At 35.2% G+C, this 72,089-nt stretch overlaps 1 protein-coding gene and 2 long non-coding RNA genes across 3 annotated transcripts in view; 1 reads left to right on the top strand and 2 right to left on the bottom strand.

Moving 5' to 3' along the window:
- Positions 1 to 36,120: 36,120 nt before the first annotated feature.
- LOC134688394 (uncharacterized) lies at positions 36,121 to 47,677 on the bottom strand. The gene is made up of 4 exons (XR_010101805.1): positions 47,467 to 47,677; positions 43,827 to 43,900; positions 41,911 to 42,083; positions 36,121 to 36,443 (listed from the first exon to the last, which is right to left on the bottom strand). It is a non-coding gene; the product is annotated as an uncharacterized LOC134688394 (long non-coding RNA).
- A 1,996-nt stretch (positions 47,678 to 49,673) lies between these two features.
- LOC134688393 (uncharacterized) lies at positions 49,674 to 59,888 on the bottom strand. The gene is made up of 4 exons (XR_010101804.1): positions 59,764 to 59,888; positions 58,683 to 58,753; positions 50,878 to 51,089; positions 49,674 to 49,909 (listed from the first exon to the last, which is right to left on the bottom strand). It is a non-coding gene; the product is annotated as an uncharacterized LOC134688393 (long non-coding RNA).
- A 10,602-nt stretch (positions 59,889 to 70,490) lies between these two features.
- Positions 70,491 to 72,089, top strand: part of LOC134688392 (uncharacterized) — a 14,699-nt gene continuing 13,100 nt past the window's right edge. Inside the window, exon 1 of the mRNA XM_063549089.1 lies at positions 70,491 to 70,700. Within this exon, the coding sequence (XP_063405159.1) occupies positions 70,615 to 70,700 (86 nt within the window). The 5' untranslated portion in view covers positions 70,491 to 70,614. The remainder of the gene's footprint in view (positions 70,701 to 72,089) is intronic.

The raw sequence follows: 72,089 nt of genomic DNA, 5'->3' as shown, positions 1-72,089 counted from the left end.
GTATGCATACTTTCAAACAAAACCTTTCTTAATTGAGGATATTACGATGGAGTTGCTTATATTCCTTGATGCTGATGTGTTCACCTTTCTTTATGGCATCGATGATCGCCATAATCGCGTTGCGCACACCATTGTTTCCAGCACGGTATGCAGTGTTGCACAGATCCAAGCAATAAAGGAGCTGGTCAAAGTCGGAGGGTAGAAACACGGTTTGAAGTCCGCTACAATGCTTATCTTGCTTTAGATGTGAGACACAATCTTCGTCCACTTAGATCTTTATCGCCTTAGGGTTCTCGAGAGGGTTAATTGCCTTGATACATGGCACCGGAACTGTTAAGGATCTCTGCATAGTCGACAAGGTCTTAAAAACTTCGGACTCGAAAGATTCTGATTTCTTTTTCACCATGAGTTCCCAGAGGTTAAGGGTTCCTTTGTACCTCACACCATCAACGAAAATATCATCGCCGTCAGAAGTAACTGGTTAGCTTCCGATGAAGAGATCGAGATCCAAAGGTGTGGTCGGCGAAGGATCGTTACTGATCTGCAAATACTGCTGTGCTCGAACTCCGAGGATGGTGTCTATAGGTGGTGCAATGGGTAGTGGGTAGTCAAAATTGGACGGTGGAGGCTGGAGGGCTGTCACTTCTGCAGGAAGTTAAACGATCGTTTAGGTGATCGGTGATGCTGCCTCTCGCTGAGCCTCAACCACAGGCTTAACACTGAAAAGTGACAATCTTATCCCTCCGTAGATATTGAAGATGACGTTTTTCTGGAAACTCCATCTAATACAATCTTTATATATACAGAGTCAATGATTTGGTTGGATTTTATGGACATTGAAAGACCAGGGGGGTGTCAACCTCATTTAAGCGGTCTCGGGTAGGTTTTCGCTATATATTTTGAATATCCAACTGGCACTTTGGGCGCTCCGTAAACATAGAAGACAGGAAGTGTACCCAAAGTCCTTTTAGTCATTTTTGTATCTACCTATTGACTAAATGTCTGTCAAATATTAGAAAGATTGAGAGATCAGGGGGCTCTCACCATCACCCTGTGCCCTTTGTCCTAAAATTTGGACATTTTTTGACTGAAAAGTGACAATCTTAGCCCTCCGTAGATATTGAAGATGACGTTTTTCTGGAAACTCCATCTAATACAATCTATATATATACAGAGTCAATGATTTGGTTGGATTTTATGGACATTGAAAGACCAGGGGGTGTCAACCTCATTTAAGCGGTCTCGGGTAGGTTTTCGCTATATATTTTGAATATCCAACTGGCACTTTGGGCGCTCCGTAAACATAGAAGACAGGAAGTGTACCCAAAGTCCTTTTAGTCATTTTTGTACCTATCTATTGACTAAATGTCTGTCAAATATTAGAAAGATTGAGAGATCAGGGGGCTCTCACCATCACCCTGTACCCTTTGTCCTAAAATTTTGACATTTTTTGACTGAAAAGTGACAATCTTAGCCCTCCGTAGATATTGAAGATGACGTTTTTCTGGAAACTCCATCTAATACAATCTTTATATATACAGAGTCAATGATTTGGTTGGATTTTATGGACATTGGAAGACCAGGGGGTGTCAACCTCATTTAAGCGGTCTCGGGTAGGTTTATTTTGAATATCCAACTGGCACTTTGGGCGCTCCGTAAACATAGAAGATAGGAAGTGTACCAAAAGTCCTTTTAGTCATGTTTGTATCTACCTATTGACTAAATGTATGTCAAATATTAGAAAGATTGAGAGATCAGGGGGCTCTCACCATCACCCTGTACCCTTTGTCCTAAAATTTGGACATTTTTTGACTGAAAAGTGACAATCTTAGCCCTCCGTAGATATTGAAGATGACGTTTTTCTGGAAACTCCATCTAATACAATCTTTATATATACAGAGTCAATGATTTGGTTGGATTTTATGGACATTGAAAGACTAGGGGGGTGTCAACCTCATTTAAGCGGTCTCCGGTAGGTTTTCGCTATATATTTTGAATATCCAACTGGCACTTTGGGCGCTCCATAAACATAGAAGACAGGAAGTGTACCTAAAGTCCTTTTAGTCATTTTTGTATCTACCTAGTGACTAAATGTCTGTCAAATATTAGAAAGATTGAGAGATCAGGGGGCTCTCACCATCACCCTGTATCCTTTGTCCTAAAATTTGGACATTTTTTGACTGAAATTTTTTTGGGTTTCCATATATATTTCTATTTAAAGTTAAAAATATTTCTAGAGTTATCGGTTTTTCTTTTTGTCGTAAGAAACATTATACACAAAAGTACATCTTTGAAGTCGTTTTTATGACAAAACTCTATATTACATACAGACAAATAAGTCGCACGGAAAAGGGTTTATATTCGAGGACAACGAGAAATTGCGACAGCTTGAAAAGGTCATTTAATGATTCCTACGTATCTTATCAGTCCTTTTGACTGAAAATCGTGCTTTTTATAATTTCAAGTATTTAATTTTCTTATGATTTTTCACTAAATTTTGAATATCAAACTGGCTGCTAGCAGCCGGTTGGATATTGAATATCGAATAACGAATAACGAACCGGCTGCTAACTTCACATACTGTTATTGTCAGTTTATTTTAGATTGATGAGTTTGACTGTCCCTTTGATATCTTCCGTCCCTCTTTTACTTTTACAAAGATGTGGCGATATTCTAAGATTTTGTTTTCTTCAAAACTTAAGTATCGGTAAAACAAAATATTGACAGCGGGGTTTCCAACATGCAAAAGGAAAAAAACAAAAACGCTACAATTTTGCCATTTGAACTCTTAAGACGTAAGAATAAATGAACAGTAATATTTCCATGACATGACATATAATAAGTAGTCAAATGCCGCCATGAAGGTCTATTGATGATATCAGTTCATCAATTTCAAACAACTTAATGTTTTCATTTAACAGCAGAAAAAATTCTTTGCTTATCATACGTCGCTTTGATATCGTAATTTGGATGTTACGCATATTGATGTTTTCTTTTACCGGAATCCATTACTGGTGGTGTGGTCTTGATGCAAAACTGCTCGCTCTATTATTATTATAAGGATAACAAACTAAAATCTACAAAATACAATTGCTTCGATAACTACCATAAATTGGCTTGAATTATTCTCCTCTCACAACAAATACGTTCTCAAAATTTAATAATTTAACGATACCATAGACGTTGTGTGAAATGAAACTTTTAAAAAGTTTGAGTCCAATGCCTTTGTATAGTGACCGACTTTAGAAACGCAACACTAGAATAGGTTGTGTTATTTAAGAATTAATGTATCACCGTCAAAAGCGATGACTGCCTTTTACAAACGCCACACTAATTGTCAGAAAGGCCAACAAATTCTGTCTGACATGTTTAAAGTTCTGTTTTACACCTTCTGATTTTGCATTTGTTCAACGAATTAATTGATTTTGGCAATCATGCTGTTGGAACTTGAGGGCTTTAAAGGTTTTCCAATCCTGCAGTCGTTCTTTGCAGTACTAGCAATATTGTTTTTTGTTTTTTTAACTTCTGTGGTACGTGAATTATGTTCTTGTGTGAAAGACTGCTTTGATGAGCTTGCAAATTATTGTTTAGATTTATAAAATTCTGGAGAAGATCAAAAGGTACCATAGTTTACATTTTTGTAGTATAGCATTTATTATTTTATTACCAAAGGCTATAAAAGAACAGTTTAAAAGAGAAAACAAGTGTACTGTGTGATAATTTTGATACGATAATACAGTTGGAGTATGAAACGTCGATAATCAATAAACATATAGCTTTGTATAGTATGTTAATTTGACCGTGGTAATATTTTCAAATCAATCAGAGGTTATGCATTTTTTTCATCCAACTTAAATGATACCCATGTCGTCGACTAGACTTGATATCTAATTGTTCTGCTTAACTATGTACTAGGTAAATTAAAAACTTATGCAAATGGTCTTTTTAAAATAAAACACTTCGTAATTGAGAACAAAATTGCAATGTTGTTTGTTTATATTAACTTTTAAAAATTGTGTCACTATAGTAAATAATACAGTAAACATTTATCGCCTTCTCTAACAAAGAGCCTCGATTATTTTGTTATATTTTAACCTGGTTTCCGACTGTATATATGGTTTAGGGATGGGGATCTTGACCGTTACCAGGTTCTCAAACAGGTGGAGTGGGGTGACCCCCAGGGAATCCCTCTATATTTCATTTGATTAGTTATATTGTCCCATACATGAATAAATGTGGTTTAGGGTTGTGGATCAAAGGAAAGGTATACAAGACGGTCAAGCTATCATCACTTAAAACACTTATTCAAAGGTAAAGGTATACGGGACGGTCAAGCTTTGATAATTTGAAACAATCAATCAAAGGTAAAGGTATATAAGATGGTTAAGCTTTGATCACTTAAAAAAAAACAATTAAGCAAATGTATAGGTATACAAGAAGAACAAGCTATAACAACTAACAACAATAAATCAAAGGTAAAGGAATACAAAACGGTCAAGCTATCAACACTCAAACAATAAACCAAAGGTAAAAGTATACAAATCGGTCAAGCTATGATCACTAAAACAATAAATCAAAATTATAGGTATACAAGACGGTCAAGCTATGATCACCAACAACAATATACCAAAGGTAAAGGTATACAAGACGGTCAAAATATGATCACTAAAACATAAATCAAAGGTAAAGGTATACAAGACGGTCAAGCTATAATCACTATAACATAAATCAAAGGTAAAGGTATACAAGACGGTCAAGGTATAATCACTAACAACAATAAATCAACGGTAAAGGTATACAAGACGGTCAAGCTATGATCACCAACAACAATAAACCAACGGTAAAAGTATACAAGACGGTCAAGCTATGATCACTAAAACATAAATCAAAGGTAAAGGTATACAAGACGGTCAAGCTATAATCACTATAACATAAATCAAAGGTAAAGGTATACAAGACGGTCAAGGTATGATCACTAACAACAATAAATCAAAGGTAAAGGTATACATGACGGTCAAGCTATGATCACTAAAACAATAAACCAAAGGTAAAGGTAAACAAATCGGTCAAGCTATGATCACTAACAACAATAAATCAACGGTAAAAGTATACAAAACGGTCAAGGTATGATCACTAACAACAATAAACCAAAGGTAAAAGTATACATGACGGTCAAGGTATGATCACCAACAACAATAAACCAAAGGTAAATGTATACAAGACGGTCAAGGTATGATCACTAACAACAATAAACCAAACGTAAATTTAAACAAGACAGTCAAGCTATGATCACGGAAACAATAAACCAAAGGTAAAGGTAAACAAATCGGTCAAGCTATGATCACTTACAACAATAAATCAACGGTAAAAGGGTATACAAGACGGTCAAGCTATGATCACTAAAACATAATTTAAGGTAAAGGTATGCAATATTGTCAAGCTATGATCACTAAAACATAAATCAAAGGTAAAGGTATACAAGACGGTCAAGCTATGATCACCAACAACAATAAACCAAAGGTTAAGGTATACAAGACGGTCAACCTATGATCACTAACAACAATAAACCAAAGGTTAAGGTATACAATACGGTCAAGCTATGATCACTAAAACATAAATCAAAGGTAAAGGTATACAAGACGGTCAAACTATGATCACTAAAACATAAATCAAAGGTATAGATATGCAAGACTGTCAAGATATAATCACTAACAACAACAAATTAACGGTAAAGGTATACAAGACGGTCAACCTATGACCACTAACAACAATAAACCAAAGGTAAAGGTATACAAGACGGTCAAGCTATGATCACTAACAACAATAAACCAAAGGTAAAGGTATACAAGACGGTCAAGCTATGATCACTTAAACATAAATTAAAGGTAAGGGTATGCAAGACGGTCAAGCTATGATCACCAACAACAATAAATCGAAGGTATGGGTATACAAGGAGGTCAAGCTATGATCACTTAAACATAAATCAAAGGTTAAATTATACAAGACGGTCAAACTATGATAACTTAAAAAACACAAAAGCAAATGTAAAGGTATTCAAGAGTGTCAAACAATGACCACTAAAACAATAAAGTAAAGGTAAAGACATACAAATCGGTCACGCTATGATCACTTACAACAATAAATCAAAGGTAAGAGTATACAAGACCGTCAAGCTATGACCACAAACAACAAAAGATCAAAGGTAAAGGTATACATGACGGTCAAGCAATGATCACTAAAACATAAATCAAAGGTAAAGGTATACAAGACGGTCAAGCTATGACCACTAACAACAAAAGATCAAAGGTAAAGGTATAGAAACCAGTCAAGCAATGATCACTAACAACAATCAATCAAAGGTAAAGGTATACAAGACGGTCAAACTATGATGTAACTTAAAAAGCAATAAAATAAAGGTAAAGGTATACAAGACGGTCAAACTATGACCACTAACAACAAAAGATCAAAGGTAAAGGTATACAAACCGGTCAAGCTATGATCACTAACAACAATCAATCAAAGGTGAAGGTATACAAGACGGTCAAGCTATGACCACTAACACCAATAAATCAAAGGTTAAGTTATACAAAACGGTCAAGCTATGATCACGGAAACATTAAATCAAAAGTAAAGGTATACAAGACGGTCAGTCGTTGATGACAACGATCTCAAAGAAGATCTGGATGATGATGTTGGATGCAGTCAGATAATTGAAATTCTGACTAGATTTTCGTTATTTCAATTCATGAAAGATATGTGTCTTTCTGTACATAGACTAGTTCAAGAGGTGATAAGAGACAACATGGATAATGATCGTCGTCAATGTATTCTCCAACATGTCATTCGAATGATAAAAAAGTATTGGACTCTTGCGTGAATCCGAATCATATCCTCCTTTTGGAAGATTATAAAGAAACGAAACGCGGATCGCTGTTAATATGGTACAAGCTAGCAACGAATGCAAATACACTAAAGGAACACTTATTAAAATTTGTTAAAAGCAATGAATCCAGACAGAATATTTGCTTCAATGACCAAATGTTGAAAATACTGCAAACAACAGCCCTATACCATAGTGTTTATCAACGGCAAGCTTTGGCAAATTCAGATTCAATAGTTTATAAAGTCTCACCACATACATACAAGTATAAACACAATATAATATCAAGTACACAATATAAAATTTAGAATGCATGTGCCATTCTTGAAAGAACTAGCATTGGCTGATCAAAAACAAATGGTTCAAATTATTTCAACTTTATCAGTTGACACCAAATAATACTATGAGCTTACAAATATCAAAATTCCATTATTACAGAAGGATATGAAGGCAATAATTGAGTGTCTGGCGTCTGTTATACACGACGATGTTAAAGATGTAGATGAGACATCAGCTGTTATCCCGTACTCATCAGAAACATTAAGAGATATTGGAAATGAAGCCTTCAAAGATCACAGATACCATGATGCTAAACAGTGTTATACAGAGGGAATACGGTCTTGTTCTACAGACACTATTGACAGCAGATTTTACTCAAATAGAGGCTTAGCATATATAAGAATCAATGACTATGAACATGCGTTGAACGATGCTAATACATGTATTAAAATTACACCTGATAATTGGAAAGGATACAGCTAGAAGGCCTATTCAGTATCAAGATTAATACAGACTGGACCACTTTCTTCGAATATGGGACCAGTAGGCCTGGCTTCTGCGTGTTTTGCATCTTATAAAAATAATCTATGCCGTAAAGAAAATAGGATGAAAATTTGTTATCTAATAATGCATTACAAAATAGTTGAGAAACCCGAACATTTATGTCAGGAAATAATGTCAACAGATAAACCATTAACAACCCTCATGTTGCGATGTGGGCATTATTCAGTTAAGGAAGCATTCGTAACAACCAAAAGCATCCAAGTGGTTGGTGTGGAGGAAGGTGCTGAAATTGATACAGGAGAAAGTTTCCAGATATGTCATCTACCCAGCGTTATAAACTCTTTTTTTCCAGTAGGTATTGCACATGAGGATATTTTTCATGCACATTTCGAAAATATTAAATTCCTTGAAGGAGGATGTCAGATCCCAGTTGGGAAAAATTGTGTTGCAACATTTTACAATTGCAAATTTTCGAACGGACAAAAAGGTTGTGAATATTTTCCTAAATGCAAAGGTGACGAAGGATGTATCAATCAATTAAAATGCAAGGCAGACTTTAAAGCCAGCCTTTCGATGTCATTTGCCAATAAAGGTATAGGTGCAGTTGGTTATGCTGGAATTTGTGTTTCCGAAGGAGGAACTGCATATGTAGATTCGTGTATTTTTGATAGATGTGGTACCGGTGGCGGTGGTGTTTTGTCAATTGGAAATGGTTCTTTAATTGAGATCAGAAATAGCACAGTATGCAATATGAGGCAAATGGGAATTGAAGCAAGAGAAGGCGGTGGAATTAAAGCGATAAATAATATAAATTTTCCGGAAATCAGTATCATGGAGTTGCTATAGGACCGAACGGATATGGGTATATAAGTGATAATATCATTCAAGACAATGGAGAAGAAGGTGTGTTGAGTGGTGGAAATTTATATCAACACGATTCTGTGAAATTGAACCAGAAAGGTGTGTCAAGAGCTATACTTCTTGATAACATAATAAGACAAAATGGTTTATCCGGCATTTCATAATAGATGGAGGTTATTTTAAAGTAAAAGGAAATAGAATATTTTGTAACTGGCTATGGGGAATCATGGTGAAGTCCAGATCTTACAGCCACATACTAAATAACGATATTTTTGAAAATAACTGCGGTGGAATACGAATTGGACACAACTGTACTGCCGGAGTTTTCATTGATGGGAATACTATACGTGATCACACTGGTCCAGAAATTTACACTGTTAATTCAAAAATTGGGGGAAAACCTTATCATGTTCCTATTGGAGATGGAGAAAATGCTGGAGAGTCAAGAAATCCTTTTATTACTAGTACTTATGTGCTGAACAATAACGAAAGAGGCATCCAGCATCCAACAGCAACATTCTGGTTAAAAGAAGCTTGCTGCTTTTGTCGTAAAATATCCAAGCAATTGAAGTGTTGTACAAGATGTAAGAATGCAAAATACTGCTCTAGACATTGTCAGAAGAAGCATTGGATAAAACATATACACACATGTAAGCTTTTAAATGAATCGTATGTAGTGGAAGTTCAGATGTGTGATACAGAACCAAATATCCTTGGAGGACCCGAAGCACGTCCGGAAGAATATATTGTAAACTGTAGATCATTCAGTCCAAAATTAGTAGGAATTAGAGAAGGAACTCCTCCCGATAAAAGCAGTTCAACACGATTTATTGTGAAAATTCAGTTCGGAAGAGATTATGGATACTACGATCCAAATAAGAAGCTTATAGTTTATGATCAAACAGTTGATATACAACTTTCAAATCCTGAACTATTTCACCTTTGTAACGAATGTGGATTTCTTGCTGTTGAAAAATTTACATCAAAGAAAATATATTGCTGGGCATCGTTTAAAAACAAAGGAAAAACAATTTGTTTTCATAACGGTAACCTTCCTCTTCTCCAAACATGGTGAAATCATAAAAATTAAAAATAAAAGTTCGGAATCACCTAGTGGAATCGAATGTGTTACGTTCTCTAGTATGTGAAAGTGAATTGAATACTATGGTTGTACTGGTGATGAAATTATCAAGCTCAAAGACAGACAATCGTTATTATTTACGATATATAAGTGTAAAATGATTTGCGCTTAAACGCGAATAACCGAATTAAAAATTCCATACTAAATACGACAAACAATGTTGCAAAATTAAAAAAGATTTATATGTTTACACAATCTAAAAGTCAATTTTAATTTCTAAATCCGGATAAAAATCTCATTTAGATTAAAGATTTGATGTTGAATATATTTAACCTACCCTCAACACAACTGAAACCCCTTAGTTCAAAATAGGGAAATGTGTATAGCGAGCACATGAATAAGAAAACAAACGTCACAAACACACACACACACACACAACAATGTATGTGATGAAAATAAAAACATTGAAACTCTTCATCATTTATTCTAGTTTAAACATATCTGTTAATAGTGGATTGGGAACATAATACAAATTATATCAATTCCTTTCCACTTGCAGTTGCTGGTATGAAGTCTGCCTTGTTGCGGCCAGCATTATTCTGTTTTTTTTCGAAATCTACAAGGGTGTCTTTTACGAGCAAGACATATAATTTAATCAATTTAATAAGGTGAAATCGTTGACAGAAACAGACATCAGGAATTTACAAAACTTTTTACTAGGAACATATACCGATAATCCAACTAATACAGTTGTTAACGTAATAATACTTTATTATCAATATGCTATTTTGAAAATACTCAATAAATGCAAATTCATTAAAAATTAAACTGAATATGATAAAACAAATATTAACTGTATATGCAGTCTATAAGGCCATGTTGAAATTGCACATTTAAGACGAATTGAAAACATCAGTTGTTACACTGGAATATCAATTATATATGAAGAGTACAGATAAACTTTTAATCGAATAAATATAGATGACGTTACTTAGGTTTACTACTTTAACTACAAGAGGTGTTCGGTTACATATGGTATTATCTTTACTTATTGTATCTTATGGAATTACCGTTTCACAGATGATATCTAATAATTCTTTTACGGCGAAACACCTTCCCCTTTCATGAATGTGACCTCCCGAATTAGACTTTTTAATGGGTTTGTAATAACATGAGCAACATGACGGGTGCCACATGTGGAGCAGTGTCTGCTTACCCTTCCGGAGCACCTGAGGTCACCCCTAGTTTCTGATGGCAGTTTGTGTTGTCTAGTCTTTAGTTTTCTATAAAGTTTCTTGTGTACTATTATTTGTTTTTTTCATTTTAGCCATGGCTTTGTCAGTTTATTTTTGGTTTATGGGTTTGAATGTTCCTCTAGTATCTCTCGTCCCTCGTTTATGGTAAAAAAAAACTAGAGGCTCTAAAGAGCCGGTGTCGCTCACCTCGGTCGATGTGCATATAAAACAAAGGACACAAATGTATTCATGACAAAATTGTATTTTGGTGATGGTGATGTGTTTGAAGTTCTTACTTTACTGAACGTTCTTGCTTCTTACAATTATACTTTATAATGAACTTTGCCCATTAGTAACAGGGAAAAATATTTACATAAATTTACCAAATTAATGATAATTGTTAAAAATTGACTATAAAAGGCAATAACTCCTTCAGGGGTCAATTGACCATTTAGGTCATGTTGACTTATTTGTTGATCTTACTATGCTGAACATTATTGCTGTTTACAGTTTTTCGCTATCTATAATAGTATTCAAGATAATAACCAAAAACGTCAAAATTTCTTTAAAAATTACCAATTGGAGGGCAGCAACCCAACAACTACTTGTCCAACTCATCTGAAAGTTTTCGGGAAGATAGATATTGACTTGATTAACAATTTAACTCCTTGTAAGATTTGCTTTAAATGCTTTGGTTTCAGAGTTATAAGCCAAAATCTACATGTTACCCCTGTTCTACTTTTAGCCGTGGTGCCAATCTTGGTTTGATGACCAGGGCCCGGTTGTTCAAAAGTGTAGTTAAGCCTAACGACGCGTTAAATTTTAACATTGTTGTTAGTTAATTTCTGTGTTAAATTATGTTGTTCAAAAATATTTAACGACTGCGTTAACTAACAACTCGTTAAAAACTTAACAACTGATTAATTAAACATTTTCCCATAATTCCCCCACTTCCTGTTTAACAATGGCTGAAGAACAAACCCCCAACAAGAAACTACCAAGAATAAGAGGTACTAACTTCACAAGTATTGAAGTCAATTTGATCAGCAGAAGAGTGGTGGAGGAGCTAGGATTATTAAGGGGGAAATTTGGCCCTGATATAACTGCAGATGCAAACAATAAAGATGTGGACCAAGATTACAGACGAGGTGAATGCTCTGGGGGGTAGTTACAAACTCCGGACAGTGATCGTTTCCGTTCCGGAACTATTTTCCTTTACTCCATCAATCACTGCCAGGTAAGCGGAAGAAGGGATCCCGTAGACCGCCCTACGTCACGATTCATGAATTATGCATATTCTATTTATAGGCTATTTTTAGACGATTCGGAAAATACTAATGCTAAAAATAGAATTTTCTTAACATGTAAAACTATCTTAAAAAAACGATGCAAAATCATTAACTTTCATGGAGAGTGGTAGAGGGCTATTTTCGTGGTACGTGATTGCGTTTTTTGATTTCACGTTCAACGTGTTACTTTTTTATTTTACGTTCAGTCGGGCAAAACAGCGAGGTGTTCAACATGTTCTTCTTATGTAATTTTATACGTGCTTCGTGATTCAAATGCTTATTTTGCGTGCTCAGTATTTAAAAAAAAAAAATAACACTAGACAGGGATCGTCAACATGGACCAGAACGAAATTGATTTAATTTTGTTTCCGTGATAAGAAATGATAAGGCGGTATAAGGCCAATGATGTTTTTCCTTTATTTGCATTTTAAAAGTTCAGAATATATTTATATACTTTTTTAAAAGCTGTAAATTATTTATATCATAAATGTGTACACACTAAATAGGGAATATTGAGTAAAACAGAGAGTTCATATATACAAGAGAACAGTGACTCAGTCACAAAAGGTTCACCTTAAAGTAAATGTTCCGCATTACAGTAGCATATATCATTGTGCCCTCATTAAGCAAATACATATTCCTTTTTAAGATATATATGATATTTCACATATATATGACACAAAGTAGTGGTGCCTTAATTATGTAGTAAAGACTTGCAAATGTCCCATGCACGTGATCCTATATGGCTTTGAATATACTATGGAGTTAATAATATTTTTATTATCGGCTTAATAGAGTACTTTGATGTAGGCAAATTGAAAAAAACATGTAGCTTACACGTTCTTAAACACGAGACGTTACCTTTACGGGGTGTGAGGGGTGGTGGTAGTGGGGTCGGGTGTGGGGGTGCTGGTCTTCGTTTCCCCTGTTAATTGTTTATAATGAAGCTACATGTTCTATAAGGGCGTTCTTCGGGATCTTCCAGGCGGTCTACATGATCCACTGTTGTCTGAACCTTATATTTCTAGTTATAGAACGTTCTATAGGATCTCCTATATTGTTTGTTTATCATGTATATAGCAAAGGACGTTCTACAGGATCCCCTGTTGTCTGAACATTATATATAAAATAAAGAACGTTCTACAGGATACCCTATTGTTAGTTTTTGAAGTATCTAATAGAGGACTTTCTACGGGATCCCTTGGTCGGTGTGTGTTATCCCCTGCTTTCTCAACATTATGTATCTACTACAAGACGATCCCCTGGTCGGTCTACGGGATCCCCTGTTTTCTCAACATAATATATCTACTATAAGACGTTCTATATGATCCCCTATTATTGTTAATCAAGTATATACTAAAGGGCGTTTTAAAGGACCCCATGGGCGGTCCTCAGGATCCCTTGTTGTCTGAACATTAAATATCTACTAAAGGACGTTCTATAAGACCCCCTGTTGATTGTTTTTCATGTTTATACTATAGGGCGTTCTACAGGATCCCCTGGGCGGTCTACAGGATGCCCTGTTGATAGTTTTTTATGCTTATATCATAGGGCTTTCTACAGGATCCACTGGGCGGTCTACATGATCCCCATTTGTTTAAAAATATATATCTACTATAAGACGTTCTAAGGTATCCCCCGTTTTTTGTTTTTCATTTATATACTATAGGGCGTTCTACATGATCCCCTGGGCGGTCTACAGGATCCCCTGTTTTCTCAACATAATATATCTACTATAAGACGTTCTATAGGATACTTATTGTTTGCTAATCATGTATGTACTAAAGGGCGTTCTACATGATCCCCTGGGCGGTCTACAGTATCCCCTGTTGTCTTTACATTATATATGTAATAAATGGCGTTCTATAAGACCACCTGTTGATTGTTTTTCATGTTTATACTATAGGGCTTTCTATATGATCCTTTAAGCGGTCTGCAGGAAAATTTGAGTGGTCTGCAGGAATCCCTGTTTTTCGACATACTATATGTACTATAGGACGTTCTATTGATTGTTTTTCATGTTTATACTAAAGGGCGTTCTACAGGATACCATGGGCGGTCTACAGGATCCCCTTTTGTCTTTACATTATATATCTACTATAGGACGTTCTATAGGATCCCTTTATTGTTTCTTTATTATTTATATACTAAAGGGACGTTCTACTGAATACCCTGTTGCCTGAACATCATATATAAACTATAGAACGTTCTATAGGATACCCTATTGTTAGTTTTTGAAGTATCTAATAGAGGACTTTCTACAGGATCCCTTGGTCGGTGTGTGTGTGATCCCCTGCTTTCTCAACATTATGTTTCTACTACAAGACGATCCCTTGGTTGGTCTACGGGATCCTCTGTTTTCTAAACATAATATATCTACTATAAGACGTTCTATATGATCCCCTATTATTGTTAATCAAGTATATACTAATTGGCGTTTTAAAGGATCCCATGGGCGGTCCTCAGGATCCCTTGTTGTGTGAACATTAAATATCTACTAAAGGACGTTCTATAAGAAACGTTGATTGTTTTTCATGTTTATACTATAGGGCGTTCTACAGGATCCACTGGGCGGTCTACAGGATCCCCATTTGTTTAAAAATATGTATCTACTATAAGACGTTCTAAGGTATCCCCCGTCGTTAGTTTTTCATTTATATACTATAGGGCGTTCTACAGGATCCCCTGTGCGGTCTACAGGATCCCCTGTTTTCTCAACATAATATATCTACTATAAGACGTTCTATAGAATACCTATTGTTTGCTAATCATGTATGTACTAAAGGGCGTTCTACATGATCCCCTGGGCGGTCTACAGTATCCCCTGTTGTCTTTACATTATATATGTAATAAATGGCGTTCTATAGACCCCCTGTTGATTGTTTTTCATGTTTATACTATAGGGCTTTCTATATGATCCTTTAAGCGGTCTGCAGGAAAATTTGAGTGGTCTGCAGGAATCCCTGTTTTTCGACATAATATATGTACTATAGGACGTTCTATTGATTGTTTTTCATGTTTATACTAAAGGGCGTTTTAAAGGATCCCATGGGCGGTCCTCAGGATCCCTTGTTGTCTGAACATTAAATATCTACTAAAGGACGTTCTATAAGACCCCCTGTTGATTGTGTTTCATGTTTATACTATAGGGCGTTCTACAGGATCCCCTGGGCGGTCTACAGGATGCCCATTTGTTTAAAAATATGTATCTACTATAAGACGTTCTAAGGTATCCCCCGTCGTTTGTTTTTCATTTATATACTATAGGGCGTTCTACAGGATCCCCTGTGCGGTCTACAGGATCCCCTGTTTTCTCAACATAATATATCTACTATAAGACGTTCTATAGGATACCTTTTGTTTGCTAATCATGTATGTACTGAAGGGCGTTCTACATGATCCCCTGGGCGGTCTTCAGTATCCCCTGTTGTCTTTACATTATATATGTAATAAATGGCGTTCTATAGACCCCTGTTGATTGTTTTTCATGTTTATACTATAGGGCTTTCTATATGATCCTTTAAGCGGTCTGCAGGAAAATTTGAGTGGTCTGCAGGAATCCCTGTTTTTCGACATAATATATGTACTATAGGACGTTCTATTGATTGTTTTTCATTTTTATACTAAAGGGCGTTCTACAGGATACCATGGGCGGTCTACAGGATCCCCTTTTGTCTTTACATTATATATCTACTATAGGAATTTCTATAGGATCCCTATATTGTTTCTTTATTATTTATATACTAAAGGGCGTTCTACTGGATCACCTGTTGCCTGAACATCATATATAAACTATAGAACGTTCTATAGGATACCCTATTGTTAGTTTTTGAAGTATCTAATAGAGGAATTTCTACGGGATCCCTTGGTCGGTGTGTGTGATCCACTGCTTTATCAACATTATGTATCTACTACAAGACGATTCCCTGGTCGGTCTACGGGATCCCCTGTTTTCTCAACATAATATATCTACAATAAGACGTTCTATATGATCCCCTATAATTTTTAATCAAGTATATACTAAAGGGCGTTTTAAAGGATCCCATGGGCGGTCCTCAGGGTCCCTTGTTGTCTGAACATTAAATATCTACTAAAGGACGTTCTATAAGACCCCCTGTTGATTGTGTTTCATGTTTATACTATAGGGCGTTCTACAGGATCCCCTGTGCGGTCTACAGGATCCCCTGTTTTCTCAACATAATATATCTACTATAAGACGTTCTATAGGATACCTATTGTTTGCTAATCATGTATGTACTAAAGGGCGTTCTACATGATCCCCTGGGCGGTCTACAGTATCCCCTGTTGTCTTTACATTATATATGTAATAAATGGCGTTCTATAGACCCCCTGTTGATTGTTTTTCATGTTTATACTATAGGGCTTTCTATATGATCCTTTAAGCGGTCTGCAGGAAAATTTGAGTGGTCTGCAGGAATCCCTGTTTTTCGACATAATATATGTACTATAGGACGTTCTATTGATTGTTTTTCATGTTTATACTAAAGGGCGTTTTAAAGGATCCCATGGGCGGTCCTCATGATCCCTTGTTGTCTGAACATTAAATATCTACTAAAGGACGTTCTATAAGACCCCCTGTTGATTGTTTTTCATGTTTATACTATAGGGCGTTCTACAGGATCCCCTGGGCGGTCTACAGGATGCCGTGTTGATAGTTTTTTTATGCTTATATCATAGGGCTTTCTACAGGATCCACTGGGCGGTCTACAGGATCCCCATTTGTTTAAAAATATGTATCTACTATAAGACGTTCTAAGGTATCCCCCGTCGTTTGTTTTTCATTTATATACTATAGGGCGTTCTACAGGATCCCCTGTGCGGTCTACAGGATCCCCTGTTTTCTCAACATAATATATCTACTATAAGACGTTCTATAGGATACCTTTTGTTTGCTAATCATGTATGTACTAAAGGGCGTTCTACAAGATCCCCTGGGCGGTCTACAGTATCCCCTGTTGTCTTTACATTATATATGTAATAAATGGCGTTCTATAGCCCCCTGTTGATTGTTTTTCATGTTTATACTATAGGGCTTTCTATATGATCCTTTAAGCGGTCTGCAGGAAAATTTGAGTGGTCTGCAGGAATCCCTGTTTTTCGACATAATATATGTACTATAGGACGTTCTATTGATTGTTTTTCATGTTTATACTAAAGGGCGTTCTACAGGATACCGTGGGCGGTCTACAGGATCCCCTTTTGTCTTTACATTATATATCTACTATAGGAAGTTCTATAGGATCCCTATATTGTTTCTTTATTATTTATATACTAAAGGGCGTTCTACTGGATCCCCTGTTGCCTGAACATCATATATAAACTATAGAACGTTCTATAGGATACCCTATTGCTAGTTTTTGAAGTATCTAATAGAGGAATTTCTACGGGATCCCTTGGTCGGTGTGTGTGATCCACTGCTTTCTCAACATTATGTATCTACTACAAGACGATTCCCTGGTCGGTCTACGGGATCCCCTGTTTTCTCAACATAATATATCTACTATAAGACGTTCTATATGATCCCCTATTATTTTTAATCAAGTATATACTAAAGGGCGTGTTAAAGGATCCCATGGGCGGTCCTCAGGATCCCTTGTTGTCTGAACATTAAATATCTACTACAGGACGTTATATAAGACCCCCTGTTGATTGTTTTTCATGTTTATACTATAGGGCGTTCTACAGGATCCCCTGGGCGGTCTACAGGATGCCCTGTTGATCGTTTTTTTATGCTTATATCATAGGGCTTTCTACAGGATCCACTGGGCGGTCTACATGATCCCCATTTGTTTAAAAATATGTATCTACTATAAGACGTTCTAAGGTATCCCCCGTCGTTTGTTTTTCATTTATATACTATAGGGTGTTCTACAGGATCCCCTGTTTTCTCAACATAATATATCTACTACATGTATAAGACGTTCTATAGGATACTTATTGTTTGCTAATCATGTATGTACTAAAGGGCGTTCTACATGATCCCCTGGGCGGTCTACAGTATCCCCTGTTGTCTTTACATTATATATGTAAAAAATGGCGTTCTATAAGACCCCCTGTTGATTGTTTTTCATGTTTATACTATAGGGCTTTCTATATGATCCTTTAAGCAACATAAGCAACACGACGGGCGCCGCATGTGGAGCAGGATCTGCTTACCCTTCCGGAGCACCTGAGATCACCCCTAGTTTTTGGAGGGGTTTGTGTTGTTTATTCTTTAGTTTTCTATGTTGTGTCATGTGTACTATTGTTTTTCTGTTTGTCTTTTTCATTTTTAGCCATGGCGTTGTCAGTTTGTTATAGATTTACGAGTTTGACTGTCCCTTTGGTGTCTTTCGTCCCTCTTTTAAGCGGTCTGCTGGAAAATTTGAGTGGTCTGCAGGAATCACTGTTTTTCAACAAAATATATGTACTATAGGACGTTCTATTGATTGTTTTTCATGTTTATACTGAAGGGCGTTCTACAGGATACCATGGGCGGTCTTCAGGATTCCCTTTTGTCTTTACATTATATATCTACTATATGACGTTCTATTGGATCCCTACATTGTTTCTTTATTATTTATTTACTAAAGGGCGTTCTACTGGATCCCCTGGGCGGTCTACAGGATCCTCATTTGTTTAAAAATATATATCTATTATAAAACGTTCTAAAGTATCCTCTGTTGTTTGTTTTTTATTTATATACTATAGGGCGTTCTACATGATCCTCTGGGCGGTCTACAGGATCCACTGTTTTCTCAACATAATATATCTACTATAAGACATTCTATAGGATCCCCTATTGTTTGCTTATCATGTATGTACTAAAGGGCGTTTTACAGGATCCCCTTGGCGGTCTATAGGATCCCCTGTTGTCTTTACATTATATATCTAATATAAGACGTTCTATAGGATACTTATTGTTTGCTAATCATGTATGTACTAAAGGGCGCTCTACAGGATCCTCTGGGCGGTCTACAGTATCCCCTGTTGTCTTTACATTATATATCTACTATAAATGGCGTTCTATAAGACCCCCTGTTGAATGTTGTTCATGTCTATACTATAGGGCTTTCTATATGATCCTGTGGGCAGTCTGCAGGAAAATTTTAGTGGTCTGCAGGAATCACTGTTTTTCAACAAAATAAATGTACTATAGGACGTTCTATTGATTGTTTTTCATGTTTATACTAAAGGGCGTTCTACAGGATACCATGGGCGGTCTATAGGATCCCCTGTTGGTTGTTCATCATGCATCTATAATAGGGCGTTCTATACGATTCCCTGGGCGGTCTATATGATTCTGTATTGTTTAATAATCGTGCATCTGCTATAGGGCGTTCTTTAAGGTCCCCGGGTCGGTCCATAGAATCTCTAGATCGGTCTATAGGAGCCCTGTTGTTTGTTCATAATGTATCTATTGGAGGGCGTTCTACAGGATTCCCTGTGGTTTAATAATTGTGTATCTGCTATAGGGTGTTCTATAGGATCCTGTTGTTATGTAATCATGTATCTACTAGGAAGCGTTCTATGGGATACCTTGTTGGGTCTATAGGATCACCTGTTGTGCAATATTCGTGTATCTGCTATAGGGCGTTTTATAGGATCCCCAGGGCGGTCTATAGGATCCCCTGTTCGTTGTTCATGTATCTATAACAGAGTGTTCTATACCACACCTTGGGCGGTTTGTAGGACCCCCGGGTCGGTCTTAGGATCCCCTCTTGTTTTAAAGTCGTGCATCTGCAATAGAACGTTCTTTGTTATCCTTTTCAAAGGGGGCATATTATATTGTTATTGTTCGTTTCCTTTTTTTTTTCATTTCATTTATAATATATCTTCTTAAGTGTATAATTTATCTTATTGAATTAATAAAATATCTTATAAAGTATAATATATCTTATTGAACTAATAAAATATCTTATAAAGCATAAAAGCTATCTTTTAAAGTTGATAACATATCTTATAAAGAGTAAATTATATAAGATATCTTATAGATTATATATTATATGAGATATATTGTATATTATATATGAGATATCTTGTATATTATATATGAGAGAGAAATTTTATATATGATTTGAAATATCTGATATATTATATGAGCTATATTGAAATTAGAATGAATAGTAAAACGGCTTGCCATATATACTCATTGAATCTATTATCATTAATAGACAGTACATCATCAATATATCGGAAAGGGATATTAAAAGACGGGTCCAGTTCTTTTCTCCTGTCTGTACAAATCCATAAGAATACGAAAACAAATAGAATTGCCATTGCGAGCAGACGGATGTCATACTGTTGTCAAGTTGCCAGACGACCTTGCCATTGCTAGGTTACCGTCAGCAATTTTGAAATAAAATTTATACTAAAAAAACAATACATGTAGTTCTGAGGATCATACAAATTGTTGACACCTACTTTGTATATTGAATATCATGGTTCTATACTCAGGAATACTAGAATTATATACAAAAAACATTAAAAAAAATACTGTTGACCAGTGTTCGAGACCATCTTGGACCATCCCCTTATTAAAAAGCACAACTTTAAATAAGGGTTTACATTATGCCATAATTCCATAAAGATGAATGTGTCTATCCTTTTCCGAGAATTGTGGGGACAATAAAATTATGGGGAAAAAGAAAAGAAAAAGAAAAAAACCAACCAATAACAATATGCCCCCTCGACCTTTGAAAGGGATAACATAGAACGCCCTATAGCAGATGCGACGTTATTAAACAATAGGGGATCCTATAGAACGACACGGGGATCCTATAGAACGCACTATATAATATGCGCGATTATTAAACAAAATGGGGTTAATATAGACCGTCAAGGTATAAACAAAAGTGGATGCCATAGACAGACTCGGGGATCCTATAGAACACACTATAGAATATGCGCGATTATTAAACAAAAGGGGATCTTATAGACCGCCCAGGGGACCGTATAGAACAACCTGTTATAGATACATGATGAACAACCAACAGGGTACCCTATAGACAGCCCAGGGGATCGTATAGAACAACCTGTTATAGATACATGATCAACAATCAAAAGGGGATCCTATAGAACGCCCTATAGCAGATACACGATTATAACACAACATGTGATCCTATAGACTTAACAGGGGATCCCACAAAACGCTCTCTAGTAGATAAATCTAGTGAATACATGATAACCAAACAATGGGATCATATAGACCGCCCCGGAAATCCTATAGAACGCCATATACAGATACACAACTATTAAACAACAGGGGATCATATCGACCGCCCATGGGCGCATATATAACGCCCTCTAAAAGCGTCGTTTAGTATGTATATAATGAATTCTGTAGACCGCCCAAGGGATCCTGTAGAACGCCCCTTAGTATATACACGATACACAAACAATAGGGGATCATATAGAACGTTCTATAGTAAGTTTGTAATGTTCAGACAACAGGGGATCCTGTAGAATGCTCCTTTAGTATATACATAATAAACAAACAATATATGGGATCCTATAAAACGTTCTATAGTAGATTTATAGTGTTCAGACAAAAGAGGATACTGTAGAACACCCTATAGAATAAACACGAACAACACCAACAGGGGACTCTATAGACGTCTTATTTTAGATGTATAACGTTGAGAAAACAGAAGGTCCTGCAGACCACCCAAGAGATCATAAAAGCCTTATAGTATATACATGAAAAACAAACTACAGGGAGACCTATGGAATTTCCTTTCTCAGATGCATAATTTTTAACAAAAGAGGATCCTGTAGACCGCCCTGGGGATCCTGTTGAACGACATATAGTATAAACATGAAAAACAATCAACAGGGGGTCTTATAGAACGTCCGTCAGTATATATATAATGTTCAGACAACAGGGGATCGTGTAGACCGCCCAGTAAATGAACAACAAACAACAGGAGATCCTATAGAACGTCTTATACGTTATAGTAGATATATAACGTTGAGAAAACAGGGGATCCTGCAGACAGCCCATGGGATACTGGAGACCGCCCTATAGTAGATATATTATGTTGAGAAAACAGGGGATCCTGTATAACGCCCTAAAGTATACGCTTGAAAAACAAACAACAGGCGATCATGTAGAACGTCTTATAGTAAATGATTAATGTTGAGATGACAGGGGATCCTGCAGACCGCCCAGGGGATACTGTAGAACGCCCTATAGTATAAACATGAACAACAAACAACAGGGGCCCTATAGAACGTCATATAGTAGATATATAATGTTCAGAAAACACGAGATCCTGTAGACCGCCTAGGGGATCCTGTAGAACGCCCTATAGTATACACTTGAAAAACAAACAACAGGGGAACCTATAGAACGTCTCATAGTAGATAAATAATGTTGAGATAACAGGGTATCATGCAGGACGTCCTATAGAATATATAATGTTAAGACAACAGGGGATCCTGCAGACCGCCCAAGGCATCTTAAAAGCCCTTAAGTATATACATGATAAACAAATAACAGGGGAAATTATAGAATTTCCTATCTCAGATGCATAATTTTTTAACAAAAGAGGATCCTGTAGAACCCCCTATAGTATAAACATGAAGAAGAAACAACAGGTCACCCTATAGAACGTCTTATAGTAGATAAATAATGTCGAGAAAAGAGAAGATCCTTTAAACCAACCAAGGGATCCTAAAGAAAGCCTTATAGTATATACATGATCATCAAACAACAGGGGATTATACAAATTGAAAGAATTATTTTAAATGCATAATTTTTATAAACAGGTTATCCTGTAGATTGCCCAGATCTTCTGTAGAACGCCCTATAGTATATACTTGAAAAATAAACAACAGGGGAACCTTTAGAATGTCCTATCTTAAATGCATAATTTTCATAAACAACAGGGGACCGTGTAGACCGTCCAGGGAATCATGTAGAACGCCCTATAGTAGAGACCTGAATAATAAACAACAGGGGACCCTGTAGACCGTCCAGGGCATCATGTAGAACGCCCTATAGTATGGACTTGAAAAATAAACAACAGGTGATCCTATATAACGTCTTATAGTAGATAACAGGGGATCATGCAGACCGCCCAGGGGATATTTTGAACGCCCTATAGTAAAAACAAGAACAACAAACAACAGGGGGCCCTATAAAACGTCATATAGCATGTTGAGAAAACAGGGGATCCTGTAGACCGCCTAGGGGATCATGTAGAACGCCCTATAGTATACAATTGAAAAAACAAACAACAGGGGATCCTATAGAACGTCTTATAGTATATAAATAATGTTGAGAACACAGGGGATCCTGAAGACTATCCAGGGGATCATGTAGAACGCCCAATAGTAAAGACTTGAAAAATAAACAACAGGTGATCCAATAGAACGTCTTATAGTAGATAACTAATGTTGAGAAAACAGGGGATCCTGCAGACCGCCCAGGGGATATTTTGAACGCCCTATAGTATAAACATGAACAACAAACAAGAGGGTACCCTATAAAACTTCATATAGCATGTTGAGAAAACAGGGGATCCTGTAGACCGCCTAGGGGATCTTGTAGAACGCCCAATAGTATACAATTGAAAAACAAACAACGGCGATCCTATAGAACGTCTTATAGTAGATAAATAATGTTGAAAACACAGCGGATCCTGTAGACCGTCCAGGGGATCATGTTGAACGCCCTATAGTATAGACTTGAAAAGTAAACAACAGGTGATACTATAGAACGTCTTATAGTAGATAAATAATGTTGATAAAACAGGGGATCCTGCAGACTGTCAAGGGGATACTGTAGAACGCCCTTTAGTATATACATGAACAACAAACAGCCAGGGATCCTATTGAACGATCTATAGTACATATATAATGTTGAAAAAAACAGGATATCCTGCAGAACGCTATATAGTGTACACACGAAAAACAAACAACATCGGATCCTATAAAAGGTACTATCTTAGCTGCATCATTTTCGATCAACAGGGATCCTCTTGACAACTCAGGGTATCCTGTAGAACGCCCTATTGGTATAAACAAACAACAAATAACAGGGGATCCTATAGAAGTTCCTATCTTAGCTGCATAATTTTCAAACTACAGGGGATCCTGTAGACCGCCCAGGATATCCTGTAGACCGCTATATAGTGTACACACGAAAAACAAACAACATCGGATCCTATAGCAGGTACTATCTTAGCTGCATCATTTTCAATCAACAAAGTCCTCTTGACAACTCAGAGGATCCTGTAAAACGCCCTTTGGTATATACATGAAAAACAAATAACAGTGGATCCTAAAGATGGTTCTATCTTAGCTGCATAATTTGCGAACTACAAGGGATTATGTAGACCGACCAGGGTATCCCGTAGAACGCCCTATAGTATATACAGGAAAAACCAACAATGAGGATCCTATAGAAAGATCTTAAGTACATATATAATGTTGAAAAAACTGGGGATCCTGTAGACCGCCCAGGGTATCCTGTAGAACGCCCTATAGTATTTACATGAAAAACAAACACCGGATCCTATAGAAGGTACTATCTTAGCTGCATCATTTTCGATCAACACGGGCTCCTGTTGACCACTCAGGGGATCTTGTAGAACGCCCTATAGTATATACATGAAAAACAAATAACAGGGGCTCCTATAGAATGTCATATCTTAGATGCATAATTTTCGAACTACAAGGGATCCTGTAGACCGCCAAGGGTATCCTGTATAACGCCCTTTAGTATACACATGGACAGCAAACAGCAGGGGATCATATAGAACGATCTTTAGAACATATATAATGTTGAAAAAACAGGGGATCCTGTAGACCGCCCAGGGTATCCTGTAGAACACCCTATAGAATGTACACGAACAACAAATAACAGGGGATCCTATAGAAGGTCCTATCTTAGCTGCATAATTTTCAAATTACAGGGGATCCTGTAAACCGCCCAGGGTATCCTGTAGAACACCCTATAGAATGTACACGAAAAATAAATAACAGGGGATCCTATAGAAGGTCCTATCTTCGCTGCATAGTTTTCGAACTACAGGGGATCCCGTAGACCACCCAGGGTATCCAGTAGAACGCCCTATATTATATACATGAACAGCAAACTACAGGGGATCCTGCTGACCGCTCAGGGGATCTTGTAGAACGCCCTATAGTATATACATGAAAAACAAATAACAGGATATCCTATAGAATGTCATATCTTAGATGCATAATTTTCGAACTACAAGGGATCCTGTAGACCGCCAAGGGTATCTTGTATAACGCCCTTTAGAATACACATGAACAACAAACAGCAGGGGATCATATAGAATGATCTTTAAAACATCTATTATGTTGAAAAAACAGGGGATCCTGTAGACCGCCCAGGGTATCCTGTAGAACACCCTATAGTATGTACACGAACAACAAATAACAGGGGATCCTTTAGAAGATCCTATCTTAGCAGCATAATTGTCGAACTACAGGAAATCCTGTAGGCCGCCCACGGTATCGTCAAGAACGCCCTATAGTATATACACGAGCAACTAACAACAGGGGATCCTATAAAACGATCTAAAGTACATATATAATGTAGAAAAAGCAGGGGATCCTGTAGACCGCCCAGGGTCTCCTGTAGAACGCCCTATAGTATTTACATGAAAAACAAACAACATCGGATCCTATAGAAGGTACTATCTTAGCTGCATCATTTTCGCTAAACACGGGCTCCTGTTGACCGCTCAGGGGATCTTGTAGAACGCCTTATAGTATATACATGAAAAACAAATAACAGGGGATCCTATAGAATGTCATATCTTAGCTGCATAATTTTCGAACTATAAGGGAACCTGTAGACCGCCAAGGGTATCCTGTAGAATGCCTTATAGTATATACATGAACCAACAACAGGGGATCCTATTGAAAAATCTTTAGTACATATATTATGTTGAAAAAACAGGGAATCCTATAGACCGCCCAGGGTATCCTATTGAACGATCTTTAGTACATATATTATGTTGAAAAAACAGGGGATCCTGTAGACCGCCCAGGGTATCCTGTAGAACGCCCTATAGTATGTAAACGAACAACAAATAACAGGGGATCCTATAGAAGGTCCTATCTTAGCTGCATAATTTTCGAACTACAGGAGATCCTGTAGGCCGCCCACGGTATCTTAAAGAACTCCCTATAGTATATACATGAACAACCAACAACAGGTGATCCTATAAAATGATCTAAAGTACATATATAATGTAGAAAAAACAGGGGATCCTGTAGACCGCCCAAGGTATACTGTAGGACGCCCTTTAGTATTTACATGAAAAACAAACAACACCGGATCCTATAGAAGGTACTATCTTAGCTGCATCATTTTCGATCAACAAGGGCTCCTATTGACCGCTCAGGGGATCTTGTAAAACGCCTTATAGTATATACATGAAAAACAAATAACAGGGGATCCTGTAGAATGCCATATCCTAGGTGCATAATTTTCGAACTACAAGGGATTCTGTAGACCGCCAAGGGTATCCTGTATAACGCCCTATAGTATACACATGAACAACAAACAGCAGGGGATCATATAGAACGATCTTTAGAACATATATTATGTTGAAATAAAGGGCTGCGCTTTAGCGCATGATACGCCCGTTCCTCTTTTAACTTGTCTTTTATGCTTTAAATGAATTTATATGATCAACTAGAAATAGTGTGAGCCCTGTCAAATACCCCCCCCCCCCCCCCAAAAAAAATAATAAATAAAAATGCAAAAAAAAATTGGCACTATTAAGGCTACCTCAAATTTAACTAAGTTTGTTGTCTTAATTTTTCATCCATACATTCTATCTTGTTCACAACACACTTTCTGAGTACCAAGTACCTTTTATATTTATTAAGGCATATACATTATATAACAGTTATAGATGAAATAAAATAGACTAAGTTATTCTAAATATTAGCCTATGTCAATAGATATAAACAATTTTGCATAAAGTTGCATAAAATTTTGTGAAAGTGTTAGTAATAGTCCCAAAATTGGAAAATCCCCCCTTTTTTAAGCATAAAAATTCATAACACAAAAATGTAAAATCTGAAATTTATAAAAATTGAAAGGGAGCTTACATCAATAGATATAAACAATTCACCAAAGTTTCATGGATATTGGTGAAAGCCTTTTTGAGTTATTGTCCGAAGTGTTAAAAATCCCCCTTTTTTATGAATAAAGCCCCATCAATCCAAAACTTAAAATCTGAAATTGATAAAAATTGAACGGGAGCTTACATCAATAGATATAAACAATTCACCAAAGTTTCATGGACATTGGTGAAAGCCTTTTTGAGTTATTGTCCGAAGTGTTGAAAATCCCCCCTTTTTTATGAATAAAGCCCCATAAATCCAAAACTTAAAATCTGAAATTAAAAAAAAACGAAAGGGAGCTTAGGTCAATAAATATAAACAATTCACTTAAGTTTCATGGAAATTGGTGAAAGTGTTTTTGAGTTATTGTCCGAAGTGTGGACGACGGAATGACGGACGGACGGACAACGGTATACCATAATACGTCCCGTCTAAAAGACGACGGGCGTATAAAAACAGGGGATCATGTAGACCGCACAGGGTATCCTGTAGAACACCTAAAAGAATGTACACGAACAACAAATAACAGGGGATCCTATAGAAGGTCCTATCTGAGCTGCATAATTTTCAAACTACAGGGGATCCTGTAGACCGCCCAGGGTATCCTGTAGAACACCCTATAGTATATACATGAACAACAAACAGCAGGGGATCCTATGGAATAACCTTTAGTACATATATTATGTTGAAAAAACAGGGGATTCTGTAGACCGCCCAGGGTATCCTGTAGAACGCCCTATAGTATGTACACGAACAACAAATAACAGGGGATCCTTTAGAAGGTCCTATCTTAGCAGCATAATTGTCGAAATACAGGAGATCCTGTAGGCCGCCAACGGTATCGTAAAGAACGCCCATTAGTATATACACGAACAACCAACAGCAGGGGATCCTATAAAACGATCTAAAGTGCATATATAATGTAAAAAAAAACCAGGGGATCCTGTAGAACGCCCTATAGTATTTACATGAAAAACAAACAACACCGGATCCTATAGAAGGTACTATCTTAGCTGCATAATTTTCGATCAACACGGGCTCCTGTTGACCGCTCAGGGGATCTTGTAGAACGCCTTATAGTATATACATAAAAAAAACAGGGGATCCTATAGAATGTCATATCTAAGCTGCATAATTTTCGAACTACAAGGGATCCTGTAGACCGCCACGGGTATCCTGTTTAACGCCCTATAGTATACACATGAACAACAAACAGCAGGGGATCATATAGAACGATCTTTAGAACATATATTATGTTGAAAAAAACAGGGGATCCTGTAGACCGCCCAGGGTATCCTGTAGAACACCCTATAGTATGTACACGAACAACAAATAACAGGGGATCCTATAGAAGGTCCTATCTTAGCTGCATAATTTTCAAACTACAGGGGATCCTGTAGACCGCCAAGGGTATCCTGTAGAACGCCCTATAGTATACACATGAACAACAAACAGCAGGGGATCATATAGAACGATCTTTAGAACATATATTATGTTGAAATAGAGGGCTGCGCTTTAGCGCATGATACGCCCGTTCCCCTTTTAACTTGTCTTTTATGCTTTAAATGAATTTATATGATCAACTAGAAATAGTGTGAGCCCTGTCAAATACCCCCCCCCCCCCAAAAAAAAAAATAATAAATAAAAATGCAAAAAAAAAATTGGCACTATTAAGGCTACCTCAAATTTAACTAAGTTTGTTGTCTTAATTTTTCATCCATACATTCTATCTTGTTCACAACACACTTTCTGAGTACCAAGTACCTTTTATATTTATTAAGGCATATACATTATATAACAGTTATAGATGAAATAAAATAGACTAAGTTATTCTAAATATTAGCCTATGTCAATAGATATAAACAATTTTGCATAAAGTTGCATAAAATTTTGTGAAAGTGTTAGTAATAGTCCCAAAATTGGAAAATCCCCCCTTTTTTAAGCATAAAAATTCATAACACAAAAATGTAAAATCTGAAATTTATAAAAATTGAAAGGGAGCTTACATCAATAGATATAAACAATTCACCAAAGTTTCATGGATATTGGTGAAAGCCTTTTTGAGTTATTGTCCGAAGTGTTAAAAATCCCCCTTTTTTATGAATAAAGCCCCATCAATCCAAAACTTAAAATCTGAAATTGATAAAAATTGAAAGGGAGCTTACATCAATAGATATAAACAATTCACCAAAGTTTCATGGACATTGGTGAAAGCCTTTTTGAGTTATTGTCCGAAGTGTTGAAAATCCCCCCTTTTTTATGAATAAAGCCCCATAAATCCAAAACTTAAAATCTGAAATTAAAAAAAAACGAAAGGGAGCTTAGGTCAATAAATATAAACAATTCACTTAAGTTTCATGGAAATTGGTGAAAGTGTTTTTGAGTTATTGTCCGAAGTGTGGACGACGAAATGACGGACGGACGGACGGACAACGGTATACCATAATACGTCCCGTCTAAAAGACGACGGGCGTATAAAAACAGGGGATCCTGTAGACCGCACAGGGTATCCTGTAGAACACCTAAAAGAATGTACACGAACAACAAATAACAGGGGATCCTATAGAAGGTCCTATCTGAGCTGCATAATTTTCAAACTACAGGGGATCCTGTAGACCGCCCAGGGTATCCTGTAGAACACTATATAGTATATACATGAACAACAAACAGCAGGGGATCCTATGGAATAACCTTTAGTACATATATTATGTTGAAAAAACAGGGGATTCTGTAGACCGCCCAGGGTATCCTGTAGAACGCCCTATAGTATGTACACGAACAACAAATAACAGGGGATCCTTTAGAAGGTCCTATCTTAGCAGCATAATTGTCGAAATACAGGAGATCCTGTAGGCCGCCAACGGTATCGTAAAGAACGCCCATTAGTATATACACGAACAACCAACAGCAGGGGATCCTATAAAACGATCTAAAGTGCATATATAATGTAAAAAAAAAACAGGGGATCCTGTAGAACGCCCTATAGTATTTACATGAAAAACAAACAACACCGGATCCTATAGAAGGTACTATCTTAGCTGCATCATTTTCGATCAACACGGGCTCCTGTTGACCGCTCAGGGGATCTTGTAGAACGCCTTATAGTATATACATAAAAAAAAAACCAGGAGATCCTATAGAATGTCATATCTAAGCTGCATAATTTTCGAACTACAAGGGATCCTGTAGACCGCCACGGGTATCCTGTTTAACGCCCTATAGTATACACATGAACAACAAACAGCAGGTGATCATATAGAACGATCTTTAGAACATATATTATGTTGAAAAAAACAGGGGATCCTGTAGACCGCCCAGGGTATCCTGTAGAACACCCTATAGTATGTACACGAACAACAAATAACAGGGGATCCTATAGAAGGTCCTATCTTAGCTGCATAATTTTCAAACTACAGGGGATCCTGTAGACCGCCCAGGGTATCCTGTAGAACGCCCTATAGTATATACATGAAAAACAAATAACAGGGGATCCTATAGAAGGTCCTATCTTCGCTGCATAGTTTTTTAACTACAGGGGATCCTGTAGACCACCCAGGGTATCCAGTAGAACGCCCTATATTATATACATGAACAACAAACAACAGGGGATCCTATAGAATGATCTATAATACATATTTAATGTTGAAAAAAACAGGGGATCATGTAGACCGCCCAGGGAATCCTGTAGAACGCCCTATAGTATATACACGAAAAACAAACAACAGGGGGTCCTATAGAAGGTCCTATTTAAGCTGCATTATTTTCGACCAACAGCGGATCTATAGCTAATCTTTTATATCGAGACAGATTTATTTTTTATTCAAATGCAAACCTAGCATTTTTTTTCAATCAATCCAAAGCGAGAATTTATTATTCAACCTCATATTCATGCTTATAGGATGAATTCAGAATGGTCATTGAAGAAATGTATAATAAGCCAGATTAATTATCAAAAATGAAGACCTGCATGCAGATTAATTCGTCTCTTTAAATGCAGACCAGCCCCCACCGCCCCCTCACATTGCCGTAAAGGAATTTCTCGTGCAGTAGTACTTGTAATCTTTTTAGCGGATAATAAAAATATTATTAACTCCATAGTACATGTTTGTTGAAAGCTTATGTTGGGACTTTTGTTATGTGGATTTTTTTTAGAAAGGAACAAAGATTGCCGTCCAGAATATGAACCAGCACCACACAATACATTGAATTATGTGAAAATGATAAAACTGTTCGGCTAAGACGTCAAACGCTATTTGTCATAAATTCCCCTACAAAATTAACAAAAGATATGGCATAAAGCAGTTCTCGCTCGGATTCACACTCGATCCATAAAAGAATTCTGTATTTGCTAAGAGGGTACAATGATATATGCTACTGTAAAGCGGTAGATTTTCCTATTTGTCATGTGATAAAAAAAGAAGTTAAGCAAATTCACCTGAGTGTTACATGAAAGTTATTGATTTTGCAACGTTTTTTTAGATAGTTTTACATGTTGAGAATATTGTATTTTTAGTATTTTCAGAATCGTTTATAAATAGCCTATAAATAGAATATGCATAATTCATGAATCGTGACGTAGGGCGGTCTACGGGATCCCTTCTTCCGCTTACATCACTGCCACCGGCTTTCGAAATTCGTTCCAAATTTTGGAACGTTTATCTACGCAATAAATTTCATCAGAACCATTAGTTACCGGTTTGAAAAACCTCAATTTTATAATTTCTTCCCAAAATTTAAATAACTTTTCCTAGATATAAAAAATGAGCAATAAATTAACGTCCCACACAGGACCTTTATTATGTGTGCATTCTTATCTAAGTTATCTTCCCGAGCCCTTTGGAAAGTAAACATGGAGGGAAACGTGAATGAGATAAATGTATAAATATACATGCTAGGCGCATAATCCCTCCTAAGTCCAAAGTAAAAACAAGCCCAAATGCTGCAACATAAACTTGGACAGATACAAATGATGATTTGAATATGCGGTTGTCAACGGAGGAAGTACATTGAATTTGGTCTACCAAATTACGCAAGCCTTTCCATATGATGTTTCCTTTTCAAAGGGACATCTTTTATCCATTTATAGTCGGATCCAGGGTAGCCCAGTCTTTCTTTTTCCCCTGGAAAATGTTTGTTTTATTATATATATGGAATCACTGAAGCATGACTGGAACCAACAACCCCCCCTTTTTTTAGGTCAGTCAGTGCCCCTTCCCATAATATAAGACTTTAGGTTCATATCATTGCCGTCCAAGGTTTGACATTGTTAGTTAAATAACATAAAAATGTGTCCTTTTCATTCTTTTCACCTATGTGCATTTTGTACTTTCACTACATGTATGAAGTAAAGAGGTTTTCAGTTAGACTACAACCCTACATATATAAACTTTAAAGTTTGCATCATGGACACATAGTGAAACACATTTGTAACTAATTAACAAATGACCATGTTCACTTTCCCTTCAATATGTTCACTAACATGATTTATAGCACATAGTATATTGGCCATTTGATTTTTACACAATGATTGGGACAGAAACTCTTAACACATTATGTGCTGTAATACATATATGATCATGCTGATTAAAATATGAGTTCATAAATGATCATGATGATTGCTATTGTGACTATCTAACAAAGTTAAAATGATATTGATTTAAGAAACTTATACAAGTTATAGGTTAGGTTATATGGTATAACCTGCATGTGCTAGTCTTATTTAGTAATCTCCGTCATTTTGTCATGTCAAACCCTACAAAATGTGACATATTTTCACATGTGTTCCAGATTTTCTTACCTATAATAGCAATTATAATGTTTATTCCGTTTTATTTTGTTTGTGAACAACCACAAATCCAAGAGTTATTGCAGGCTTGAACTTTTTTCTGACATCAACTCAAGTTTGAATATGGTCAGTCTTTCATTTCATCAATCATGACAGAGCTCGAGGTGTAATAAAAGTTTAAAACAAGAAAATCCATGACATCAGCATTTATTTACGTTGCATTTATAATGTTTTCAAAAGTGAATTGTTAAAATAAGTTTGTTCCTTCCAAAATATAATGCTCTGTTGGCATGGTTGGGTGCTGCTATATACTAACCAGAGATGGAACCCTGAACAATAATGGACACAACATTCAAGCTTGATACAGCTATCAATTTGGATTGTGATTATCATGATTATATAAATATTTGACATAGCTGGATTTCTGGCACAGATTAAATGTGGACTAAGAACATTAAATTTTAAAACTGGATATTTCCTTTATAATATGTACATGTAATATGGTATAATATCCAAAACATAAATACATGTTGAGATTCAGCATATCAAAGAATCAGAAGAATTGAACTTTTAATGAAAGCTAACTAAGTTTAGTTTTGGACCCTTATAACTTCAATGTGGACTAATTTGAGTTGGTTGACCGTTATGGAATAACCGTTTCACAAATGATATCGGATATGTTCCTTACGTCGTAACTACAATCCCCTTCCCTTTCATGAATTTGACCTACCGAATTAGACTATTTACCGGATTTGTAATCACATAAGCAACACGACGGGTGCCGCATGTGGAGCAGGATCTGCTTACCCTTCCGGAGCACCTGAGATCACCCCTAGTTTTTGGTGGGGTTCGTGTTGTTTATTCTTTAGTTTTCTATGTTGTGTCATGTGTACTATTGTTTTTCTGTTTGTCTTTTTTCATTTTTAGCCATGGCGTTGTCAGTTTGTTTTAGATTTACGAGTTTGACTGTCCCTTTGGTGTCTTTCGTCCCTCTTTTAATAATGGGGCTCAAAATCTAAATTCATGGTTAGATTCTGCATAACAAAAAACCCTTAATATTTATTATTTTTTATAAAAATCAAACAAAAACTTTAATTTTGGACCTGTTGGACCATCTTGTACAGATCCGTTCTCTTATACTTTAGTTATTGTCTAAAAACTAAATGTCTCCTAATGATGGCATCACCATACCATTACAGAGCCACAAATTTCAAGCAGTTGATTGAAAAAATTGATCAATGGAGTTTAAGTTATGTTACTTTCAAGAGAGAAAACAAACCTGCCCCTTTTAATAGACGAATGGTACATGTACATGTAGGTGTAATGGTCCTAATATTTATGAATCCTATTGTTCAAGCATTTTACCTAGACACCTATGAATTAATTCTTTGAAATACTGAACGTTGCTGCATTAATTTTTATTGTATTTTTATTACTGCTCATCAAAACATTATCTTGACCACTTCTGTCTTGCATTAATATTGTACATATACTGTACTCTTTACTTTTACTGCACATTAACCAATATCTATTATTTAATATACATGATTGGGGACTGGGTTTTAAGCTAACAGATACCTTGGTAGCTGTTACACCCAAATTATGTCCTGATACTCTTGGCATTAACAATAATTGTTATTGTAGTTGTGTGCATTAAATTTAAACCAGTAATGAATATATGTACTGTAAATCAATTGCTTATATTTTAAAAACTTTGAGAAGGAATCTGGTCCAATTGCCTGTTTGTCACTGCTAAATTATTGTCTCAAAAGCAATCAAAATCTCATAATTTTTATTCAGTAAGGAAACACAAGAGTGCACACGCTGAAATGTCTCGCCTTCTTCACTAATCATTGATATTTTGTTGATAGTCCTAAATATAAAGCTGTATTTCAACTGTCACATAAACTTAACATTAACCAAGAAAACTTAACATTGACCAATGAACCATGAAAATGAGGTCAAGGTCAGATGAACCATGCCAGGAAGACATGTACAGCTAACAATTCTTCCATACAACAAATACAGTTGACCTATAAGTATTGCTTATAGTTTCAAAAAAAAAGACCAAAGCACAAACTTAAACACTGAGCAATGAACTGTGAAAATTAGGTCAAGGAAAAAAAAAATCTGTGCAACTTTTATAAGGATCATAAAATATTTCCATGCACCAAAATAGTTCACCTATTGCATATAGTATTAGGAAAAAAAGACCAAAACTCAAAAACTTAACTTTGACCACTGAACCATGAAAATGAGATCAAGGTCAGATGAGGCCTGCCAGCTAGACATGTACACCTTACAATCATACCATACACCAAATAAACTCGACCTATTGCTTATAGTATCTGAGATATAGACAATGATAGACTTGACCACCAAAACCTAACCTTGTTCACTGATCCATGAAATGAGGTCAAGGTCAAGTGAAAAGTGTCTGATGGGCATGGGAACCTTGCAAGCTACGCACATACCAAATATAGTTATGATAAATAAAAGTATAACTTATCCTTTTACTTATAATAAGTGAGAATTTCACGTAACAAAAAATCTTTTACTTTTTTTCAAGTAGTCACTGAACCATGAAAATGAGGTCAAGGACATTAGACATGTGACTGACGGAAACTTTGTAACATGAAGCATCTATATACAGAGTGTGAAGCATCCAGGTCTTCCATCTTTGTAGTAACAGCAGTTGTCATACTGCATTGTTTTATGCATAAAATCTACTATTTAATCAAAAGTGTTTATAATGTATCCATTTTGAGATCTGGTAAACCCGAATAGCACAATAATAATTCATTTGCGAGATAATTTTATTCCTGTTTTCTTTTTGTTGATAGCAGATCTTTATTTGTTGGGCTATAAATTTGAATATATTCACACTTTTTGAAGAATGATGACCAATTGAAAGTTTTAAACTATTCTGTTAATTGTATTCAACTTTAAGTATTGTGTTTTGTGTTGTTGGGATGCTGTTCAATGAACCTATACCCCACATCTCCTTGTATCACATGTTCATATATTTGAAAAAAAGTTAAATCATACTTAACTGTATTATTTGGCTAAAATTGAGTCTGAGATAAAACTATTCTTTATTTCTATTTTAATTAATAACAACAATACATGTATGTTCATGCTTAATTTATGAAGACATGCAATTTTTTAAAACAAAAATTTAATAAAACAAAAATAAATATTTAAAAATGCACACAAATTTCCATGCGCAGCTAGTATGCACTTCAATTCACTCATTGAAAAATGAATAATCCTTGTTGATGAGTGCATTAGTCTTGTTATTTGTAAGTGTGAGTCTATTCCATTAATGTATACATGTAGAATCACTACAGGCTTTCAATGCTTCTCATATGACTTGGTAAACTTCCAATGATTAGGTTGACATAATTGTGATCTGAAAATATATAAACATTTTTTTTTAACTTTGTTACTTCTGGTTTGATGTACAGTAGGTAAGGGATGTATATGGTATGCCATTGTTTGTCCATCCATCCTTTCAAATGACAACACTTTGTTCAATATCTCAAAGTAGAAGGGTCTAAATAAAAAAAGGTTTTTATTTGGCCCAGATATTACTAAGAAAATAACAGTTATCCTAAATATTTCAAAAATTGTCCAAACTAGACTAAGGTACACCATTTTCAGAAAATAATGTTTTTTTTTACCAATTTAAGAGTTACTATGGCAATAAACTTAGACAAAATTTGTAAAAATTCTTGATTTTCCTTGTTTTTTTTGGTCAAATAAAAATATATTTTAGACTTGATATGTGTGCATCCAAGAAAGTTATACATTTTTAAACATAATGTGTCTTTTTGAAATAGTTGACAAACATTTTATATTCTTGGACCAAAAATAGTCCTTAAATATTATAGTCTTCTTTGCTTTGAACAATTTCTCATGAAATTTTAACACAAAATTTAGATTGAGTTCACTTTTAGTTTTAATTTTGATTTTTTGGAGTCTGTTGTTCAAAAGTTGCAGGACCTATCAGATTTAGGGTTATTTTTCACACCTCATATTAAGCTTGAGTTTGCTTGAGTTTGCTTAAAGTCAATAATCTCAGATCTGTACTGAATGTCTTTCAGTTGTTTGTATACTTGTCCCCTCTTTTTTTTGGTTAAATGTATTTCTATTTATATCCATCTGATGAGTTAATACTTTTTCAACTTATTTTATAATTGGTTCTTATTTTGTAATGTTACACCACTGTGCTAGTTAAGGGGAGGGTTGGGCACCAGCTTTCATGTTTAACCCTCGGGTTTAACCCTGCCACATGTTTATGTCTGTCCCAATTCAGGAGGCTGTAATTCATTGGTTGTTGTTTGTTGTATCACATATTGTTTGTTTTTGTTCATTACTTTGTACATTAACTAGGCCGAATTTCTTGTTTCAATTGTTTTACATTTGTCATTACAGGGTCTTTTATAGCTCTCTGTGTGGTATGGGATTTACTCATTGTTTAAGACTGTATGGTGACCTACTTTAGGCTACAGTTGTTAATTGCTGTCATTTTGTCTATCATTGGATGAGTTTTCTCATTGGCAATCATACAACATCCTCTATTTTATACAGTGTAGTTGTATCTAACAATTTGATCATATAATTAATATCACCATATATATAGGAAATATAGTAATACTTAAGGCAAGAAAGACAGCAGTAAGACAGCTAGGGGAAGCAGCAGAGCGTTCATCTTGCTGGTTATGGCATCGCCGAGATGATCTGAGCTGGAAGCCGAGTGCTGATGAGTAGAGGTTTGGCCACCTCTACTGACCCGCCAACCGGAGGATGTAATGGTACAGGGTCGAAACATCTGGTGAAGGTTGGAACCATCTGAAGACATCAAAGCACCCGGCAGAGAGCGACAGGGATTCAAATATGAAGAAAGATGAGCAGTCAAGAGAATATGACAGCAGAAAAGCAGAATACCACCATCTGTAAGTAATAATCATTTCTTCTGGGAAACCAGTGACCGTCAGGAAAGGCTGAATGGAGACTGGGGAAGACCAGTGACGCTGGAGAGACAGCTGACAACCGGGAACAGACTGGTATGGGCACTTGGGGTCAGCTACCCTTAGTGTGGTTTCCGTGAGGGAACACCAAAGACAGCTACTACACAGAATAAAGAAGTATACCCCCAGAGTCTCCCGAGAGGGGGGGAGGATGAGAGGCTCAACCAAACAGATCAAACGGCAACGACTAGGAAACGAAAACGGACAACGACACAGATGGTGCAAACAACTTTGACAGGAGAGAAGACAGAAGCTAAATGCCATTGTGGAAAGATCTGCAAGAACCAAAGAGGCTTAAAGATCCACCAGTCAAGGTCTGTATGCAGTCGAGGAATTGTTACAGAGCAGCGCACAGATTTATCTGGTGAGACGCAGGAGAATCCTAGCCAGGACACAAACCATAGCGCAAGGAATCTCTCAGCATCAGTCACATTCCACGACAGCAGTCAAAGCTTGAATGATGAGGAGCCTATTGCACAGCAAAGGCAAGAGACATCACATCAGAAAGAACGGATAGCATGGCCAAAGATGAACAGCGAAGCCCAATGGAGGAATCTGAACGATGATTTAGGGGTAATTCTAGAAACATCACTCCAAGGATGTGTTGAGAGGAGAATAGAAACACTGACTACACTAGTATATAACATCGGGAAGGAGAGATTTGGTGTTGAGGAGAGAAAGGAAAGGAGTAACATCAAGCAGACGCCAAACAGGAGAGAACAGAAGATTAAACAGCTAAGGAAGGAGCTCAAAGACCTAAACAGAAGGTACAAGAAAAGCAATGAGATAGAGAAGTTGGGAATAGCTTGCATTACAGACAATGTCAGAGAGGAATTGAGAAGAACTAGAAGGGCAGAACAACTCAAGAATAGCAATAAGAAGAAAGCGAAAAATAGAGCAAACTTTATTAAGAATCCATACAACTACACGAAAACACTGTTGGGTGGAGAAAGAACAGGGCATCTGCATTGTAGTAAGGAAGAAGTAGAGAAGTATCTGCATGAAACACACTCAGACAAAGAAAGAGAGACACCTTTGGGATATTGCCCAAGAGTTGAAGAAGAAAAACAACCAACGATAGAATTTGAAACAAAGGAACCAACATGGAAGGAAGTTTGTGAGGTGGTAAAAAAGGCAAGAACGGGATCAGCACCTGGGTACAGTGGTGTACCATACAAAGTCTACAAGAAATGCCCAAAGATACTTAGAAAACTGTGGCAGCTATTCCGAATACTATGGAAAAAAGGAACCATTCCTGAGAGCTGGCAGAAAGCAGAAGGATGCTTTGTACCAAAAGAAAAGGATTCAAAAGATATCTCACAGTTTAGGACGATTTCATTGTTGAGCGTCGAGGGAAAAATCTACTTCTCTGTATTGGCAAACAGGATGACAAAGTATATGGTAGAGAACAGCTACATTGATACATCTATGCAGAAAGGAGGTATTGCAGGGTTTTCAGGATGTGTAGAACATACAAGTGTCCTTAGCCAACTCATACATGAGGCAAAGACAGGAAAGAAGAACTTGGCAGTAGTCTGGTTAGATCTGGCAAATGCGTATGGATCAGTACCACACAAATTGATAGAGATGGCAATGGATCACTACCACATTCCAGAACACATCAAGAAAATAGTCTTAACGTATTTTGATGGAATACTGCTGCGATTTACTGTAGATAACAATACCACAGCATGGCAGAAATTAGAGAAAGGAATAGTTACTGGTTGTACCATCTCACCAATACTATTCATTATGGGTATGAATATCATCATGAAGGCAGCAGAAAGAGAAACAAGAGGTCCAAAGACAGATTCAGGGATTTTTCTACCAGCAACAAGAGGGTTCATGGATGACCTTACAGTAACAACATCATCCCATATTCAAGCAAGATGGATACTGACAGCACTGGAAGAAGTAGTCACTTGGGCAAGGATGAAATTTAAACCAAGGAAATCAAGATCAATGATACTGAAAAAGGGGAAGATAACAACAAAGTTCCAGCTTAAGATCCAAGGGGACGAAATACCAACAATAGTAGACAACCCTATAAAGTGCCTTGGAAAATGGTTTGATGATACCCTTAAAGACAATACCAGTGTGAAGACAGTACAAACACAGGTTGTAGAATGGCTTAAGAAGGTAGATAAGAGTGGATTGCCTGGGAAGTTTAAGGCTTGGATATACCAACATGGGCTGTTACCAAGACTGACATGGCTTCTCATGATCTATGAAATGACAGCAACAACAGTCGAAGCTATAGAGAGAAAGATAAACAGTCACCTAAGAAGATGGCTAGGAGTACCACCAAGTTTTACAGCCATAGGCCTTTACAGTAGATCATCACAACTACAACTACCTTTAACATCAACTTTGGAGGAATACAAGGTATCAAAGAGCAGACTTGTTATGACTCTCAGAGACTCGAAGGATAGCAAGATCAGTGAGGCAGGAATACAGACACGTACTGGACGTAAATGGTCAGCAAGAACTGCAGTCGATCAAGCAGAAAGTATTCTTCACCACAAAGACATAGTTGGCAACACCTGTACTGGTAGACAAGGCTTAGGAATGACACATTTCCAACAGTGGTCAAAGGCAACACCAAAAGAGAAGAGTAGCATGGTACAGTCAGAAATAAGAACAGTAGAAGAAGAACAAAGAAGGGCGAAAGCAGTGGAGCTAAGCCGTCAAGGTGCATGGATGAAGTGGAACTTGCCAGAAAGAAAGATCACATGGGCAGAGTTATGGAGGATGGAACCATTCAGAATCTCATTCATGCTTAGGTCAGTGTACGATACACTTCCTTCCCCTTCAAACTTACACCAGTGGGGACTAATAGAAGAACCAAGCTGCAAGTTATGTGGTGAACGAGGTACTATGGCACATATACTTTCAGGCTGCAAGGTTGCTCTGACACAGGGAAGGTATCGATGGCGACACGACAAGGTCCTAAAACATCTAGCAGAAATCCTTGATATAGAGAGAAAAAAGAAGAGACCATCAAAAACAGAGGCAAAACAGATCAGATTCGTTAAAGAGGGAGATACTGGACATGCAACAAAGTCTCAACAGCACTTCATCTTGGACAAGGGCAGTGATTGGAACATGAGAGCTGACATTGGAAAGAAGCTTGTGTTTCCAGAATGCGTACAGACAACCCTACGCCCAGACATTGTAGTGTGGTCACAGCCGTCAAAGATGATAGTTGCAATAGAACTGACAGTTCCTTGGGAAGAGAGATGTGAAGAGGCATACCAGCGGAAGAAGGAAAAGTATACAGAGCTGATGACAACATGTAGAGAGAGAGGTTGGAAAGCATGGCTGTTCCCAGTAGAAGTAGGCTGCAGAGGTTTTCCTGCACAGTCAGTATGGAGGATGCTACAGGCAATGAGAATAGTTGGAAAGGCAAGAAAGACAGCAGTAAGACAGCTAGGGGAAGCAGCAGAGCGTTCATCTTGCTGGTTATGGCATCGCCGAGATGATCTGAGCTGGAAGCCGAGTGCTGATGAGTAGAGGTTTGGCCACCTCTACTGACCCGCCAACCGGAGGATGTAATGGTACAGGGTCGAAACATCTGGTGAAGGTTGGAACCATCTGAAGACATCAAAGCACCCGGCAGAGAGCGACAGGGATTCAAATATGAAGAAAGATGAGCAGTCAAGAGAATATGACAGCAGAAAAGCAGAATACCACCATCTGTAAGTAATAATCAGAAAAACTTTTGTATTTGTTTTGATTTATAATTTGGTCTTGTATTTTATGCTCAAATATATCTAGCATTTGTCTAGTAAAAACTAAATTTTGTGAACAACCAATTTATAACTTTCATAGAAGATATATACTTACGGTGTATCAATTGATTCATATCGAAGCTACATGTACACTGTACACATGGTACATGTATATGTAAACTTTCTCACAGTTTCATTCTGTCTGGTTCCAAGTCTTAACAATTTCTGTTAAAGTCTCCATGGAAACTAATTCAATAACTGTGTTCAAAGTCCTTCTGGTTGACATAGCTGAAATTAATAAAGAGATAATAAAATAAGTTTAACTAAAAATAAATTGTTGCATTATTTATTAAACATATATGACAGAGTTTAACTGACTTTCAGATGTGTTTAGGTTTTTAATGCTTATGTTTGAGACTCAAAGAATTCATTAATTATGTTTATATTATATATTCTACTTGGACAATAAGTTAATATATATCTAATTGATAATGGACATTTTATAATCAAAGTGACAATAATGCCTCAGGGCTTAATCCTTTATCCTTTTTAAATTAGGGGCAGAATCAATTTGTGCCAATTGCAGTTTTGAAAAGGCATTAATTGCGCCACTCTCTTTTATTTTGATGGTATTAATTGCGCCAATAAATGAAATCAAATTGCGCCACATCTACCTGTACATTTTTTTTACTTGTTATATATCATACCTGTACATGTTTTACCTATATCATACATGTACTATAATCAACTTTTCCATTTAAGATTTAACTATACACTCTATCATCAAATTTAAGAAAACTCACAAAAAATAAATTGTTAATTTATAGAATATTTTGTCACGAGTCAAGATGTATTCTATACCATTAAAAAAATAGAGTCTGATAGAGGAATACCGGTCATCATGTTAAAGAACACAAATTCCGTCAGGCATTGTAAAGAAAACTGAAGATATAAGGTAGAGATGTACAGTTAAGTCGTGTTGTGCTAGGCTATTCACAGATGAATCGTGTGCAATTATTTTGAATGGAGAATTAGATCATATTCAGGAAAAAATGTCAAAAGAAAAGCAACCGATATGTTGTCGGAGCTACCTTCAAAATTGATAAATTCAGAGCTAAATTAATAAAAAATAAATAAAAATGGCAGAATTAAATGATTATTTTATTGGCACAAATGATACCTATAGTTTTGAAAATTAGTTGGCGCAAAAGAAGTATTGGCGCAAATTAGTTACTTTTTGGCACAAAAAGATATCGCCCTAAATTAGAGACATTGCTAAAAGAGTTGTATTAATTATCTATCTTTCTTTATCTGGATAATAACTTGTTTATATTTGTCAACACATTATGTAATAATTGATCTTAGCTTATTGTTTAATTCTCATATATATATATTGTACTATTTTGTAAAAGATATAAGTTTGGAAGTCACAGGCTTGGTGACAAGTTCCATTCTTGGAAATAAATTATATACTTAGTGGAATTAATCTTCTGTGTATTACTACTAGTTTATGGTGCATGGTTACTTAGGTTTAACATTTAGTTGAGACCAAATCCTCATATCAGTCTCCTAGTTTTAGACTGTGGATTTCTTGGTTACACATATATGAATAGATAGTTCGAAAAATATGGGGGAGGAAAGTATAATTGACAATTAAAAACTGAATCCAACCTTTTTTATAATTCATTCACTCTGTATTATCTTACTATACTAATTAAAGAACTTTATTGAGTGTTTAACTGTCACATACATTTGTAACTGTAAAAAAGCTTTGTCTACATTAATCGATTTGATAAAATATGGCTTCTTGTCAAACTCAGTTTTCATTTTAAGAATTAATTTGAAACATTGAAGTATTTAAATGTGAAGTCACCTTATTTAGAAACATTTTTAGAAGATCAATGTAAGTACATGTAATATATTTATTCAATTTGACATCGAGTCAGAATAATTAAATACTTTTTTTTTATAATTTGATAAAGTAATTAAATAATCCATGCAAATAAAAATTATCTAAAAAAATAATAATACCTAATATACACTTTTTGTTTTATTCATCATGTTCATTATGATTCAGTCTAAACATTGTGCTGTTTTGTCACCATCTGTAAGATAAAAAAAACAACATTAGAACTGGCATCCTAGAATTATACTATATTTATAGTCAACAGTACATTTTTTTCCAGGAACAAAAGATTTATAAGAAGTACATGTATATATATAAGGCCAAATTAAACTAGAGGCTCTAAAGAGCCTGTGTCGCTCACCTTGGTCTATGTGAATATTAAACAGAGGAAGCAGATGGATTCATGACAAAATTGTGTTTTGGTGATGGTGACATGTTTGTTCATCTCACTTTAGTGAACATTCTTGCTGCTTACAATTATCACTATCTATAATGAACTTGGCCCAGTAGTTTCTCAGGAAAATGCTACTGGTAGTAAAAATTTACAAATTTTATGAAAAATGGTTAAAAATGGACTATAAAGGACAATAACTCCTTAGGGGGTCATCTGACTATTTTGGTCATGTTGACTTATTTGTAAATCTTACTTTGCTGAACATTATTGATGTTTACAGTTTATCTCTATCTATAATAATATTCAAGATAAAAACCCAAAAAATTAAAATTACCAATTCAGGGGCAGCAACCAAACAACGGGTTGTCCGATTCATCTGAAAATTTCAGGGCAGATAGATCTTGACCTGATAAACAATTTTACACATGTCAGATTCGCCCTAAATGCTTTGGTTTTTGAGTTACAAGCCAAAAACTGCATTTTACCCCTATGTTCTATTTTTAGTCATGGCCGCCATCTTGGTTGGTTTGGCGGGTCACGCCACACATTCTTTAAACAAGATACCCCAAAGATAATTGTGGCCAAGTTCGGATTAATTTGGCCCAGCAGTTTCATAGAAGATTTTTGTAAAAGATATATAAAATTTACGAAAAATGGTTAAAAATAGACTTTAAAGGGCAATAACTCCTAAAGGGGTCAACTTACCATTTTGGTCATATTGACTTATTTGTAAATCTTACTTTGCTGAACATTATTGCTGTTTACAGTTTATCTCCATCTATAATAATATTCAAGATAATAACCAACAACAGTAAAATTTCCTTAAAATTACCAATTTAGGGGCAGCAACCCAACAATGGGTTTTCTGATTCATCTGAAAATTTCAGGGCAGATAGATCTTGACCTGATAAACAATTTTACCCCATATCAGATTTGCTCTAAATGCTTTGGTTTTTGAGTTATAAGCCGAAAACTGCATTTTTACCCTATGTTCTATTTTTAGCCATGGCGGCCATCTTGGATGGTTTGGCGGGTCACGCCACACATTTTTTAAACTAGATACCCCAATGATGATTGTGGCCAAGTTTGGTTTAATTTGGCCCAGTAGTTTCAGAGGAGAAGATTTTTGTAAAAGTTAACGACGACGGATGACGGACGCCAAGTGATGAGAAAACCTCACTTGGCCCTTCAGGCCAGGTGAGCTAAAAATAGGGAATTTACTTTATTCAACATTGGGAGAGATATTATATTGTAAAATGCTTATTGAAAAGACGACAACATAGGAAACACACATATTTTTTATTTGCCCTTAATGATTTTACTTGGGGGGGGGGGGGGGGGGGGGGAGGGGGGGGGTATTGTATAAATTGACCCGATCATAATTCAATAAAATATTCTTGAAATAAATAGTAATACCAGGGATTGAAGTAAAAATTTTAGCATTGTAGCCCACAGCTTAAATTTTATAGCCAACATACAGTCAGGGGTACTACTTGTACAAGTGTATTTTATTTACTTGAAGAAGTGAAAAAAAATATACACATATAAGTAAATAAATAATGTTTGAATAATCTCCCCTTAATTTTCTGAAAAATTTACTTGTATAAGTAAATTTTTCTTACAATCCAACAAAAATCCTCAAGTTTTGAGGTGTAAAATCATGCCTTTAATGATTTTTCCCAGGTTTGCTCAAATTTTTTCATTAAAGTTCAATGTTTCATCTCATTAATTCATCAAAGAAACTGATTGAGCAAAGATCTTGTATATTTGCGCAAGGCCTTCAAAAATTGCTCCTTTGGGGCTTGTAAATGAGCAGTGTTTAGAAGATAACAGACAAATGGGACTTTCATTGTCCATGAAATTACACTTAAATGATTAGTAAAGACATCTGCAAAGGGTACACAATCTAAAATTCTATTAGAGCAAAGAAATATTCAAAATTTAAGAAAAGAAGAAAGGTTGATTTTTTTACCTATACAAGTAAAAAAATCTGAATGCAGAAGGGACATAACTCAGCCAATTTTTTTTTTACCTATACAAGTAAAAAAAAATCACTTGTATAAGTATCCTACAAATTTACTTATATGTGTATATTTTTTTTTACTTGTTCAAGTAAATAAAATACACTTGTATGAGTAGTACCCCTGACTGACATATATATATATATATATATATTAAATTAAATTATCTATATAAAAAAAATAAAAAATTGAAGTAGCCCACACTTAAATGCTTGTAATTGTAGGGACTATTATGTTAACTCATGCTAATTTCAAACCCTGAATACCGAAATGAAAATGTTCCCATCCAGACTATTGTACATTTATTTTGCACATGACCCTGATGACATATTTATATAATAAAAACAAAATTCATAATAAATCTAGTATGTGAGTGTTACCCTATGTTATTTTGCAAGTAAACCGGTTGGGAACAAACCCCCTGTATGGTGATTATACCTGTATAGAGGGATAATCCTTCTATATATAGATGGATAAAATTATCCCTCTATAGAGGGGTATTTTTGTTTAGACTTGATTTAAATCAAAATAGGGCAGAATGGCATTCTCTACTTATTATGGCAGTAACCTGCAACAGTTGATGCACCAATTGATGTTCTTGGTTTAATATGCACATTACCAGATTGCTGCTAAAATATCTGACTAAATATAAAATCTATTGTTCACCATGATTGAAAGCTGTGATGACCAGGTAAATTCTACTCACTTATGCCTCACTGAACAGAATTTCTATTGTTAGATTGAACATGAAATTTTAAGGTCAACTATTCCCTTTGATGTTTATCAGGTGTTCAAATAGGTATACAATAGATTGCAAGTTTTGTCACTTAAGCAGATCAACTGGTTATCCCATTTTTTAGTAAAGTGCATATGTTGATGCATATAATGCTAGAGATTAAAGCCAATATAACTAGAAAATGCCATTCTGCCCTATTTTGCTTTAAATCCAGTGCATATAAAAATACCCTTCTCTAGGGGGATAATTTTATCCCTCTAAAGAAGGATTATCCTTCTATACAGGTATAATCACCATACAGGGGGTTTGTTCCCAACCTGGTAAATACATTGTATAACAGTTTTATGATTGTTTTATTTCTTTATTCCATGGAATTATATATCATGTATATATCTGAATCGAATTTTGAGAAAATGTATCCCTAATTTAATCCATATGGAGCAGCTTAACCACTCAGACTCTCAGTCGCACAACATTTTATATGCAAAGACAAAGTCGATAGTTTTCAAGCCACAATTGAAGTTGACCACAATCGATTTCTTCGACCTAACGATACAGAATTTTGCAAAGTTTCTATTTAGTAAAATTATTTGGATTGAGTGTATTTTACTTACAATTATCGTTTTTATTCATGTATAATGGTAAAGTTGATAACAGATATCCTCATTCATCAATGGTCGGCCATATTTGCTTCAGTAGCAACAAAAGGTCATCTCGGGTCAAACCACTTGAAGAGCGCGTAACGAAAAAAGCCGAAGGCAGTGATTAGTGTAGAGTAGTATTCGGGCCCGTATGCGGATCGGAACTGGAACTGCCGGGGAGTTTGGGGTAGTTACAGGAAACTTTCAACTGTTAAAAGCCAAATTCAGGAATCTAACCAGAGATGCCAAGGAAAAATTTACATATGAGAGAAAGGAGAGAAATAAAGCAGGGGTGGACCAGCACCCAAACTCATAAGTATGGCACAGGAAAACATTATCAATGCCATGCAGGATACATCTTCATTCAAGGGAATAGACGGTGGCATGGAGACCTCTGTAGGTTGGTATTTGAGAAATATTAATATTACGTAATTTTCATTCCTTATTTTTGCCTAAATTTGTCCGTTTTTATTGTTTTCTTTATTAAAGTTACAAAGAAAACCACAAAACCAAAGCAGTCGTCTGCTATGACAGAAGGATATCCCTTTTAAAGAAATTCCCTACAGACGTCGCCAATGTTCTAAAAATAGATACCTGTGTTTTGCGATTACTTAGTGTGCCATTCATGTTACCTTTTATTTATATAATTCCTTTATGTGATATTGTTGAAAGAACCACCATCTACAAATCAAATTGTGGTTAAAGATGGTATTTAAATGCTTAAGTTTGCTAGCCATCGCTTTATTGTTGCGGTCAAATTTGCAATGCCCCTTAAGTCAACATTTGCCACATTGAAAAAAAAAATTAAAAAAAGGTAAGTGTGGTAAAAAATCGTACACAATTAATTTACTTTTAGGTATAATAATACTAGAATTAATATCAATTTGTTATTATCATCTTAAAGGCACTTGCAATGATACATTTTTTCACGGATCTTGTGACATGTTTAAAAACATAATTGAGTTATCTTTCTTTGTGCCTTATGATCTTAAAAGTTATGGTTTTTTTTCAGGGATTTCTCAACAAGAAACCTGTAATAGCACACACTCACAAGGTGTGTATATAAATAACATAATTTATACATATGACTATAAATTACTTAAGAAATTGTGTGTTCATAGATATTTTATGTAGATTTGGTCTGAATGCCTATGAGACCTTTAATATTATTATTCTGCATGAAATTTCAGTTTCTTCCAATTTAAGAAGTGCAATAAATTTGTCAACTGATTTTATATATAAAGCCTTGAAATAGTAACTTTGCAAGAAAATAAGTACCATTAATGTTATTGTAAACTGTTCATATGCATGATTTTTATAATTGTACACTGTTTATGATGTATTTACATGAGTTGTTTAGTGAGTCTGATGAGAATAACTTTTTCCTACAGATTCCAAGTTTGTTTTAAGATAAATTAAATTGTAGGGAATCAGTGAAGCACTCCTTATGTCAAACAGTTACCACAACCCTTTTGAAGTTCTGTATCCGCCACTAAGTGATCATGATTGGAATGGAACAATAGAGTTCTTACAAACACATTTACCATTTTCAGATTTTGTTAGTCCCTGTCTCAATTAAGGAGATTGTAAAACAGTATATGACTTTGGTTGCTGTCTGTTTAATTTTGTTTTTAGCTTATGTGTCATTATTCATTTTTTTATTGTTCCACATTTGTCTTGTCTAGTCAGTTTTTTTATAAGAGCTACTCAGTATTGGGTTTTCTCATTGTTAAATGCTGGGAATAGTGATATTATTATAATACAATCAGTGTCATTTTGTCTCTTTGAATAATTGTCTCATTGGCAATGATACATTATTAACACATCTACTAAATATTGAGTTAGATTTTATAATAAAAATACCAAACAGCAAAATTTCTATAAATTTCAGTGAAAGTATGCAGAAGAAATAAACAAAGAGGACTGTAGATGATGTGTATGAGCTGCAGTGTCTTGTTTTAGAAAGTGAACTGAAAAGAAATGAAATGCAGATGGAACTTTTCCAAAGACAAATGCATTTTTACAACATGATGATCCAGAAGAAAACTATTGATAGTGAAAACATGATTTTAGATGCTCTGCTAAATACAGAAGCATAGTCAAAATTAATTTTTATTTATTTATTTGTCTGTGTTGATGATTCTTGTTCTCTTATTCCATTGTTTCTAATAAAAAAAAGTATTAACAAATGTTGTCATGATTTATTTCTGATTTTCAATGATTAAAAAATGTTGTGGAAATATGATCTCTAACAGCTCTTCCATCTTGATGACCATTCAAATGTTTCCCAATCACCATTATTGCCTACAATTACTCCACTATCTTCAATGTCTGGTTCATTCAACAAAATGCATATATTGTGGAGTATAGCACAAGCAACTATTATTTTGCATGCCTTGCCCGGTTTCATTCTTATCTGAAATTTTAAAAAAAATCATAACTTAATTTGTTACACTCAATAATTGTCTTCTTATCAGCATTTTGCTAAAGTAGTATTTTATAGTATTTCAAATGTTGGCATTGCATGTGTGTATTATATACAATGTATAAAAATAGACAGCTGTGAGATCACTTGTATGAGTGGCAATGAGACCATTTTCTGTTGTTAAAGTAATGAAATATAAAAGTTTACAGAATGATATTCAACATTGGAGCCTATAGTAAGCTATACATAATACTACATAAAATGTCTCTATAGTGGTTTAACATGCATCACATTTTGGTAAGCATTTCAAAAGATGTTTTACTTATTTATTAATTAATTAAAATTTATGTTGTCCAAGTATTGTGTTAGTAGCACTTACTATTCACCTCTTGATTGTGGTAAGGTTTTTATACATCAATTGCTGGATTATTAAGTTTTCCAACTGTATACTAAATATATATTTCCCCTTTTATCAAATTTCCATTTGTGATATGGAACCTTGTGGTACAATTTCAGAGAGAACCATATAATAATAAACAAGTAATTGTCTGGAAAACTAGAACAATGCTTGTTTCTGCCTCTATTTGGCCCCTAAGTCATAAACAGTATAGACCAAATTTCCCAAAAACAAACTCTATGTACTTTTCTTTTGGGGTATTAAACTTTTTGTTAAAATATATGAATGCAAATATAAAAAAAGAAGATATGGTATAATTGCCAATGAGACAACTATCCACAAGAGACCAAATGATACAGAAATTAACAACTATAGGTCAAAGTACGGCTTTCAAAAATGAGCAGATTAGTCACATAATAAAAAAAATAGTTTGCTTCAACTGAATACACCAACATTAATTCACAAATATACCCCATTACTGGCATTAGCGTTGCCCCTGAAAAGTTTTTTTTTTCACTGACTGCATGATCATTATATAAAAAGTTATTCTATTATACTTTACCTCTGAGTGTAATATATGGAACCGTCTCTTCAGCCTCCCAAATGTTCTCTCTATTACACTTCTGGTTGAACAGTGGCATTTGTTGTACTTTTTTGATGATCTAGTATAGGATTCAGATATGGCGTCATCAGAAATGGTCGACATGGATAACCACTATCCACAAGTAATACACCATTTGCTCATCCACCATTTTCTTCCATGTAGGTACACACCTATAAATAAAGGTTTATATTTCTTTTAACAACAAATATTTTGTTAAAACTACCATTTATATAATTAAATTGATATATTCAGCTTTATTTTAAAAGAGGAGTCACACTAGAAAACCTAAAATCATATTGAGCAAGACTATTTTTCAATATTCCTTTTTTCAGTTTTTATACATCAATATTCTTAAACATAGACACCCCTTAAAAGTAATTTATTGCTTCTTTTATATATATATATGACACCCGACAAGCAAAAACGACCCTTATGGCAAAAATTATGAATTATCAGATTTTTAATTAATTAAACAGAAAATACTTATGCCAACACAATGTAAAAAATATGAAAACGATCGGTGAAAAATTAGTTTAGAAATTTCAATTTTGGTAACACATGAAATGTGTTCTAACGTAAAATTCAACGTAACGTTGAAATCATACACTTTGACGTCGATTTAAGTTTGCTGCAATTTACTACTTTACTCTTCTGCTGGTGCTTGACAAAATGTAACCTGATATCCCTTCCTAACGTATGGACGATTTTTTTTTATACATGTATAGATGTTCCTACCTAACACGTGCAGTTCTGACTGCATGAATATCTACAGGACGAGCCAACTTATCGAACTATTATCAAGGACGATGCAGAGTATCTATTTCTTTTATTTTGTGCATTTTTTTTGGCAAAATTAATTTCTGATTTATCATGAGCAACGATGAAATAATGGTACTTTCTGATACCATAGAATAGGTTTAATGATCTAAACAGATAAAATTGGTTTCTAATCTATCCATTTTCTAAGTAGTTTCATCGTTCTTTTGCTTACAATGTTAAACGACTTAACTTATTGATGATGATTTTTGGAAGAATTCTGTCACATGCGATACAGTATCACAGTTTGATCGTCAATAAAAATTTTTAGCTTGACAAAATCTACCAAACGTTTAGTATGACCAAAGGCTTATTTGTACTAATATTGTCCAGTTACATGTAGCAGACACAAAGCAAGATAGTCAGTCAAATACCGATTTTTTTCTCCTACAATAACAGAACAATAAAGACTTTCATTTGTTGGATTTCAAATATAAAAGAATTCTTTTTATGTTGGTAGAATTTTCAGTGTTATCTAAAATGTAATAAAAAACAACAACACTGAAGTGTGAACTCCTGATTCTTACAGGGCACTATCTGTTTTTCATGGGGTTCGAACTTTCTCAGGTTCAGATTGAATCTATTCATATTGCCATTCAAAATCAAATTGACAATAAAATTAGAAATGAAATATAGATTAAAGGAGCTCAATGTGGGAATTTGTAGTGGAAGGTCAGTGTTTTGAACATTTAATCTAAAGGAGTGGAATGTATTTTGCCAATAGGGCGTTTAATACTGGTATTAATTTACAGCCGATTCTATTGAGTGTGAAGGCAAAGGTAATATCTTTGGTTAGCTTGATTCGCGACTAGCTTACCCGTGAAGTCATTTTTAGTTCAGGTGAACTACACTCCTTTAAATGTAAACTCATCCGACAGATAACCAATCTATATGTCTGTTATAAGACCAGGCTACTCCGAAAGGATTGTCGTATACCTTAGATAACCAAAGTTATTACCCTTGCCTACACACTCAATGGAATCGGCTGTAATTAATTTAATTGTTTCAGATTTTTCATATCGGGGTCTTTTATAGCCGACAATACGGTATGTTTTATCTCAATGTTGAAGGCATATACGTACGACATGGGACTATTATACTAGTATAAGGGTCCCACCTACGACATACGAATATATAGATGCAAACATTATGTGCGGACAGCAAAGCGACCAGACATTTGTTCATTCTGTTCAGTGCACATATCTAGTCTATAAATGCTCCTGTTTAAGACCGTACTTTTACCTATAAGGGTTTACCTTTTTAAGTTATGACATGGATGGTGAGTTGTTTCGCTGACACTCATGCTCATCTTCTTATATCTACATACAGTTCCATTTGTCTGAAATGCTGGTACATATGTGTCAAAAACCGACTGTTTTAATTCACAAGAAGATAACACAATTTGAGGTTTAGAGTCATGTCTGTTATGGGGTACTGTTTGTGGTAAACCATGCAGACTAGCCTATTTTTTCAAATATTGTACCATATTTGAAAATTCCCTCAGACGTCTATTAAAATTTTGATATTGTCTTTGTTTTTCTATTACTGTTGATGTGGTTAAACAAAGATTTTAAACGGGACTCTCGAATACTATTATAGGTAACAGCTATACATCTCGACAAACTTACCTGTTGTCAAAAGTTTATGTAAAATTGTGTTCGCTTTCGCTCCCCGTATCTAGAACGGGATTTATCTACGCCCGTTTATTTCAATTTACCCAATAAATACGTATCTTTGCCTTCTTTGGATAGTTCATTTCTACATGTATTATCTTCAATGTTATCGTTAAATGAGAACTGCATCTGCGTGTGCAATTTCGTCCGTTTCAGATATATTTCTTGCAATAAATATATACGCATGTAAATGTTTACAAAACAAACTATAACGCACGTTATACTAAAAGTGATTTAAACGAAAAATAACATTTAAAAACTTTATTAAATAACATTAAAAATATATCTCGTGTGCGAAATTTCAATCTGTCCGTCTTCGTAATAAATATTAACTATTTTTATGTATTACTATAATTATAATAAGTTTCGCTGGATATCGATTCGAAGTGAACTTGAAAATTTCAATATTATGCAAAATAAAATAGATCGTTTTTTAACATCTAAAGTATGACATTTCAAGATTGAAAAAAAATATGAAGAACAACAAGATTATTTGATGTGATCTAATTATATGGTGTTTTTTCAGCCTGTGCTGCCTCAATTACTCCTTGCTTCATGTTTACAGATCATTGTAATATATCCAGCATCATCTTTTTTGAAAATTAACGCAACATTGCAAAATTGCATTTGTTTCTGTTTCTGTTTCTGATTTTTACATGGCGTTTAAAAATTCCATTGAAAGTTTATTATCGGATTGTTAACCTTATCTTTCCGTGAATTAAGAGATTTACACGATGGGTGATACAGTCAGTGACTTTTGATCATTAAGTCAAAAACATCAATTTAAAAATTGTCTTCTCGTCGTTGTATAACCTTTCGTACTGGAGTTGCATATTTATTTCAACAAAGTTAACAACTCAATTTAAGTCAAACAATATCCCGCATCTCGTTTTATTCACAATCAAAGAAAATAAAGACAAATGAAATTGAACTGCGACCATTAAATAGTATACATATATTTGAAAACATTGTAACAATGATTAACCAGCTTAAGCAATTCTCGTGTATGCATCCAAAATGGTTAATCATTTTTCGAATAAGCTCAAGCCTCTAGCATCTTTTATTTTCGTTGTTTTTTCTTCCTTTCTTTGCTGTTTTGTTTCTTCATGGCCTACCATACAGACCATTTAAGAATAAAAGATGAAAAGAATTTTTTTTCGAATGGAAGCAGAACACCTATATTTTGTTCGCTTTTAGAAAATGTAAAACAATAATTACGATAAAACTGTAAAAAATTGAGAAAGGAAAATTAATGCAGAATCTGTCAAAAAGACAACATCCTAGCCAAAGAATCGAAATGTAGGTTTATTATAGTTTTTGTGCCGTATGAGCCGAGCTAATTCCATCCCCTTTCCACTTAGACAATGAGTGGCCGGGAGACCTCTAAAGCCGATTTTGGCGATTCTAGTAGGAGATTTAAGTAAACGTTAAAGCATTTAAAACAAGTGAAACATTTGAGTTACTGCTTACTGATGATACCCCCGCCGAAATATTTCGATAAACAGGAAGTTGTTGGGTGATGAATCTGAAAACGCATCGCACGATATAAGTGAATTATATAAACCCTGAAACCAAATTATAGAAATCCTTGTAATGCGACGAAAATATTCATGGGACAAACGGACGGACTGTAGGATGAATTGACTAAAGGACAGACAGAGGCAAAACAGTGTATCCCCACTTTTTTAGCTCACCTGGCCCGAAGGGCCAAGTGAGCTTTTCTCACCACTTGGCGTCCGTCGTCGTCGTCGTCCGTCGTCGTCCGTCGTCGTCGTCGTTAACAATTTACATTTTGAACTTCTTCTAGAGAACCACTGAATGGAATGGAACTAAACATGGCATGAATGTTCCTTATGAGGTGCTGACCAAGTGTTGTTACTTTGTAGCCGATCCATCATCCAAGATGGCCGCCAGCGGGGGACTTAGTTTAACATAGGACACTATGGGAAATGCATACAAATGACTTCTTTTAGAGAACCATTGAATGGAATGAAACCAAACATGGCATGAATGTTCCTTATGAGGTGCTGACCAAGTGTTGTTACTTTGTTGCCGATCCATCATCCAAGATGGCCGCCAGCCGGGGACTTAGTTTAACATAGGACCCTATGGGAAATGCATACAAATGACTTCTTTTAGAGAACCACTGAATGGAATAAAACCAAACATAGCATGAATTATCCTAATGGGGTGCTGACCAAGTGTTGTTACTTTGTAGCCGATCCATCATCCAAGATGGCCGCCAGCGGGGGACTTAGTTTAACATAGGACCCTATGGGAAATGCATACAAATGACTTCTTCTAGAGAACCACTAAATGGAATGAAACCAAACATAGCATGAATATTCATTCCTTATGGAGTGCTGACCAAGTGTTGTTACTTTGTAGCCGATCCATTATCCAAGATGGCCACCAGCGGGGACTTAGTTTAACATAGCACCCTATTGGAAATGCATACAAATGACTTCTTTTAGTGAACCACTGAATGGAATGAAACCAAACATGGCATGAATGTTCCTTATGTGGTGCTGACCAAGTGTTGTTACTTTGTAGCCGATCCATCATCAAAGATGGCCGCCAGCAGGGGACTTAGTTTAACACAGGACCCTATGGGAAATGCATACAAATGACTTCTTTTAGAGAACCACTGAATGGAATAAAACCAAACATAGCATGAATGTTCCTTATGGGGTGCTGACCAAGTGTTGTTACTTTGTAGCCGATCCATCATCCAAGATGGCCGCCAGCGGGGGACTTAGTTTAACATAGGACCCTATGGGAAATGCATACAAATGACTTCTTTTAGAGAACCACTGAATGGAATGAAACCAAACATGGCATGAATGTTCCTTATGAGGTGCTGACCAAGTGTTGTTACTTTGTTGCTGATCCATCATCCAAGATAGCCGCCAGCCGGGGACTTAGTTTAACATAGGACCCTATGGGAAATGCATACAAATGACTTCTTTTAGAGAACCACTGAATGGAATAAAACCAAACATAGCATGAATGTTCCTTATGGGATGCTGACCAAGTGTTGTTACTTTTTAGCCGATCCATCATCCAAGATGGCCGCCAGCGGGGGACTTAGTTTAACATAGGACCCTATGGGAAATGCATACAAATGACTTCTTCTAGAGAACCACTAAATGGAATGAAACCAAACATAGCATGAATGTTCCTTATGGAGTGCTGACCAAGTGTTGTTACTTTGTAGCTGATCCATTATCCAAGAAGGCAGCCAGCGGGGGACTTAGTTTAACATAGGACCCTATTGGAAATGCATACAAATCACTTCTTCTAGTGAACCACTGAATGGAATGAAACCAAACATGGCATGAATGTTCCTTATGTGGTGCTGACCAAGTGTTGTTACTTTGTAGCTGATCCATCATCCAAGATGGCCGCCAGCGTGGGACTTAGTTTAACATAGGACCCTATGGGAAATGCATACAAATGACTTCTTTTAGAGAACCACTGAATGGAATGAAATCAAACATGGCATGAATGTTCCTAATGTGGTGCTGACCAAGTGTTGTTACTTTGTAGCCGATCCATTATCCAAGATTGCCGCCAGCGGGGGACTTAGTTTAACATAGGACCCTATAAGGAAATGCATACAAATGACTTCTTTTAGAGAACCACTGAATGGAATAAAACCAAACATTGCATGAATGTTCCTTATGAGGTGCTGACCAAGTGTTGTTACTTTGTAGCTGATCCATCATCCAAGATGGCCGCCAGCAGGGAACTTAGTTTAACATAGGACCCTATGGGAAATGCATACAAATGACTTCTTTTAGAGAACCACTGAATGGAATAAAACCAAACATGGCATGAATGTTCCTTATGAGGTGCTGACCAAGTGTTGTTACTTTGTAGCCGATCCGTCATCCAAGATGGCCGCCAGTGGGGGACTTTTGAATGAAATTAAACATGTTCCTTTTCTTATAAATGAGGTTGTGTTGTCACTTTTAGCCAAATTTTATATTTTTTTATATGATTTCAAAAACCCAAGTAGAATCAGGTGAGCGATACAGGCTCTTGAGAGCCTCTAGTTTTTTAAAGTGTGTGATATAATTATGAACTGATATTTGTCTCATTCTTACAGTTTTAAACGCATTGCAAATTTGTATGCCCCACCTACGATAGTAGAGGATCATTATGTTTTCTGGTCTGTAAGTCCGTCGTTCGTTTGTTCGTCGTACCGTTCGTTCGTCCCAGTTCAGGTTATAGTTTTTGGCCAAGGTAGTTTTTTATGAAGTTGAAGTCCGATTAACTTGAAACTTAGTACACAGTCATGTTCCCTTTGATATAATCTTTTTAATTTTAATGCCAAATTAGAGTTTTTAGCCCATTTTCACGGTCCACTGAACATTGAAAATTTTAGTGCGAGTGGGGCATCCGTGTACTTGGGACACATTCTTGTTTGATATTTTTTCTGATAAAATACTCATAGAATGTTTTTCATTTGAACAAATGGTTTATTGTTTTATGTACAGTAGTTAATATTGCGAATTAAAACGTGGCAAAATAAAAGACGAAAAATTTCAGACAGACTTTCTTCTCTGTCGTACTTAATTTTTTTGTAAGCAAACTCTCTCGTGTGATTAACCATATAAGATTTTCCGCAGTTGGCATGCATAATGATGTTGTGCCAAATATTAGATTATTTTCATGGGTTCTTCATACAAAGACTTGCCGTTTTAAAAGTATAAAAGAAATCTAGCTGCGGAAAAAAACTGGAGGTTTTTTTCACACAACATTGGTATCATTTATATATTGTAGAAGGTTAATACGTAAATCATCACATATCGTGGTACTATGTCATAATGAGACTTGCTAGTGTGTGGGATTTTATTATATTGTTTATAAATCATTCCTCTCAAGACAGTAAGAATATACAGCGTGTCAAAACAAGCATTTGAAAAGTTTTAATAGAAATTCATCACAAAATTAAATTTTAAATCGTAAATACGGCATTTTTTTTAGTAGAAGTATTTAAATGTATTAATTTAAGAATATACTGTTCAGTTCACATGGATAACGCTATGTTTAGAAAAAATATCTCAATTTCAACGTGCAATTTATCGGTTTGTTCTACGTTACATTCTAGCGTTGACTACCGATAACGACGTCAAATGCGATAAGGGTGGTTTTTGCTTGACGGGCGTCATATATATAGAATTATTGATTTGAGTGCTTGAAGGAGAATATGACTACATGTGTAATAAAAGATGACAAACATCATGAACATTGTAATAAAATACACACCTCTGAAGTCCGGAATATGTGGGAATCATGACTGCTACCTGGCCAGTTTGCATTTATGTTTGTGAATTTACCTGCAAAATGTAAAAGATTATATATAATCTTTAGAAAAAAGAATACATATAATCTTTAGAAAAAAGAATATATAATCTTTAGAAAAAAGAAATGTTTTAATAGCATAAACAGATTTATTGCACAATATTAACGCATAAATAAGCTACATTGTAGGCCATTAGGCAGCAACCATTTGATTTTCTGGGGGGTGTTATGGGTTTTTTTTTGGAAAAAAAAAAGTTTGTTTCCAGGTTAATTTGTTTTGGACCCTGAGAAAAAAAATTGTTTGTTTCACCCTCAGCTGCCACTACATGTATATGTAATGCTAAAATGGAAAGAAAATAATTGTTTTTGGTTTGTCGCTAAACAAATAGATTGTTCTTCGCCAAAGGCGAAAAAAAACCATAGCCCCCCCAGAAAATCAAATGGTTGCTGCCTTAGCTTTCTATTTTCTAATTGTTTTACCTTGTCATTCCTGGGCCTTTTATAGTTGATAGGCTGTAGGGGCTTTGTTCATTGTTGAAGGCAGTATGGAAACCTATAATTGTTATTTTCTGTGTCCTTTGGTCTCTTGTGGAGAAATGTCTCATTAGCAATCTTACCACATCTTCTTTTTTATATGTATAGACTCACAAATTTTGACTCAACTATATTGTTTCAAACTAGGAACCATGATATGAAAAAAAAAGTTGTAATGCATGTTGCATAATGCATAAATGTGCTGATTCAGTCATCAGAGCAACATATCAAATTATAAATTGTACAAAAGCTAGGGCTATGTTAATGTTTCTTTCTTTTGGATTGAAAGGGGAAAATTTAAGGAATATATCAGAAACAGCAGTGGTGGATACTGGATAGGGAAACCTTCCTTTTTAAGATTATCAGTGTATTTGAATGGGGACATATGGTTGGAGCTCCCCTTCAGGCTTTATCTTATGTTGGGAACCCCCTTTTTGGAAATGGCTGGCCCCTGAACATAATCTTTTTCTCATTAAAGAAAACTAATATATTCTTTTAATATTTGACTTACCAATATTTTAAGTTATCTTTAGTAGGTAAACCATTTAAAACCCTAATCATGTCCTATATGATCCTAGATGAACTGAATGAAAGTGAAAGTGAAAGTGAAAGTAAAATGTTCTTTTCTGAGAAACAGACTATAGGGGTCCCAGTCACACTGAAAAGTTGATACCAGTTTATTATTTACGAAGGTCAATGTCATATTAGATGAGAAATATTTTACCTTCGAAATCACAAACAGCTAGCACATTCGGGAAACCACTTAGACGGTAAAAGTCTCCTCTTGTTTCGTCCACATTCCTTGGCCACTTGATGAATTGATCCCGTTTGTTTCAAAGTGATGTCAACACATTAGACACAATACGCGAGACAGTTCCCGTGTGCAAACCTGTAAACAAACCAAAAACATATTATTTTGAAGATCGTTTAAGCAGTCTATGGAAGGTGCGATACGATAAAAACTTTTCTTATATCAATGAGCGATATTGTCTTATATCAACGAGTTGCATTGCGGGAAATCTCAGACGAATGTTTACATTTTTATGAATGAACGACTCCTCATGAACGAAGATTTCTCGGTATAAAGTAATGATTCTTTTCTTAAAACAGGCTGACATTTAACAAGACATACGTCTGCTGTATAATTTCCATGAATTATTTTAAAGTTATACCAAGCAAGATGTATTTAAACGAGAAAATTGAATTTTTGAATAAATGAGACATAAATGCACGATTTATCATTTTTAGATGTACAAATTCAATTAATGTCATGTAGCAAATTATGTGGAATGCAATCGAGATGAATAAAATTGTTGGATAAGCCAAAATCGCCTATAAGTAAAAAATACTGCTATATTTTAAAATATCAATGCGATGTTTGTCTTATATCATAGCGATATTTTTTTAATATCAAAAATTTATGAATGCGATACTTTTCTAATATAACTGCTATAGTTTTCTAATATAGAATTAATACGATGACACGTCACAATGCATGTCAAAAGAACTGCAAACATAATTCACAAACTTATTTCATGACCGGCTTAATGTTTGATGATCAATACCACTAAAATTTTGTTTCTGTAACAAAATTAACGCTTAAAAGATCTTATCATTTTTTTTAAATGTTGCTTGACCCTATTGATATTTGAAAGTGTTAACAACCTGTTCAGTCTATTGTTTTGCAATCACATGCTTTAACCGACAAATTCTATTTGAAGTGATGATGCAATGGCGGAATTTGAATGCGGTTGTAAATAGTCTACCGACCTATTCGATTCTAACAAAGGTCCAGTGTCGGATCCGGAGGGGGCGGGGGTTGAAACCCCCTTTTTTGGCCGATCAATGCTTTTGAATGGGGATATATGGTTGATACCCTTTATCCTGGGTATGAAACCCCCCTTTTAGAAACGGCTGAATCCGCCATTGAGGTCACACTCCTATAGCCTATCCACATGGGTAATATCGAAATAAAGAAAAAAATCATTACTTAAAAGAAAAAAAAAACATTCATTCAAACAATCCAATTCAATACAGCAATGAATATTCAAATAGTAAAATAAATATTCCAAACAAATTAAAATGTACAAATGCTGTTGTCCCGATCTTTGAAGATACCAACTGAGTAGCCTCAGACTATAAATTGAACAACTTCAGATCGAACGAAAATCAAAAATCTTGTGAAACAGAAACTGTATTTATTATCAACATGGACGCTTATTTACAAATTTAGCTTTATATTTTGGACCTTGGATTATAGCTCTCCCTCTTTTATATAAGCTTTTGATTTCAAATATTTTGGCAACGAGCATCACTTCAAAGACACTGTATTGTCGAAATGCGCATCTAGTGCATGAAAATTGGGACCGTTAATGTTATTACTTCCACTGGGTCGATGTCTTTGCTGGTGGACTGTTAGTTCCCGGGGGTATCACCAGCCTAGTAGCCAGTACCTTGGTACTGGTACTGGCATGTAAATACGGATTTTTTGTGTTATTTAAATTTTCTGTAGCAAATTTTTAGAAATTATTAGAAATTATGGAATGTATCTCCCTCATGCAAAGCTCTGATTCCTTTCACAGATTTGGCTATACTTTTTCAACCTTTTGGATTATAGCTCTTCATCTTTTATATAAGCTTTGGATTTCAAATATGTTGGCAACGAGCATCGCTGAAGAGACGTGTATTGTCGAAATGCGCATCTGGTGCAGGAAAATTGGTACCGTTAATGTTTTTACATCGCGACAACCGCGAGGACATTCCGCTGTATTGTTACCAGAGATTTGACCTTAGTTTTTGACTAGTAACCGATCGTATAAATTCGCTTACATTTCTTAGTGCAAAATAACAATCCGTATCGCTTGTTATAAATTCATTTCTACAATGAATGCTAAAAAAAAATGTTTAGAAAACAAATAGATAAGATGTAAACGCCAAACGCGCGGTTCGTCTACAAAAGACTCATCAGTGACGCTCGAATCCAAATGTGTATACGTATTTTCTATATTTTAGAAATAATTCAGGAAAGCCATAGATTGTTGGAAATTTACACATGGATGGGGCCGTGATATTCGAATTTTATCCTATTGATTTCTTCGAGCTCTTACAAGTAAAATTGAGAATGGAAATGGGGAATGTGTCAAAGAGACAACAACCCGACCATTTAAAAAAACAACAGCAGAAGGTCACCAACAGGTCTTCAATGTAGCGAGAAATTCCCGCACCCGGAGGCGTCCTTCAGCTGGCCCCTAAACAAATATATACTAGTTCAGTGATAATGAACGCCATACTAATTTCCAAATTGTACACAAGAAACTAAAATTAAAATAATACAAGACTAACAAAGGCCAGAGGCTCCTGACTTGGGACAGGCGCAAAAATGCGGCGGGGTTAAACATGTTTGTGAGATCTCAACCCTCCCCCTATACCTCTAACCAATGTAGAAAAGTAAACGCATAACAATACGCACATTAAAATTCAGTTCAAGAGAAGTCCGAGTCTGCATTACTTCTTTTTATTATGCATCCAAATAAGAATAATAGTTATTTTTTTTTTAATTGCACTTTTTAAAACAATAAAATCGGCAAAGGGTCTGCAAATAGGTTCCAATGCATGTATATTTACGCGGAAAGTATATTGTACATAACAGCAATTATTATGTATACCTCTGAGTCTGTGCTAAGTTTAGATCTATCGAGAATTTTGTCACAGTGTTGTTCACAAATCGACGTCATACTAGAATTATAAATTTTGATCTTTCAGTGCTGTTTATTTGGTATTTTTATTGACGTAATCGTTCTTGTACCATCATAACTGTCGTTACCGTTAAAGCTTTAAAAGAAGTGTACTAGTTTATATTGCACTGTACAAAATATTCAGCACCCAAATGACGTTTTTTGAGGTCTAGAGAGCAGTTATTTATAAAGGGATATTTTAAAGATTTATAGATATAAGAAGATGGTGCATGAGTTCGAATGAGACAACTTTACACAAAGTATAATGATTTGTTTCAAGTAAACCATTATAGATCAAAGTAGGGCCTTAAACACGGAGCCTTGGCTCACAGCAAGCACCACGCTATATAGGAACAAAAAAAATACTAGTGTTAAACCATTAAAACAGGAAAACCAACGGTCTAATTTGTATAAAAAAAAAGGAGATTCAAAAGTACAGGTCAGATTTTGTCGAATCAATCTGAACGAGAACATTATGATTCATCTTTAACACAAGTTAGTTTCATTTTTATCAATAAAGAAAGTCTTACATGCATGCATTGCGAGCATATCAGATATATATTATTTAGGTGCGTTCATTATAAAATTGCTAAAAATTAATGTTATATAGTATGTGAACAATAATTTGATAGCTATTTGATTACGATATTGTTTATTAAACCACATCGGTACTGGCATTTTTACATTTTGAAAATGGTGGATTGAACCTGGTTTTATAGCGCTTAACCTCTCACGTGTATGACAGTCTCATCAAATTCTGTCATATTTACAACGTTTCGTAAACAAAACAGACATAATGGGTAAAATTGTAAAAATATGGGTACAGCAGTCAAATATTGATACTAATAAGTGCTAATATTGATATAACAAAAACACCGCTATGATATTTTAAAAGTATCGCATTGATATTTTAAAAGTATCGCATTGCTTATTTATGTATATAAGAAAAACACAGCACTTCAAATTTTACACGGACATAAACGTTAGCGTTTAGCTAACTTCTGAATGTATATTTAGACTCAATTGTTGTTTATATTTGAACAATAAATTTAAAAGTTAGCATTTACTTAATTTTTCGTTGCCAAAAACAACATTTTCCGCATGAAATGTCTGCATGTTTACAATTGATATTAGACAATATCGCTCATTGATATAAGAAAAGTTTTTATCGATACGCTTCTTCCATAGACTGTAAAGAACAAAAAATCAAATGTGTATTTACCGGCGTTTGTTTACATATCCGAAAAATAACAAATTGAAATTATAATTCAAACATCAGTCAAAGATCATTATAGCAATTGATTAACACAATTTTACTAATGTTTTCTTAATTTTAAATCATATATGAGAAATATATAAATGAAATCTTACCTATTGTGTCTATTGTGTCTCCAACTACTTGCAAAGAACTGCCTTTAGCTAGAAATCTCAGGGTTACCATAACCATATGTGGTACAGTGAGAGCATGGTTTCTCTTGTAATATCATCACTGACTAGATTAGAAATGAAATTAATTCCCTCTCTACCGTTCTTGTAACTCCTCATTCGACAAATTCAAAGAAGGGTCATCTTTTAGGCGAAAATGCCTTTCTTTTCTGTGAGGTGGAACAGGTACTTGTCTAAAGGCGGCCATATTTAACCAGAACTTAAATATTTAATCGACCTCTCAGAAGTTGTTAAAGTTAACGACTGGTTATCATTATTTTTGTCGTTAAATTTTTTGAACAACAGTTAACGAATTTGTTAAATTTAACGACACTCTAACGACACTTTAACGACTGCGTTAGCTTAACGACACTTTTGAACAACTGGGCCCAGGTCATCAGACACATTTTTGTAAAACTAGATACCCCAAAGATGACTGTGGCAAAGTTTGGATTAATTTGGCCCAGTAGTTTCAGAGGAGAAGATTTTTGTAAAAGATTACTTAGATTTATGTAAAATGGTTAAACATTGACTATAAAGGGCAATAACTCCTAAAGGGGTCAACTGACCATTTTGGTCATGTTGATTTATTTGTAAATCTTACTTTGCTGAACATTAATGCTGTTTACAGTTTATCTCTATCTATAATAATATTCAAGATAATAACCAAAAACAGCAAAATTTCCTCAAAATTACTAATTCAGGAGTACAACCCAACAACGGGTTGACCGATTCATCTGAAAATTCCAAGTCAGATAGATCTTGACCTGATAAACATTTTTACCTCCTGTCAGATTTCCTCTAAATGCTTTTGTTTTTGAGTTATAAGCAAAAAACTGCATTTTACCCCATGTTCTATTTTAAGCCGTGGCGGCCATCTTGGTTGGTTGTCAGGGTCACGTCACACATTTTTTAAACTAGATACCTCAAAGATGATTGTGGCCAAGTTTGGTTCAATTTGGCCCAGTACTTTCAAAGGAGAAGATTTTTGTAAAAGATTACTTAGATTTATGAAAAATGGTTAAAAATTGGCTATAAAGGGCAATAACTCCTAAAGGATTCAACTTACCATTTCGGTCATGTTGACTTATTATTTGTAAATCTAACTTTGCTGAAATTATGGCTGTTTACAGTTTATCTCTATCTATAATGATATTCAAGATAATAACCAAAAACAGCAAAATTTCCTCAAAATTACCAATTCAGGGGCAGCAACCCAACAACGGGTTGACCGATTCATCTGAAAATTTCAGGTCAGATAGATCTGGACCTGATAAACATTTTTACCTCCTGTCAGATTTCCTCTAAATGCTTTGGTTTTTGAGTTATAAGCCAAAACTGCATTTTATCCCTATGTTCTAATTTTAGCCGTGGCGGCCATCTTGGTTGGTTGACCGGGTCACCCCACACATTTTTCAAACTAGATACCCCAATGATGATTGTGGGCAAGTTTGGTTCAATTTGGCCCAGTAGTTTCAGAGGAGAAGATTTTTGTAAAAGCTAACGCCGGACGACGACGCCGGACGCCGGACGCCAAGTGATGGGAAAAGCTCACTTGGCCCTTTGGGCCAGGTGAGCTAAAAATTAACGATACCAATTGTCTTGCACCAGATGCGCATTTCGACAATACATGTCTCTTCAGTGATGCTCGTGGCCAAAATTTTTGAAATCCAAAGCTTATATTAAAGATAACCTGATATATTGAGATATTTTTGTGAGAACCTCACATTCTTCATCATTTTATATTCCATTCATTGGTATACATGTAAACCGGAATTAATCCTGAATTTATTTTGTTAACCACAGCAGAAAAAACAACGACTTGATTGTTTTTAATACAATGCACGAAAAAACAATTATACGGAAGAAGCAACACAGTTATTTGTAAAGACCTTGAATTTGTTAATCGACACTAGACACATACTCATAGCTTCTTATATAATTGATGTGTTTTTTTGCATTGTACTAAGAAAACTAACGTCGCTGTTTTTTGCTTATTTAAATTTTCACAATGGAACAGCGGTCAGCTTAATGTTGCCTTTAATGGTTTGTCTACCTGGGTTTTTTATTCAAAATATGGAGAAGTGGTATAATACCCAATGAAACCACTGTTGAATTGCAAAAGATGTGGAAAAGAACAGGTTATGGTCATGGCCTTCAAATTTGTGCAGAAATCATACCGTATGAAAGCTTTGAAAGACCCCGAGTTGTCAAAATTAGAGAATAAAGAGAAAACACACCAGCTGATTTGTAAAAAAAAGAAATGAGATGGGTTCAAAGCAACCAAACACAAACGCTAGCTATGAGTATAGGCTTCTAGATTGGGACATGAATATTTCGAATGATGCGGGATATAACATGTTTGTTTGCGACTAACCCTTCCGGAACCTGGTACTGTTGTACATTTGAACAGTCTGAAAAATCAGAGCAACAGTTCCTTACGAATGTTCAAATCTCAAAAATCGATTACGAAGAGGCACACTATAGTAACAAACTTTAGTGAAAGAAAATATGCTTGATTAGCTATTAGATCGACGAGCGTCTGTCATGATGATTCCAAAACAATCACTAAAAAGATAGAAGACATAAAATAACATAATAGAGTCCTCTTAACTCCTGTAATCTGTTGGTCTATTTCGACTTTTTCTATACAACTCGTCAACAATTTAGACATTGATAAACTTTCAGGGTTTCGCATAAGAGCCCGAAGATCTTGGTTAATATCATTATGATATTGTGAAGTCTAGATGTTTATCCCCGTCCGCCATATGACAGTAAGCAGGTTTAATGTTTTTTCTTTCTTTTGCAGTATCAACTCTAAAAATCATTAAACATAAACGTACATAGTTTAATTGATAAATTGATAAATGGAGAATTTCTACCTTCCAAATAAAACAATGTCAATGTCTATAATTCAGTGGCAAATCTAGTGACAATATCTCCCCTGTAAACACTGAAAACTAGATTTGTTTAATGTTTGTCCCGTTTTAGCAGTAGGTTTTACGTTTTATAAACAATTTTTAGAAAAGGTCGTCTCGATTTGTGTACATGTAGTCTCAACGATCTATTCACATACAATTTTATACAAAAAGTCATACCTGGATTGAGAGAAATCAAATCCGGGGAAACGACGAAAAAAACCAAACACAAACTAATAACAAAGGAACAACAGGAACAACAGGAACACTGGAGTGCATCAAAACCAAACTCCAATGCAACATACATAGAAACGTACTATTTGATTAAAACTGGCATACATATAATAGATATGAATACTGACAATAACTCCTGTAGGAGAATCGTTTATGTTGGTACAATCAAAAACCTGATAATAAATTGTTCAAATAAGGCGTTCGAAAATAGTGAAATTAATTACTTTTAGAGTGTCAAAAACTCGTTGGAAGTACTTGATAAACTGCATGCTTATATTGGTGATTTTAAATCTGTTCAAAGTTGTTTTTTTTTTTTTCTACCCTATATACCACATTGCCTCACGTTCTCATTAAGAAAAAAATCACACACCTAATTAAATGGGCATTTAAAAAGTCAGAATGTGAATATATATGTTAAAACTCTTTTAGGTCATTTTTTAGTAACAATAAACAAAAAAACTATGTCAATTGGACATGCTATGATACTATTTCTGCTCTTGAATTTTTACTAGACAATATTTTTGTTCGCTTTGGAGATTATGTATATCGTCAGGTTATCGGAATACCAATGGGGACTAACTGTGCACCACTTGTTGCGGACATGTTTTAGTATTGCTACGAGTTACAATTTATGACAAAAATCAGCAAAGACCCATCGAAACAACATCCGACACACAAATTTAATAATGCTTTTAGTTATTTGGATGATATTTTGGCTCTCAATAATGACGACTTCAGTATGTAAGGTTTATCCTTTGAACTTAATTTAAATAAAGCTAATACTAAACAATGACCACTGCCTTTTCTTCGATCTTCATATCTATATCATTAACGGAAAGCTTAAAACTAAAATTTATGATAAAAGAGATGATTTCTCATTTCCTATCGGTAATTATCCATTTTTAGATGATGACGTTTCCTTGTCATCATCGTACGGTGTTTATATATCTCAACTTGTACGATTCGCTCGTGTATGTAACAATGTTTTAGATTTTAACGAGAGAAATTTATGTTTTACTGAAAAATTATTACACCAGGGTTTTCGATATCACAAACTAGTCAAAACATTTACTAAATTTTATAATCGGTATAAGGACATCATCCGTAAATATAGCTCAACATGCAGACTTCTCATACGTTCAGGTATTTCACATCCATGTTTTTTTATGGAAATATTCTTTATAAAGCACAAAAATTTCAGTATTCACCTCAGAAGCTAACAAAACCTTTAAATAGACTTATTAAGAAGGGATAAAGTTACGATACTGGTGTCAGATCATTAAAGATTGCATATTGTGGCATTAATATTGATTCATTTATAGGGTCTTTGCACCGGAACTAAACACATTTATTTAAAAACCAGTTGTTGGCATGACACGGGTTATGTTCTTCTCATATATGTTATGATGGTATGATACTAAACCCCTGACGAGGAGGATTGAGCCTGATATTCATAAGATGAAAACATAATTTTTTATTCAGTTTAATTGAAGTCTGGAGCTGGCATGTCAGTTAACTGCTATAGTAGTCTGAGGTTATTTATGTATTATTGTCATTGTGTTTATTTTTTTTGGTTACATCTTCTGACATCAGACTCGGACTTCTCTTCAACTGAATTTTAATGTGCGTATTGTTATGCGTTTACTTTTCTACTAGCTAGAGGTATAGGGGGAGGGTTGAGATCTCACAAACATGTTTAACCCCGCCGCATTTTTGCGCCTGTCCCAAGTCAGGAGCCTCTGGCCTTTGTTAGTCTTGTATTATTTTAACTTTTAGTTTCTTGTGTACAATTTGTAGTTTAGCATGGCGTTCATTATCACTAAACTAGTATATGTTTGTTTAGGGGCCAGCTGAAGGACGCCTCCGGGTGCGGGAATTTCTCGTTCATTGAAGACCTGTTGGTGACCTCCTGCTGTTGTCTGCTCTATGGTCGGGTTGTTGTCTCTTTGGCACATTCCCTATTTCCATTCTGAATTTCATTTCTTATTTTGTTGATCTAATTTGGCTGATACTTTAAAATCGATTACAGTAATTAAAGGAAGCAAAGCAAAAAGTTGGTGTTAAAGTTACACCTAGTCAAAATCAAGAGAAATACCTTCATCTTGAATAATTCTCAGTGTGAATATGGCTTTAAAAAATTGAAAACAACACGTACATGTACGTTTTATTAATTTATTGCGTCCGAAGCGCTTTTCTGAATTACCTTCATCAGGAACGCCAAACATTTGAAATCCGAAGATGTACTATAAGTACCGAAACCGCTGAAGAGCTATATGTCAAAAATACCTAAAATAAATAGCCAAATTCATCTATAGCCAACTTTTGCCTGAGGGAGTTAAAACCTAAGTTTCTTTATAATTTATAAATTTATAAACGGACAATTTAGTAAAGTGTGTTTAATCATGTCAGTACCGAAATACTGACCACTGAGCTGATGATACCCTCGAGAACTGATAGTCCACCAGCAGAGGTATCGATCCAGTGATGTAAAAAAATGAAATCAACATATAATTTATTGCGTCCGAAGCAAATGCATTGTATAATTTTACCATGATTCATGAGATTTATAACTATGTTTTTTTTATGTTTATATTTGTAATTCTTCACTGTCTGTATTAAATGTTGTATTTGTGTTTGCTTGACCCATATGGGTGTATTTTTGCAAATAAAATTATTATTATTAATGCATCTGAGCAAAGAATAGTGAACAGTTGGATGTAAAATAATTTGACATCTTAAAATAAGAAAAGTTTTGTTAATATTTTAATGATTGAAAAGAAACGAAGCGTAGGTACATATATAATTAAATCGAAATCGATTTGAAAATTTCTCACTGTAGTTATTTTAAGATATGACGTCGACACGTCTGTTTCGATTTACACAAAAATATATATATAATGGATTTCTTTCCATAAGCGAAATGTTTTTTAAAATATTTATTATTGTCAGCTTTCATTTGGTTACGAACACAACACATTTTTTTATATTGCATCCGTAATATTTACAATTTAAATAACTCACCTTGAAAACAAGTGTACTACACACTTATACATGTTATATTTCTCGATTCACTTCATAGTTGCGGAGAAATATGTATTTATAGTAAAATCAGGAGTAATATTTGATGTGCATAACAGGTAAGTGTTTCATTCAAACACAGAATCAAGTTAATTTATCAAATTCACAGGAATGTTGACTAGATTTTGAAGAAATAAGAGAACTCCTGTAAATTTTAAAGTTATACTGTAATTGTTTAGCCGACGGGCTAGCCTATTAAGGTTCATGTGGACCCTTTGGCCGTATTTTCACCTCAAAATTTATTCTGAGTACAGACAAACCTGCGCATCTAAAACATTTAAGGCATAGCACGCCCTTAGGCTAGATAAATAAATTTCACATACGTTTCATGCTTTTGCAAATGTTTGAACCTGTCCTAAGTCAGGAATCTGATGTACAGTAGTTGTCGTTTGTTTATGTAATTTATACGTGTTTCTCGTTTCTCGTTTTAATATAGATTAGACCGTTGGTTTTCCTGTTTGTATGGTTTTACACTAGTAGTTTTGGGGCCCTTTATAGCTTGTTGTTCGGTGTGAGCCAAGGCTCCGTGTTGAAGGCCGTACATTGACCTATAATGGTTTACTTTTTATTTAAATTGTTATTTGGAAGGAGAGTTGTCTTATTGGCACTCACACAACATCTTCCTATATCTGTTTAGAAAAATAAAAACTTACCAGGATCTTGCAGTGCACTTTTTTTCCATTCCTCCAGAAGGTGTCAAAATAAACTAAGTTAATTGGGAAACAGGTTTGAGAACTTCCCCACAGCACGCCTGGTAAACCATCTGATCTCAACCAAAGGGTTGGTCGACTTTTCGTCAATTTACTGAAAATCAATGACTTTTTTGTAAAGAAGGAGAACAATGTCATGCAATAGATAAAATTAATGATAATTGTACCTAATATGTCTCTGTGTGGTTCAAAATATCTGAAATTGAAGTCACAATCACTTTTCTCCTACGGATTATCATGTTTACTTTCTTTGAATCCGATAAAACTGCTTTGATTTAAATGACCTAGCAAGAAAATATGTCAATTATTTGTGTTTTTTTTTATGCTTTACGTTAACCACGTCTGTAAATTGCAAAAATATTATTTGTTAAGCCTATTCTAAGCAGGAAAATTAAAAATTCTAAATGGTCATGATGGTTGAGATATAAAGGAACTGGTTGAGTCTTTCTGTCACAATGCTGAGTCTTTCTGGTTACTTTGTGTCATAAAGTATATTATTGTTAAAATATGGGCGCTGAGGTTTCAAAGTTCAAATTAACTACGACTAGCAATCCAACACGCGTGCAATATTACTATATAAAGACAAAAACTGCTAAAATTGCTATGCTAAAGTTTAATTTAAATAATTAAATGTAATTTCTATTGTAAAAATAAAGTTATTTCCCAAAATGAACAACGAAACTACATGTATATCAGTGAGCGGTACTATTCGAGTTTACCTTTTCGCGGTTAACCTGA

Source organism: Mytilus trossulus, chromosome 10 (genome assembly GCF_036588685.1).
Source record: "Mytilus trossulus isolate FHL-02 chromosome 10, PNRI_Mtr1.1.1.hap1, whole genome shotgun sequence".
Classification (NCBI taxonomy): domain Eukaryota; kingdom Metazoa; phylum Mollusca; class Bivalvia; order Mytilida; family Mytilidae; genus Mytilus; species Mytilus trossulus.
The sequence above is the reverse complement of the archived record's forward strand: the minus strand, read 5'-3'. Positions and strand labels throughout refer to the sequence as shown.